The sequence below is a fragment of the Pseudomyrmex gracilis genome, unplaced genomic scaffold, assembly GCF_002006095.1.
Source record: "Pseudomyrmex gracilis isolate BER0280 unplaced genomic scaffold, ASM200609v1 scaffold_67, whole genome shotgun sequence".
Taxonomy (NCBI): Eukaryota; Metazoa; Arthropoda; class Insecta; order Hymenoptera; family Formicidae; genus Pseudomyrmex; species Pseudomyrmex gracilis.
In genome coordinates, this window is record NW_018020651.1 from 658,226 (window position 1) to 727,711 (window position 69,486).

Consider the following 69,486-nt stretch of genomic DNA (forward strand, 5'->3'; position numbering starts at 1 on the left):
TTATTAAATGCTCTAACTGTGTGTACGGGAAGAAGAAAGGCAGAGAGAGAGTACTCGTTGCCCGGCTGACTTTCAATCAAAGATTCGAGTGCAGTGAATTGCACTGTGAGTTTATCTCTTTTCTGAGCGCTCTGATTCATTCGGAAAATAGATATTCCCTAAAAAAGATTAAAATGTCATTTTTTAAGCTTTCACATTATTTCGATAATTAAACTTGCTCTCTCTCTCTCTCTCTCTCTCTCTCTTTCTTTAAAGCAAATTAAATTTTTCTAAATAAGAAGTTTTAACAGTTAAAAATAAAAGATAAGAAATTAACAATAAAAAAAACTTACTTTTTTATTAACTAATTAATACGACATAAATCAATTATTTGTCTGAAAGCCACTTTTAATAAAAATTGTAATTGTAATATTTATTATACGCGAAATAATCCATGAACTTTTTACTTTAATGCAACTTCGAGCTGTGTAAAGACACGCGTATTTATAGAGCGTCAAAAATTACATCAAGAGAGATCCTCGAGATTATCTTAATTTATGCGCTTCCGGCAATCTGCTCTTCCTTCCGCATTAGCGGCCGTCCATCACTGGATTTTCCACTGGCGCTGCGTTTTTATTAGGAAAGTAATCGGGAGTTACTCGCAGAGAAGTAAATCGATGTTCGAAGTTCGTTCTTCCCTTCTTAAGGGCGCGAAGGCGCTCGGGTAGGTCCTACTGCGCCGGACGCAAGTTCGCGAACGATAACGAAAAGCGCTGAGACCCGTTAATCGGAGAAATTTGCTAAAAATAAAGAGAGCGGCGTCTCGCGCGCAACTTTCGAGATAAGACGCGCGTTTCCGTAAATTAATCACCGGTCCGACGTACACTCTGGCGCGCATTAATCGTCGTCTTCCTGATCCTCCCTCTGCCTACCGCCTCCCTTTTTGGTGCCTTCCTCCTGAGAGTCTCTCTTTTCATAATTCTCTCTCTCTCTCTTCTAGCGAGCCGGTCCTCCGTGCGCTCGTTGCTCTTATATAATTAACGATTTAAGATCCTGCGAATAAAGCGGCTGTGAATAAAGTGTCCGGATGAATCCATCAAAGTCAACGGTTCGATAAAACGAAGATCGCGCACGGGACTCGCAAATTAGGTACAATTACGTGCCGCGAGAGAAGACACCGTGCCGAGAGGAACGTAAGTATTCTTCACGTGCGAAACCAATCGCTCGCGATCCCTTGAGATTCAATTATGAGGAATACGCGAGAGTGGAAGTACGTGCATGCGTGCGCAAGTGTGTGTACGTGTGTTGCGAAGTGTAAAAGAAATAAAAAATGATAATGTGGTAGAAACCCGAGGTTGTACCAAAGTGAGAGAGAAGGAGAGATAAGCTGCACGAAAAAAAAGAGAGAAAAAACTACGAAAACGATGGATGGAAGGAGAGAGAAAAAGAGAGAGAGAGAGAGAATGAATTAAGAGCGACTGCGAAAACGTGAGCGCAAACTACAGGAAGAAGGAGTGAAAAGAGGCGAGGGCGCATCTACACCCCGGAGGTTCGTATTTTCCCTCTTTCCGCGAAGGCTACTAATTAATTACTGTGATTAATCAGAAAAGTTCGTAATTAGAAAGTTTCTTCGCGAAATTAAAATGGCGGAGAGTGACGGAGCGAGTCGGCGGCCTCGTCGTAGAACTCTCCCCCTGTGCCCCCGTTTTGCCATCGGCGGCAGCATCCGCCGCTTATGTATATATCCTAACTCTCCCGCTTTTTCTACCCCGAGGGTGGTTACGTCGACTCCGCCAAGACCCAGCATCGAAACTCGCGAGAGAGTTCCCGATAAACTCATTAATTAAGGTGGATCGCCTCGCAAGAAAGAAAGAGAGATGGATGTGGAACATGGCGCGATGGGAGCGCTCGCAATGGCACTCTCGATTTGCTCTCGGCATTTTGCCGTTCTCTCCGACGATACGCAGAGTGACAGAGAGCGACTTGCGCTGTTGAGGGATTTGCGAACGATTAACAAGTAATTTACTCATTACAACACATTACAGTTCTAATAAAAAAGCTATTATTATGTATGCGATTGATATATTTATTCTGTTCATTGATTAAAATTCAATGTCTATAAGGTTTTTGATATTTCTCAATTTTTCATAAAAATAAAACAATTGAGAGAAATAAAAAGGTCAGTAAGAGCCAAACGCCGAATGTACGTAAAAAATATATGTTTTTAACATGTAAATTTATACACATTATTGTTTTTAATATTTTTATTGTTATTGTTGTTGTTGTTACGTATTATTTCTCTCTAATAGTTGAATATTTAAAGCTTTGTAACTTTTGTATTTGTAAGAAATAAAATTATTTGCAATTTATGAGCCCACATAATGTGTTCACGTTCGGTGGAATAATAATAACTTTCGCGTCTCGTGTCTCATTAAGCATTCGTCAATCCGCTTTTGTCGGACGCGCGACGACTTCGCTCGCTCTTTATTCGCCTATTTGTTTACTCACGTGTGAAAGGGTGGTTTAAACAGAAGCGTTCGCGCGACACGCGAGCGTCTCCGGTCATTGCTTTTGCGTCGCGCCGAGAATTTCGGCGGTCAGGATGGTCACGCGATTTACAGCCCGTGGCTATCTAATTGGAGTTGCTTAGGAAATCGCGGGTTTTATTTGAAATTTTTCAAAGCTGCGACGGTCCGCAGACTGACAACTGGTTTCAAAACCAGTATCTCTTTGAAAAATCGAGTCGTTTGTGGGGATCGTTTCCGTTGTTGTGAAAAAAAAAATGAATCAATTGATAAAACGCGAAAGCGTTAAACAAAACATTTCGAAGAAAATTTTTTCTGAGAAAAATATATTGGTGTATTACAAATATAGTATAGTGTATCGTATTATGATAATATATATTTTTATAATACGACACGCACGCCAATTTGTGTTTGTGTTTCCGTGAAAATAAGTGAGAATGTGTGCGTAGACAGATGCAGTTTCTCCGGGAAAAATACAACAGCTCTCGTAATTATTTTTTACGTATAAATTTGAAGTGCAACGAATGGAAGAGAGAGGAAATGCAAATGTAGCTTGTCAGCGAGCAACAGGCCGGTTGGCCACCTCCGATAGCTGCTATCGTTGCGCGCCCAGTCAGACCCACTCTTTTCCTCCTTACTTTTACCGGATTTCCATGAAGCATTGTGCACGCGTGCTAAATAACTGCTGCCAATTGCTGATGAGCTGACTGCAACGAGCTAAATATCAATTGCGAACGCACGAATATAAAATATCCATTAATCAATGATCTGTAAAATTGAACTAACTCTCTGGTTTTTGTATAATCTTAAGTTTGTACGTGTGACAGTAGTTTATAAAATATATTAATATAAAACAAACATTATATATATATATATATATGTACACATCTATTAGATTTTGGAAAATGTTCTATTTCTTGTATAAAAAAATAAATATGAATTTTCACATTGTGAATAAGTGAAACGTATTAAATTATTATTTTTTGTTCTCAATTTTTTTGATTTATCAAAGCATATTAGTTATGCGCGAGATTCCTAAAAAACCAAAAAAAAAAAAAAAAAGAAATCGAAGAAAACGTACGCATTTGCAAGAAATATGTAATCTTTACTTATGCGGAGGTGGAGGCAATTTCGTCGTCGCTTAACTGTGCGAAATCGATCTCCACATTAGCTCCTTCGTTCGACGGAGAAAACAATTGGCACGGCTCCTACCGCAAGGATCATTTTTTAACTTGATCTCTGCGGCTAAGGGGCGGCAATGAAATCACGTCGCACCCTAAAGGGGCACGTTACTACCGGGGGGTCGTCTCTCGATTCACCCTTCGCCGACGCCACCCTTCTGACCGCAGATTGAAATTCTTCTAAGCTCCTCGGCGGCTCCGAATCAAGGGTCGAGTTGAGAGATCGTCGAATCAAAATTTCGTTATCACGTACTGACGAAGCTATTTGTTATTTTACGATTCGCGAAAAAGGGAGCAACAACAACTCGCAGTCTTTGTTTAAACTAAAAAATCGCACAATTAATTCTCTTTTTTTTTGTGGAACTGATTCACGTAACATATAAATGATAAACTATAAATAAAAAACTTCGACTTTGTTTTAAAATCTGTTGTACATCGCGCTTTAACATCGTAATTTCGAAAGCATTGATAAAGATCGAATTTGAAGAACACATTTGCATTTGTTAAAACATTAATAATAATAAACACAAATTTAAACACAAACAACCGACCGTGTTTTTATTTATTTTAAAAAATTTGGAACCAGTATCATTCTGGACTTACTAAATAAATACACGATTGTATAAAGCAAGCGATGGGAAGAACGCGGATATAGAGAAAACGAGCAGGTCGATAAGTTGTACAACCTACACCTACGCGTAAGCACTACGTAATGTATGTATACACGTAACACACCTATGTAACGACGGATATGTGATGCTTCCTTTTGCTTCCTTTCGTCTTCTTACTCTCGTTCAGGCCATTGTTACTTTCATTCGCGGTGTACCGTCGCACGAATGATTTGCGAAGCTGGTGGCGCGTTTTAATTTTGGGATATTGGTAGCGTTAAGCCCGCGAGGACGGATGGTATTTTCTGCCGTTGCGCGTTTCATGTACAGGGTGTGTGCGAAACGTTTTCTTATCGGATCAACGTTAAGAAAACGTCAAACTCAATATAATCAGGTCATTCAATAATATTTAAATTAAACAACGTGTGCCGTGTCAATTTATTTTTTATTTTAATTTATTCATACATGATATGTCTACATACGTAAATAAATCGTTAAAAATGTCGTTCCGTTATATATATTAAATTACGACAGTATCAGACAGAGAAGCGCATATGGGCTTTTGTTTCTCAACGTTCTCCAATCATCGCTGTCATCGTCACCAAGTTTTTCATATCGCACGAGCATTCTACCGTAAAAAATTGTGGACACCCCGTACACAGAGATTATAGTGGATCGTAGTTCCGCGAGCGTATCTACCCCTCGTGCGATGAGATTTCATTCGGGGCTTGGGCCGAGATCTTTTAATTTGAAGCCAAATTCCTCTCGAGGATGAAACGCGGGGAGCCACCGAAGTGGTCGTATTGCAAGGAGGGTGGCACGTTTGGTGGTTGTTTGCTACCCTCCAACGCCAGCATCACCAGTACTCACTCTCCCTCTCTCTCTCCCCCTCCTCCTTCTCTATCCTCCTCCGTTCTTCTTACTCGTCTCTTGCGGATTCTACAACACCCCTGTTTACGGGGAAAGGCTTTCCCCGTCCATGCAGCTGCTTTCGATCTGGTCCACTTCAAGTGCGACTTCGGGGGTGAAATCGAATTATTGCGAGGTTTAACAGCGGTCAGACTTAACGCGCGGACAGTATTAACTGAGAATAAATCGTCGAACGGGGGCGTTCTTCTTCTCTGCATCTCGTTTTTTTCCGTCGCACACGACGCGCCAAGTTTATTCGGCGATTCTAAAAATCCGCAACGCGACGTTTCTTTAACAAGCCACACGCTACGCCAATAAACAAGATACAAAATGCCGGGGTTCGCAAATTCCACGGGTGACTCATTAAACTACTTCGTTAAAACCGCCACAGTAGTTACGCGCGCACGCGCGCGCGTATATTCGCGTCGGCCATTAACGACTATTACACCTACTATTTGCGAATGTGCCGAGATACGAACGCCGCAGCGAAACTTTATCTTAAATAAGCGCCATCGTCTGCCTAAATAAGTATCGATAAACGTCGCGGTAAAATAGAAAGTAAAACCCCTTTCGGCCGCATTCCACAAAACCTGCTGGCGCGAGTTTGCGTAAAGAAAAATATGAGAAGGGAGTCCTCATAGGTGGCCCCCGTGCAGTCTCACACTTACTTCGCGAATATCGCCCTACCTACAACTCGCACCCAGTCGCGGACTCGAAATATTTATTGCAGAGAATTCCCTTCTTTCCCTCTCCTACCTACACACAACTGCCTTTAAATAAAATAATGTACGTATATTTTCGTTTTCAGAAACGCGTTTTTTCATGAGAAAGACAAATCTTTAACTGCATAAATGTTCGAGAATGAATAATTTATCGATGTGAGTTTTTTTGCAAAATTAATAAACTAGAGAGAAATATAATTTATAGCCGGATATATTTGATTGTACTTGATGTTAAAAAGTTTGAAGCTAACGAAAGTTTCAAAATGTAAGAACTTTCAATGTACGTATCTCATTGTTGAGAATAAATGTTTGCTATTGTTAATAGAAAAAATATATGAAGAACAAATTTTTGGCAAATAAATGTGAATAGAATCTTTTTTTTTTTTTTTTTTGCAATAAAATGAGTTTCTTGAAAAAATTCTGTCCACTCGACGCATCGAGAGAGCTTTTGCGTGAATCAACGAGGTGAAATTTATCGGGCAATATCGTAGGATAATTCACGCCCTGTATAGCGCTCCGGTTGGAACGAAGAGAAGAACGGGGAGGGGAGTCTCTTAATTATTTTCCTGGTTAAACGACCGGTCTCGGTCACGCCCCTTTCGAGAAATTCTCAAGTCAAACGAATCGACTGGCAATTCGCTTAAAACATTTCGCAAGTTAGCCTGTCTTAAAAGTTCGGTCTGCGGCTAACCCGAAGTTCGATGAATTCGCGTTTGCATTTACAGCTGCGCGAGCGCGAGCGTTTTGAGCTTTCGATAAAAATAAATCCTCGCACTTTAAAGTTTAAACGTTTTCTCAAAAGTAACTACATTGTAAAATATTAATTTTAGAGGAAAAAGGTAGAGAGAAAGTAAAAGAGAGAGAATAATTTTACCAACAATAAAGGGTAAAGGGCCAATGTGAGCCAATGTACAGAATGTCGGTGTATGAATTTAAAATGTAGTTTTATTGAAAGAAGATAATCAGCCGTTTCGATCGGATCTTCTTCGGTGAATAACCAAAAGGAATAGTAAGTTAAGTACACAAATAGAAAACGGTTGATACTTATTTGTATTTTTTTCAAAAATTGAATTAATAAGACTGATTTTAAAATTACAACACAAAGATAACAATCGCAATAAACTGATGAATATCTTATTAACTTTTATCTAAAACTCAATTAATATATTTCGCGAAATGTAACTACACACACATGTATTTTATATATTTAATATTTCAATAATTTAAGTACATTTCAAACTGTATATTTTCACAATAGTTAGTATATCGTAAAATTATACACATAGTAGGCATTATGCGGATGTATCGCGCGCGCAATTTTCATTCAGATCTTTATTTATTTAAGAAGAAGATGTAAATCTATATTCTATATATAGCTCTTCTACTCGGAGATTAATCTCACGTAAAGGAATCGAATGCGGCAAGCCTCGATCGCATCGGCAAGTGCGCGGCAGCGCGCCTATGTGGTGTGTTTTCGGTGTATCCCATACAAACGGGGGCCGAGTGGCGCATGGTGAGCATTAATTTTCTCCCCGTACGGTAACCAGAATGCATAAGTAAGGAGCTTGTGTGGGTCTCGCCCACGCGCCGCCCACCTAAACACATTGAGAAGTCAAACATCGTTCTAACGTTACGGGCGCTAAACCGCGGCGTTAAGTGGTCCGTCAATTGGTACCGGATACCGAAGGGGCACTTATAGTCTTCCTTCCAAGCAGCAAATAGCGTGTTTTCGAGTAGTTCGCCGTGAACGCTTCGTTACCTGCTTTATAGCAGCGCAACGATAAATAAAATAGCGAAGCATAGATTTCAATTTTCTACTCAAGTCCCGCGACTCTCTCTCTCTTAAATCATTGCTTTAATAAGCAGTCGACTACAAACAAGTAAACAAAAATAAAACACTCCACACTCCTCCCTGAAATTTAATTAATTTGACAACTGGAATAATAAATAAGTCTGTTTTACAGTTGGCAATGTGCGATTTTAAAAAGATATTCCATATATTTTAAGATGGTTTTGATTATGAGATTGTGCGTATGTAGAAATATTTGTTGTTTTAATTATTTATTTAATTAAGTGGCGGTTTTTTTTTTTTCAAATGATCCTAAACACAAGCGGAAACGACGCATCGACGGAACAAGTGCACGGATCGGTTTTATCTGGCGATACAATTATTTGGAATTGATTCGGTGCTCACGCTCGGCGAGGGCAATATCGTAAATCCTAATGGAAATGCAAAGATTAATTAAGAATCCATTCTGTCCTGGTCCCCACGTGGGCGTCCGCACGCTCCATCGTCCCCAGGGAAGATCATCGGCTCGTCATTTTCTCTGTCACTGTTCTGTTCTTCCCGTCTCTATCGCGTGTCGACTCGTTTAGGGCGAGGACACGAAGAGAATCTCTTATATATTAGGGCGAGTCCGATAAACTGAAGATGACGCGAGAAATACGAGATGATGTTTAAATTGATCGCGGGGAGAACTATAAAGAGATACGAAGGTCCGCAATAATGTGTTTTCATATTATCGAATATATGTATATTAAAATAATTTATACATAACATTTTTATGTATATAACCGCCTCCTCCCATTGAATTCTCGATATTGTTATTCTCATAATTAATTTAAAATCTTTTCAAGTCCGTATCCCAAGGCTTATCACTTATTACAAAAATTTATGTTCCGAGGGAAAAATTAAAATATTGTAGAAAAAAATCAATTAATAATATTTGATGATATTCGCTCGTTTGTTAATGACAAAAAAAATGGCGGAAGTGAAGTGTCTTTGAGACATGCCTACGTAACGTTTAATTCGCGAGTGACGAAATGTAGTCGATAAGTTGCGCCACGACGACACTTGGAGTCTTGATGTCGAGGGGTGGTGTCCTAGCGAGATATCGCGATTCGCCACGTAATGAACGGTAACAAGAGGGACGTGACGCGCGCGGCTGGTTACGTGCGTGTGCGTGAACATCGTGTGACACGCGCTCCGCGCCGAAGGAAGCCGAGGGTGGAAGCGGCTAGCTACGCACAATGCATGTCTCCTGGGAGACGCTTATCTGAAATTACAACGTTACATCCCCGGCAACCCCCTGGACCAGCTGCTGGAAATCCGTGCCGTACCGCCGTCTCCTCTGCGAGGCCCTCTCTGCGGGACGGGATCGCGCGTGAACTTTGCGTGCAAAGGGAAAACACGTCTGTGCTCTCGCGTGAAAAATCGTTCGAGTGGATATTATCGTTAAGTCCAGACATTCTGTCGAGAAAAAGAAAGACGTGGCCGTCGTTTTATACGACGAAGAAAAGAGCGATATATGAATTTGTGAGATTAAATAAAGTATTAATGTTGAAATTTTAACTAACATATATGCGTATGGTATTATTTTGTTTAATAATATCAAAATATAACGCAAGAGAATACACAATGCAGGAATACGAGATACATATTAGATATCTTTTTTGAAAGATTGATTAAAAACCTATGTATTTAATTGCATCTTAAGTAAAAATTGTTGTTGTTGATTTTATCGTTGTTGTTGTTGATTAAAGCTGTATTTAAAGCGCTCTAACATATAGACAATTGCAAATAGAGGAAGTAAACAAAAAAAAATAAATAAAAACAAATGTGCAATAAGTGAGCACAAAAGACGCAAACAATGAGAAAAGAAAAATATGTATAATTAAATGATATAAGAAAGAAAAAACAACGAAACACGATTGTAAATTATTAAATTGTATAAAAAGAGAGAATGTGTGTGTGTGTCAAAGATCTTCGTTGTCACGGTAACTGTATTCACGCGCTTATGAAATGTCAACTTTCGTTATACAAATTTCTCCACGAGCTTCCTTCGGCCGCGCGCGCGATTTTATCCGATTTAAAGAAGCTGCCGAGCTTCACTTCATTTCGGTCGCACTTGGCGCGCGATAGTTCGCGTTCAGTACTTCCACATAAAACGAAGTAAAACGATCGAAGTCGCGCGGCGGTCAAAGAACGGGCGAAGTTACCGCGCGGAAATTGAATTCGCGTTTTCGATGCGCCACAAACCGCGTTGAAAATGCGTCGTTTCTCGACCGCCTCGCGATGCCGTTTCGCAAATTCTCCTTCTCCCCGACCGCGACACACTTCACCGTCATGTGAAGTGGCGCGGATCTCCGCCAAATTACATTCGCTTCTCGCGCTTCGCGCGCGAGACTCATTAAACAAATCTCTGTCTCATTTTTGCTCTCCGTGTGTACACATTGAAACTCTTTCCACTGAATAGCGGCAGTCACCGCAGTCTTTCTCGAGCTCTGGGATCCTTTTCGCGCATTTTTCCGCATAATTTGTCACCGGATACGCTCGAGCCCCGCCGGTGCGCCCGCCCACTTGCTTTCCCACCCTCAGAGCACAAGGTGGCACGAGAAAAAAAATGGCAGCTCCACCACTTTTCGAAACGTTGTAAAAACTACACACATCCACCTTATTATTATAAACGTAATATATGTATCAATTTTTCTTGCTTTTTTTTTTTCTATTCAACCAAATCATCAATTAATATTATTAACACACGATTGTTTTTTGTTCGGTATTTCGTTATTATAAAGCACGCCTGTGTGTTTGCGATTCCGATTCTAACATATCACTCGTTCCTATTGTGACTTCGTTCTGCTTTCGACCTTGTTGGCTTCGGCAAACTGGGAGTCACTTTCATCGTTCTTCTATCTTTTCCCGCGAGCAGTCATTATGCAAATGAGGATGCACCTGATCAAGGAGGGAATCTCCGCATAAACGCGAAATCAGGCCGAGCGTTTCGGGCGCAAAGAGGGTAAAAGCCGATAAGGGGAGAAGGGAGAGAGAAAGAGAGGTGTTCGAGGTTATTTATATTCAGACCGATTTCCAATTATCGGGGGTACGAACGAACGAACGAACGAACGAGAATCACGGCGGCAACAACGGCAAAAGGAGAATCCGGAGGGGAGCGTGCGTGATCGGGATTCATCTTTGGGCTCGCATGTCCTGTCGCAGTTTGCTGTCTCTCGTCTCCCGTTCCTTTTTCGCGCCTCTTCCGATCGGGGGAAGCACGACTTCTTCTCCGCTAGAAGTGTGTGTAACGTGTGTGTATGTCGCGTGGTTTTCCCTCTCTCTCTCTCTCTCTCTACTCGTTCTCCTTTGCTATTCGTGGCTCACGTTATATAAAAACCACGAATATTTTGGGTCCCCCACGAATATTTTACGCAAAAAACGTGCAAGAGGACGCGCGAGTCGCCCGTCACGTGTGAAGCGTGTTGCTTGCACCACACGACGCCCGGAGGCCTTCGTGTCGTGGCATCTCCCCTCCCCCTAATCGTGTCCTGTACTCGTGTCATTCTCTTGTCAACTTGATGATACCGAGTCTAGTCGAGTGTGCGTACACATGTGTGCACACAATTCTCAAACAACATAAGTAATTTCAAAAGCAAAAAACGAGCGACTCGATGATTTTTTAATGTCTCGTGTCTCACAAATAAATGTTCAAAACAATAAAGAACGCAAAAATTTAATTCATTAACTTTTTGCGTGCGTCACGCTCTATTAATGCCACAATATCTGGCGCTTAGTAAGTCTGTTTCAATGAAACGTCACATGTGAAATGGCACAAAAACACGAGTGGGCCGCGAGACAGTGGTTCCTCTCGCCACACGCGAGAATCTTCGTGTCGCAATAATTCTCGCCGATTGCTATCTAGCTCGGACCTTTCAGTGGCAATTACAGCCGCCGCAATAATCTGATTTAATTTAAACAGAGATGCGCCACTTCTGTTTTGTTGCACGTTCTCGAAACTCAGAAGCGTTCTCATTTGTGTGTGACAAATAGGCGTCAAGTCAAAGTCGCACGAATGCGTTGCCGAGAGAGAGAGAGAGAGAGGGAGAAAAGAGAATCTATTTTTTAACTTTCTAAGAGTCGGTTTTTAAAGTAAAAAAAAAACCTTTTCTTGGCGAAGCTCGATTTATATATTTTATTTCTTTTTGCGCGATTGGTATTAAGCGCAAAAATAAGTGCCTACTCAGAGTAAATGCGCATAACTTTGTAACGCTCTGCTCTCTCGTCGTTTATACACGTACGTGTGGTTACTTTATTTCCGTGCGCGCGTGTTGCTACGTTGAAATTATAGAAATTATTAGGCGTGCCACTCGCGGGCTCGTCGGCGCGTAACGAGACGCGCTTGCACTCGTCGCCGCTCTTTTCAGTTTTTTTCCCGTTGGATTAAGCAGTTCTCGCGAATAAATGAAGCGCGACCCTTGTAAACCTAACACGCCCCGGTGTTCCACGGTCACGGTGTACGCGCGAGCCTCATACACCGATCGTTCGTGTGAAAAGACCGCGGTGTTATTGTGCCCCTCTTTTTTAATAGGAAACTTCAACGTCGTGCACGCGAGAGGAGAACCAGGCGGGTGAAAGGGGTAAGCGACGCTCGCGAGGAAAACGCGGCGAAGGGGTGATCTTGCGGGTGGCACCGCAAGAGGAAGAGGGAGAGGGGAAATACGGCCGGTGGAGGAACGGCGGAGAAAGCGAAGATTCTCTCTCGATTAATGAGCGTGTTTGTTGTTAATTGCTGCCGCCATTAGGTTGGCATCTCCACCGCGACTGGTCTCTCTCTCTCTCTCTCTCCACCCTCTCCGCTCTCACTCACCCTCGTACATCCCGCTTCTTTCTGTCTTTTCGTTCTCACGATGTCTCTCTATGTGTGTGTATGTGCGCGTACGCGCGCGCGCGTACATACACGAATATATGCGGTTCCAAATCTACACATCCACCAGGCCAGCCGATCCTTCAGCGACTCCTCGAAAGCAGAGCGTGCATGTTAATGATCGCCCGCCGCGGCCTTTATCTTTTCCACCTCATTTGCGCGCCGAGTAGGCACGGGAACTGCAACGGCGGGGACGGTGCGCAGAAGGGGGCTTTACGAAGAGAGGAAAGACCCAGCCTCGCCCTCAGCTTTCCACAGCGATGAGATATTTGCTCTCTTTCTCTCTCTCTCTCTCTCTCTCTCTCTCTTTCTCTCTATCTACCGCGAAACACTGGGCGCGTCTGCATCCCTACGAGCGAAGCGAAGGAAGAAAATAGGAAGAAGGATAGCAGAAGAGAGAGATCGGAAGGGAAAGAAGCGCGAGGAAGAGCCGAGCGCAGCGTTGGGAGGAGAGAGAGATGAGTCTCATCCCCGGTGTACCTCCGACTTCCATCCACTTCTTTCCGCCCGACCACCAACCGCCAACGTTGCATCGCCGAAAAGCAACTTCAACTGCAAAACTCGCTTCGGGCAGAAACGCGCGCTCTCGTTCTTTAAATGTTTAGACGTAAAAAAAAAAAAAAAAAAAAGAAAGTCACTTGCGTACGTTCACGTCGCGAAAAACATAATCGTCGCGTAAACTGTTCGAAAAAACATTTAAAATCGAAGTGATGTAAAAAGAAAACAGATCTGAAAATCCTTCCCTAATCGCGTTTCACCGTTTGCCAATGTTCGGTGTAAACGGTGGTTTATTTGATAAAAATCGCTTTTTTAAATATATAAGAACTTCTCGTGAGAATACAAAAAGCCCAAAGTTGCGACACAGATCTTACGTTACATCTCTCTGCGAATTATATTAAAATCGTTACGACAAGTTTAATTTATTCGCAAGGTTACAAGAAAACAATAAAGTAAGTTTGTCAAGAGACGTTGGCGGGATATCTGTCTTTTGACAACCGGGTTATATTTGTACACGAATAAAACACGGTGTTGCTTGATAAAATCCTCACACCGCATCAATTTAGATTTTCTTTCTTCAGAAATTAGTTAGAAAAATTTTATTATCACGTGTTGGAATAACGTCGCGCCCCTGAAATCTCGGAGTCTAGGAAAAGTTTCGTGAATACCGTAGTAGGTAGCACCGTAGTAGGTTGTTGGCCCTGGCGGGTAAGTATCAGTAAATAATCGCGTCGGACGTTACATTACCCGGCGGAATTTATGATTCGGGCTCGTCCGGTCACGTTTGCCGGGAGGGCTTCTCCTCGTGTCCGAAGACGGTCCGGAAAGGGCAAAAAAAAAAAAAAAAAAACAGCGACGGGACGCGCCGGGACAACGTGGACCGAAACAAGAACGAGAGAAAGCGTTGTGGAGCGATAAAAAAGTGAAGCGGGGAAGGGGAGGGAGTATCTTGTAAGAAGGCTTTTAAACGCTTCGCGAACCAATTTGCCACGGCGTGTCCGCGGGGCGATAAATATTAGGCGAATCCGAGGCAGCCCGGTCGTCTATCTCGTCTCACAGAATCGTTCCTGAAAATCGGCACGGGGTTTGTCCCTGATAGATACAAAATATAAAGTGTTTGTCCTCTAGACAGAAGAAATTTAGTTGATACATCACTGATTTCATTACGACCTATTGATGATCATCATATTGATGATTTAAATAATGTTGCGTATGTAAAGGACAATAATAGTTTTATACAAAAAGAAGAGAGAAAAAGTTGACTTTTATAACAAATAAATATTTTTTTTATTATTTTCATTAAATAAATCTTCTAAACTGTCTTTATGGTTTTTTTTTTGTATTAGATACACATGTAATAAATAAAAACTTTTATATTTCAAGATAGACAGAATGCGAGAATATTTGAAACACTCGCGAGAAACAATAAGGGCTGCAAAATAAGAGGCAGGATCGAGAGAAGAAGAACAAACTTGCATGTGTGTGCACGGGAGCTCTTAAATGCCTCGCGAACCAATTTGCCACGGCGTGTCCACGAGGTGATAAATACCAGGCGGACTCGGATATAAACGCCAGCTTGTACGAACGCGCGTTGATGCGAAACGCGAGAGAGAGAGAGAGAGAGAGAGAGAAAGAGAAAGAAGATCGAGCCCTTAACGAGTATCGCCCACCGCGCCCGCTCGAAGGACAGGGAAATAGAAAAGAACGAGATCGGAATCGTGCGAGAGAGGTCGTCGAAGGAACCGGTTGCAATTTCAACTGTTAGCTGGTGTTTCCGACCGATTGAGGCCGATCTCGAATCGCTCTCTCTCTCTTTCTCTCTCTCGTGTCACGACGATGTACGCGCTAGATTGCGTGTGTTTCACAATTATCGTATGACCCTGTGGTTTTACTCGTTTTATCGTGATTCGCTCGAATTTGCTAATTATCCTCGTACAAAGTTGCGTGCGCTGCGCTGTGATTAAACGTACCGACATTTAGGCACGTTGAAAACTTGATTGTACTAACAAGGTGGTCTCGCGGGAGATCAAAAATGTTTTCATACAACTTTTCAACGTTTGTAAAAACTCTCTCGGACATTTTCTTGTATCAAATGTACGCGCGTATCCTATTTTTTTTTTTTTAACAAATAAAGTTTCTAATATTTATATGTTTTTGATTATGATAAATATTCTCTTCGCTATCTCCCTGTTCTATTCCCTCTTCTTTTTTTCTTTCTTTTATGTTTTAGCGCTCGTAACGTAACATTTTTTGTCGCGCAAGAAAAGCAACTTGGTGAAGGATTGCGCGCGGATTGCGCGTACATGCAAACGCGCGGGATAAAAATAATCGAGAGCTCGAAAGCCCGTCGATAATAAGGCGGTAATGCGCAAATAAAAGCGCACTCGCGGGTACCCCTTTGCGGCGAACGGCAAAGCGTTTACGGCACGAATCGGCCCGTCGGTCTCTGGGGGATTAATTTAATACCTGAGTAAAATCAATCAGCGGGAATTGATGTTGGCGAGTGGGTGCCCGGCGCGACCCGCAACCGGCCGGTTTGTAGCGCAGAGGGAAGACGGGACACACGACGAGGCCTGGTAGGAGGCTGTATTTGCTTTGCGACGTGGCGGGGCCCCCGTAATCAGTGTAAATCAGGGGACGCGTAAATCACACCCGGTGCGGTAACGGCCTCTCTAACGGGTGGTGTAACCCGTACGCGAAAGAATAAACGGCGCACTTACGATTCCAATCTCTCGACCTGCGCGCCTCGTGAAATCGCTTTGTCTGTCGAAGTGATCCGGCCTTGCCTAATTGCAAGACGCTACACATGTGCTACATAAGATAAAAAAAGTTTTAGATTAATTACCACGTGTTTTTTGCTCCAAAAAATAATCTCGAATATATGTTTTCAAGTTAGACTCTCTATACTTGAAAAAAATTCCATTTGACGAACAAGAGGAGAGATCGCGTTAATTAGTAATGCGAAGAGACATGGGTCTCTTAGACCCACTCAAAAATTTCAAACCGGTGTCTCTAGAAAAAAATTAATTTTTTCACATACTCTTTGAAACTACTAGTGGTTTTTTCAATTTGTTTTTTTTATTGGCGCAAAATTGTTCAAACTTTCGATTCAAAAAGACAAAATTGAAAAAATAGTGATATTTTGCAAAAATATTTGATTTCAAAGTCGCGTGGATCTCACAGCCGCAGTCTGGATCGGTAGATTGTTTTTGAAGTTTGTCTGTGCAAAGAGAGTTAATATTTATTTTTCTATAATATTATAATATTATTTAAAATAACACTTTTTTAGCGATGTTTTTTGTGAGAAATGTCATGTCCACAACAGTGTTCATCGCGAAAGTACTTGTTTACGTGTTTACGCGTTTGAACACCCTATATAAAATAATTTCGGTACTCAGAGACATGGTTTCTCATCGGCATTCTGTGTGGTCGTCCGTACCGCCTTCATCGAGTACTAACCCGTGTATACGGATGAAGAAAACGAAAAGCGAAGCGATCGCGGCACCTGATAATCATACGTGATTGAATTATTAATATTCGACTAATTATACCGTTTCGCGAGTCTCTCCGAAAAAGAATCGACATTGAAATTGTTCAGAAATGTTTTCCCTGCAATAATATCTTGCAATTTCTTCAATCATATTTAACGAGTTAAAGCGATACATTTGCATACACAATTAGAAAAGCTTGTGTTTTTGCGTATCAAATAGTTTCGTTGAAAAAATATATTATACATTTTATTTCCCTTTATCTTGCATAATACATTTTCCACATGTGGTTCCACAACGTAGAATTTACAACGAGGTCGGTCTTATTTGGATATTCACGATAAGATTGCGCAACGTTTTTCTGAAAGAAGAAACGGAAAGGAAAAAAAAAAAGAGAACGTGTTTGTGAAGTACATATTTAAAAAACAAATGTATGATTTACTCGCGTGTTTTGCTCGCAAAGGAAATCCGTCGATCGAAAATCCGTAAATCACGGACAGGAAGAGGCGTTCACGCGCAAACAAATTAATTGAAGAGGCACAAGTTCGGCCTCTCGCCCGTTATCTTCCCTCTTCGACTTCAAGAGGGGTTCGTATAGAATAAGGATAATGAGACGCGAACAAGACATATTATTAATGAGCGGAGATCCAAGTCCTGTGTGTGAGATTATTGCGTAATTATTATATAACAACGTATGAAAATAAACATAGAACGTTTTGGAAAGAATGTAATTAAAATCCAAATCGCGAGAAACCTGCGTCTTCAAAGTACCGTTTATTTTTGTCATCATATTACATTCTTATCGACGTCTCTTACATATGAAGTAAGAAAACTAACAAAAGATATACTTAAATAATGGAAAAAAAAAAAAAAAAAAAAAAACTAACGTTCATTTACGTGTGTGTTACTCACAAAGATATCGTGCGGATTACTTCGTGAAGAGTATAAAGCTGGCAGAGAGCTGAGAACGGATACTAGAAGAAGCGACAGAAACGCGGTTAACGCGCACACAGCAAAGCCGAGTGAAGACCTCAGCGGGTTGACCTCCGACCTCCGTCGGATGCCGACCGCATATAATGCGCTTCATTGTAATTACAATAAAGGTTATCTCGGGATTTCGAGACTCAGACCGTTCAGTCATTCGCGTTATTGAGATGGTAAGCGAGAAGAGAGCGAAACCCTGAGCGAAGAAGGAATACGAGTGAGAAAGAACGAGCGTGGAGGGAGAAGCGAAGGGGGGGAGAGAAGAGAACGAGAGAGGCGGGAAAAGAGGCCGGGTTAACCGGGCACGGGCTCACCGGGCTCTCTCGTCGACGAATATATATCTCTCTCTCCCTTATACCTAGACAAGCGGTCCAGAAATCATGTGGGCGATAAGGTATCGGAGGATATTGAATATCTGACTGATCTGGAAGCTGAAGGAGATAGACACATTGATATCGAGGGTCGCTCGGAAAGGAAGAGAGAGAAGCACGCGACGAACGAAGAATCTCAATGAGCGAGATGATGTTCCTTTCTCTCGTGGCTCATCAAAAGGGATGAATTTCGTATTTAGAATAAATATATACATGTATATATATATATATATGTGTGTGTAAAGAAAAAGAGAGAGAAAGAGAGAGAGAGTGAGAAAGTGAATACAAAAAGTTCAAGCGTTGCATTTTTGTTTTTTTATGCACACAGTTTTTATACAATAATAATTGTAAATTTTAACATTACCTTCGGTGTGTCACAATTATTATTAATGCTGCAACTGTAATTAAGATTGCCGCTTGAAAAAATTAAGTCTCTTTTATTTCCACTTTTATGACTTAATCTGTGTTCTAGTTACACTGTAATGTATTCATAGAGATAAAGTTGCTGTACTAGTTTTAGAATTACTCAGCAATTTTACAGAGAGAGAGAGAGAGACAGAGAGAGAGAACTCGTACCTTGTACACACCGGATTTGGGACAAATTCTCCGACTGTATCCCCAAGACGCGCGCGGTTAGCTTTTGATGGTTACGAAATTTCGCACGCGAGAAGAGACCGAGAATCGGAGCAAGAAGAATCACGAACGGATGCAAAACCGAGTGCGGCGTACGAATTACCGAAAAATTACACACCAGTCAATTTTATCGTCGGCGGCGACGATGGCAGCGAGGACGAAGAAAGCGGGAAGAGGTGCCGGGCGAAAATTTACATCGAAAGATTTAGCCGATTCTTTTCTCTCTCTCTCTCTCTCTCTCTCTCTCTCTCTCTCTCTCTTTCTTTTGATGCGGTCGCAGACCTGAATGGCGTGACACTCAAAGAGTGGCGCGCTACCAAAATTATTCCGGACAATCATCATTACATGCAATGGCTGGCGCAATCTTCTACTCAATATCATCAGCGGGACGCGACGGAAGATCGCTATGAAAAAAAAAAAAAACAAATCGCTCTCCGCAAAATATAAAAAACACATAGGTGTCTACGATACCAATTGCGTCGAGATGTGTACAACTAATCGCGTATCGAAAAGTTATACGACGCTCATTAAAATACATGCGCAACAATGTGTAGCAAGGGTAATAAGAAGTTAAAAAAAAATAATTAAAATATCTTATATTAAAAGTTACGTTTGCATTATGTATAACCAAGATTCACAAAGAGCGATAAAAAGCTTCGAACTATCTTAGCTGTTGGTGTTAAATAATCTCGTAATTACAAGCGTCGTTGTTTAATTGATTAGCGCTATTATTTTCCACGACGCGAACCGAACGAACGACTTCGCGTATGCGATGCGCTTCGCAGATTACGCGAAGGATATACGCAGTTTGCGGCACAGTAGCGACGTCTCGGATGTACGTGCATGCGTCAAACGTGTGTCCCGAAGGTGCAATAGCACATTGGCGCGGCGGCGATATTATCGGGAAGGAGTGGCCGCGCGCGTATCGCGTTTCACATACCCAGCATCATCTTTTATGTATGCGGCCACGGGCCACGCGCGAAGGTCTGCGGTAGGCGACACGTTCGTCGGACGTGACTTATTACCTACAAGCGCCACTGTAAATCTCGTCGTTACTGCCGCCGTTACTTCTGCGTGTTACCGGCCGTGAGACGCGAGAGCGAGGGCGGCGGGTCCGCCGCAACACCATCGAGCGCCAGGATGCTGCGCTTTCACGGACGTCGGGGTTGCGCACCTCTCGCCGCGGCAATGGCTGCAAAATTTACTCGGATAGAGTATCGCGCCTGGTCCTGTTCGCTCTTCTCTTTCTCTCTCTCTTCGTAAACTGTTTGGTTTTCAGAAATCCTCGAAACTAGAAGAGCCAGTGTGCCAGGGAGATTTTAGAATGCTGCAAGAAGATCTTGTATTTCCAAGGAGTAAAACTGGAATTGTTCAGACGTTCCTTTAGGTGTGTCTGCGTGGATGTTTGGAATGCGATACCTTGTAGGTGTCCGCAAGAAACTTTACGATGATTTCAAAAGGCGATTTTTTGAACGTCTATTACATAATAATTTGTAATTCTCTTTGTTTGTTCTTTGTATTTCGTTTACATCCAGTCACTTACTTTCTTTTTCTTTTTTTTCTTCTTTTACTTTATTTTTTATGTTTTTTTCTTATTTTTCTTTTTTAATTTAATTATTCTTAAATTATTACTTAATTTAATTATTTAGTTATTCTGTATGCTTCATTTGTTATATTTTTTATCATATAATTGTCTTTTGTTTTTCTTTTTTGTTATTTTATACTCACTTATTATTTTTGGCCTACTTATTTTTATGTTATTTTAATTTGTTAATTTTTTATGCGCTTGAGGGCATTGCGCAATATAAATAAAGCAGTTTAATCTAATCTCTCTCTCTCTTTTTCTCTTTTTCTCTATTTTCAGAGATTTTATTTTATGCAAAATTTTGTAACAAGAGAAATTAAATGTATTGAAGAAATGTTTTGTGCTATGTTACAGATGAAATGTGTCGGAAATGTATAAGGTAGTATTTTTTTCTTATGAATTCTTATTTTTTTCTTTTTTTCTTATATTTGTAAGAGAGAGAAATCTACAAAACTATTAATTTTTTTTTTTCAAGGATATGTCAGAACGGATATTGTCGCGATATCTCGTGGAACAAAAAGTGTTATTAAAGGGTGACTTCCTTGTGTCGCGGGATTTTGGCGAAAGTTTTGTTCAAATTACGTGGAAAATTACAGGTCAAACTTCCGCCCAAAACGGCCGGTAACGGAAACGATTCGAGAGACACAGCTCGGTTTCCCCAAGCATCAAACTACAATGATTGACAAGTAAAACGAGTGAGTTTAAATTGGGGTCGATTCTCCGCTGTGAGTGTGTGTTGCGGTCGAGATAGTCTGATTGAATTAGAAGGATTTCGAGGACCCGTGAGGTAAATTTGAAGTTGACCTGCCACTTACGAAAGGAAAAACCTTTCATTTTCGAAACTCCGAAAAATAATCCTCCCTTACCGTTTGTTCAATAAAGAAATAACGTGTCTTATTCCGCAACATAAATTTTCAATCAACAGTTGTTGTTTGAAATTATACGGCGTATTTTTAATTATATAAAATGTTGTTTTTTGAACAGAGTGGTTTTCGAAAAAAACCGAGAAAAAGAGGAACAGAGTGTGTAAATTTTACTCTATAAAATATTAAACTTTTATAATACACTTTCACGGTTGTGCAGCATTATTTCCGCGATTAAGGCGATTTTACCGTATTAGCGAATAATTTTGCAAATTACTCGTTCTTTGCGTCGGATATCTTTACCTTTGCCTGCGATTTCCCGGGGAAAGAAACGGAAACGCCCGGGCACCCCGCGGTCATTTATCGTCGTATTATCTGCGTGTATATGTGCCCGACGCTTTTTCCTTCATAATGAAGATTTATTACGTTATCTCTTCTCCGACGCTTTTATTTGACGTTGCCGGTTAATCTTGCCGGTATCGTTACGCGACGGTAAAAAGTGAGCTACGGCGAAATCGCGGTTACGCCACGTACAAAAACATTGTTAAGGCCGGAAGGGGCGAGAGTCGGCAGCGGATTGTTCTCAGATTTAAGTTTTCAGGTCGGAGTAGCCGGTGTGTGTGTGCGTTTCGCCCGTCTCGTCGTAAAAAAGTGAGAAATTTAACAACTACCGACAAACATAAAGACGTCAAGATAATTGTTATCTCTTATTACCGTTAACTATACGTGCATGTTCGACTTTAAAGTGATAAAATGCACTTTTTATGTTCTTCGACGACTTTCATTTATTAATGTTCTCAAAATCTACGTAATGTCACCTATTATTAATAATCTCCGATTTTTTTCAGTCGATTTTACTTACAATTATTTTTTTCTAAATTAACGCAAAAAATCACACAGCTACAAAACAATTCAACAATATGCTAAAAAACATTCTCTGAGAATAATTTTGTATCAACATTCCGGAGTTATAGAATTTGTTTTTTTTTTTTTTTTTGCTACGGTGACGGTAACACCGAGAGATGCATTTCTAAAGAAGAAGACCGTCGCACGAAGACGGGGTGGGACGAGAAAAGAGAAGGCCTGTCGAAAATTAATTCCACCCCAAGCGGCAATTTTCTCCGCTCGTCTCCTTCCTGCGGATCCGCATCTGCGGGAATTCGTCCTCTCGTGCGAGAGTCACCGTCCATCAAAATCCACGACGAACGGTCGAGGGGCCGAGGCCTCACGGTCCCGAGCGGAGAAAAGAAATACGAAAGAAAAAACCTGTCGCTGTCGAAAAGAGGAAGAGAGAGCGAGGGAGAAGGCGCGACGGTCGCACAGCAGGTCGCGTGACGGAAGCGACGCGCGAACACGCACACGCGTATTTTGCATCTTGTGCACACGCGCGTGCACACACACGTATGTGCCACTGACTGCGGCGGGAAACGGGCCCCGTTTCGCAAAACTGCAAGAATTATAATGCTAGGCGACGCGAGCTATGGAATAAATTGGCCGCAACTTTCAACACGTGTTTCTGCACATTGTACATACTTTACGCTGGCATGTAAGCCGTGCAAGTCAATACGTACTCGCGGACAACAAAATAAAATTGTGCTCGCACAAACTATAAATTCTGTTCGGGATTATCGTGCGGTAGTAAAGTCGATATCTCGAAAAATTATCTTTTGAAAAAAGGCTCCAGGTATTTTCGTATGTCTTAAAAAAAAAACACAAATATTTCACTTTTATTTTTCTAACAAAAACTTATTTTTTACACGTGATATCTTCCTAGAAAAAAATATTACCGCACTAAAACCTCTTTTTCTGCGAAACCTAGTTTATAAAAAAAAAAAAAATGACATAAGACACTAGCCGAGGCCTCTTAATACAAAAAAATGTGATAGGTCACTCTGATAATAGAAAGATCTATGAAATACAATTGTTTTTCTACTTTTTATACCTTTATAGAAATGTATTTTCTGATGTGGTCAAGATAATATTTATTTTTTGAGTAATTGAGGCTGGGTTCAACAGTAATTTTAATACTGAAATTAATTATATTATTGTTCTTCTGCAAGACAGATATTTTTTTAAATTTGTTACATCTCTTTCTTTGTTTTTTACAGAAAACAATTGATTTTCTGATCCTGGGAAGTCAATGCATCCCGTGCGACCGTACCCGGGACAATTTCTCGACGCGACGCGGGACGGTTGGTGATGATGTTGCCGCAACGTAACGCGCAACCCGAGCGTACATACCACGGCAGCATCTGAGGATGTAGCAATTACGTTCGCTCCTTGCCGCAGACGGATGGACGGACGGGACCGCAGCCACGAAACGCCCCTCGCGTTACACATATGTTGCCGGTCTTCTTCCACATCGGCGATGATCCTCCGGCAGGCGATGTGTGTCCCTCTGGCCCCGCGCCGCGACTTCTCCTTCGAATTAACGTCCGGAGGAGCACACGGAAGAACGGTTCCTGTGGGAACCGAGTTGCCCCGCTTTTGTGCGCGGTGACGTCCTCCGCGATGTCTATCTTTCGCGCCGATTCTGGAAGCCGCTCGATGATCACCGAGGGTCACGGCGAACGCCTATTTACCTGTCGTCGTGCTTGTCAAGAGGTCGTCTTCAAGACGGTTGCCGAGACCGTGATGAAACGGCACCAAATACGAATGTAATTCGATAAATTGTATCAACAAACGGTTGGGAGAGTCGTCAAGCAAGAATAAATTTCTAAGTCTAAATTAAGTAAATTTGTAAGATACTTTACAATTAGTCCTTGTTCCTTACTTATAAGTTTTACTTTGAGATATACTTGGAGTGTTAATTTTTATAGTTTGAAAAGATTAAATCGCGCAAATGAAACCTGGTAGCTTTTGAGAATCAATCTTAAAAAATTAATTGATTTTAAATGCAAAACTGTTTTCTGACCGAACCGAGTCGCGTGACGTGTCGAAAAATGGTGGAAGACGCGAAAAAGAAAAACAAACCCGCCTCGTACAACTCGATCGTTCGAAAGAGAAAAAAATAAGAGTAAAAAGCAGCCAATGGTTATCACGCAGGAGATAAAATGTCGCGTATAACTTCATGAAGCACCAATAAGAAACTCGACCGTTAGTCGAACATCGCGTAAAATGTGTCGATCGTTCTTGTCACGCGAGTATTCCGCGCAAGTGTTGTGCGTGCTGCTGTGCACCGCAATCGCGCACATTGCGCACACTAAGCACGAAATCCACAAATTTCATCTTGTGCGAGCATGTTTTTTTTTCCGCCCCTTCTTAAAATGTTAATTTAAAATTACTATATTACTTAGCAAAGTAAATCAATTATTATGCCGTCGGAATTTCGGAGAAATTTAAATTTCTCCGAGTCTTTTCCGATTTCCGAGGGAAAAGTTATTTTAAATCACAAGAATATTATAGTTTGATAATCTTGAAAATATATTTCAAGAAACTATATATTTTGATATAATTTTCCTATGTTTTTGGAAGAAATGTTTATTTTATTTTTATTTATTCAAGCAAAGTATTTAATTTTAAGTAAATATTACTTTTTATTACTCGTATTATTATTATTATTATATATGAATACATTATTTTATATCTATACATTTTTAATTGCTTTAAATACTGCTATGTTTAAAAAAACTGATAAAATATATAATATTATTTATTAACGTTGAAGATAGTTCTTTTTTTTTTTTTAATTCAAGATTTTCTTACTAAAACATGCATTCTAGGACGTAATTTTTTTTATAAAATTAAAATTAGGATAAATAGAGTCTTGAATAAAATCAAATTTTTTTATCTCAAGAGATGGGTTTTCTCTCGGTGTGGAAAAAAAAATAATCATTCCGCCGCGGTTATCGTTCTACTTTCGTTTTATTGCGCGCTCAAATTTGTGAGATGATGATCGCCGACTAACGGCGACATCATCCAGTGTCATCACCTGACCTCCGCGTATGCCGTAGCCATGAACCTCTCTTTCTTGTACATCGTCGACAATAGAAATTCGCGATCGTCTCATACAGGTCTGCACGCGATGACCTCGGTACTTCCTCAGGATACTTTACGAGGGAAGCTTCCTAACGGGAGCGCCATCCTACTTTCCGGCCACAAATTTCCATCTAACTTTAACGATGCACAATTTACTGCGAAATAGGACACGACAAAGTGTCTCGTGTATTATTCTACCATTACTGTAAAAACAGAGACTATTATATTTTATTATTCACGAAAATCAGAAAATATATATAAGAATAGTTACAATAAATCAAATATATGGTTTTTGGTTGATTTATGCGATGTTTTCTTTTCTATTTTCTAGAGAAAGTCAAGTTTTCTAGAAAAAATCAAGTAGTCAGGATCATTTCCTTGCGTGTATATGTGTTGCCAAGATGCGATCAAATGTCAAAGGAACTTGGATGTTTTCAAACTGTCTTGCTGTCAATTTTGTTGCAAAGATCTTGACGGACATATTGACGCGTCTCTGTTCTACGAAGAACAATCTTTCTATTGCTTTCGTTGACCTTGACGAGATACTCGTAAAATTGAAAGACATTACCCGAGCGAGTGCATAAATGCGAGAGATCTCAGGGTTTCTCGTCGCAAACCCTGTCCTTTTTTGGATCCTAAAAATATATCCCCAGGAGTTTACGTTTGCGTGCGTAGGTATCGGCGTGCCAACGAGATTACAGGGCCTGGAAACTTACCTCGATCTAAATCAATCGCGAGCGGCGCGAACGGAGAGGAGCGGCCCCCTCGGGCTCGCACCTGTGTACCCGTCGTTCACCGAAGCGACAGAGGTGAATGGCAAGGCGGTGCACGATCACTATCTTTCTCGCCCTTTACGTACTGGCGGTGTCTAATTTAGACGGTCATTTCGACGTCAGGGGCGTCAAGTACCAAAGTATCTCTCTAAGCATTGGGAAACTCACCGAGATGAAGATGAAGAGAGACAAAAAGATTCTTAATGTTTTCTTCCTAAATGAAGTTTTTAAATTTTGATACTTTGTATTTATATTAGGGGAAAAGAAAGCTTTTGCGATCTCATATCTATAATTTTATTTTATGAAAGGAAAAAAGAGGGTCTTACTTTGAAAATATCTTAATTTTCAATTAGTTGCGATATTCGAGATTCTTATAGATTCTGAATAGTAGGTATATGGACGTCTACACTCTTGAGACTAGACCGTTCTTGTCAGCGACAAGACGCACTTATTGAAAATTATTTCCTCGCGTGCGAAGTTTCGAGTAAAGGCAAAAGAAAAAGGAGAGAGAGAGAGAGAGAGGAAAGAGAGAGAGAGAGAGAAAAGAGAAAAAATCCGACTCGCGCTACTTGGCAGTCTTTTCAAAATTGCGACTGTGCAGGAAGGTCCGAAGAACGGTCCCGCGTTAACTTCGACGGGTTAAAACACTTTAGAGGGTAATATCTTCACACTCGGGCCATCCGGCATCCACGGCGAAGATTGCCGCAGCCTGGCGTCGCCTCGGGCGTCAAAGAAATTTTCGACCCGGGGGGAATTTTTGCGGAAGAAACATCCTAAGAAGAGGATGCGTTCTAATACAAAATTGCGTTGCTCGCGTGCAACCAAAGCACTAACGAACGGGCGCAACAGTTGCAGCTGCAATATATAGTTCTCGCGACAGCGAACAAGTTTTTGCTTATTCCGGAGAAACTCGAAGAGAAGACTTTGGAGAAATTTTTAAATTGCAATACGCCAAAAGTTTTCGTTAAAAAAAAATAAAAAAAAAAAAACAACAAATGCTCACGTCTATATTTAGTAATAGTCAAACTGCGGCAGTTCGAAACGTCAGAAAAATCACAGCGCCGGTTATTTGAAGAAAATATTTTACGCGCTCATCTAAATGCAATTTCGAATTTTACTGCCACATAACGCTAACGATATTTTTGTCTTTGCTTCGCTTATTTTTCATTATAAAGTAATTAGCTGTTCGGTGAAATTCGCGGGACGTAGAACGTCCCCCGACGTTCATTACTCGAGAATGACGAACAAAGTAGTAATCACACGCACGGCTCGGCGGCGGAATGAAAAGAGCGTGTGGAGCGTCGAAACAGTCTGCGCTCGGTAGCGGTCAGTGCGCGCGTATTTAAAATCGCGCACAAATCGGGTTCATTCAATTTCGTCGTCGACGGGCATTAATGCAAAAAAAAAAAAAACAGTAACAAGATCAGCGGGGCACCGCATGCCCCGCGGACCGTATCAAGACAAAAAGATCGGTTCGTGCCTAAGGCGCAATGCGGTTGGGTTTTCGCTCGCGCGCATTTTCCGTTTTAATTAACGAGGTTTCTGTAACGAGCGGCACAGACCCCGAGTTCACTCGCACCGTTTATCTCGCTGTCGTGGTCAGTTCAAAGCGGCCGTTATTACGCTGACTCGTCGTGCGTGAGCGACTTCTCGACCGGCGACTTCCCTCTCTAAGCGGAGAGAGTAACGCGGTAAAACGGAACAGTCCCGAGATGTTAATTACGATTACGGAGCCGAGATAGAGAATGTGCGCGAGAGCGCGGTTTGCGCCCCTGACGATGTAGACCTGATCGATGAAAATTTTATAACCCGTTGCGCGATCGTGTCATTAATATCGATGATGTAGCTGTGCTCGCGTCTAATAACTAATCACGGCGCGCCCGGTGATATGTGTGTGTGATATAGTTCGAGATTTCCGATCTCTCTCGAATATCGTCGTATCAATTACGTTATCTTTTATACGCGCGTTCGCAAATAATGTTCTGTATTAAATTGGCATAATGAGCGCGTGGTGTAAAAATGTAAGTTAAATACAAGTGAGAGATATAGACTTTTTTTTGCGCGCGAAGTTGTAAACGCGAGAGGGACCCAAATGCGCGCGTTGACTGCAAGAAATCCAAGAATGTGAAATTTATGTTTTGTGTCGAGATTACATTGTAACACATCCGTTTCATTTGTTTGTTGCAAGTTAGCCGCCGGGATGTAAGGAGCGATAAAGCCGCTGCACTTGCGTCTGGATTCGGGATCCTATATGGAAGCCGAGGGGGAAAAGGACCGAGAAAAGAGAGACTCGCCTCGGGCGGTTTGTCTCTGAGGAAGGCCGTCGGCATATGTGGCTCGCGTGCATCGGATCCGAGTAACAGGTGCAGATGCGGCGGAGGAAGCCCGATCGTTAGCCCGACAGCCCGCGGTGCATGTGTGCCTATTATGATTTCTTTCGTAATTAGTCTCTCTCTCTCGCTCCCTTCCCGCGTCCTGTACGTGTATTCGGGCGTACCTACTAACATTTGTTTCGTTGCATGTTTCGTGGCCTCGCCTCGGTAACATGTGCTACCACATCGTTGTCCTGTAGCTGTCGATTTAGCGAGCGCGGCAACGACGACGGTTGGCGACGGACTTTGCGTTTTGCCTCATTTGTCCGTGCAAAGTAAACTCCGAGATAGACGAGAAAATAAGCCACACCGGGGTTTCAAAATCCTGCCTTGGCAACCAAAAACTATGGTACACGTGACGTATAGTATTCTAGTAATTTAAGATAGGATTTTGTAACGTACTTCTGGATATGTTACGAAATACGATTGATAAGTATCCGAAACTACGGATAGAGAGAGAGAGAGAGCGACAAAACTGTTGACACAAGTTTTATTTTAAAAAAACAAACGTCAAACACTGACTTATGTACGCACGTAGCGTTTATGTGACAGAGTAGATCACGCTCTCAGTGATTTAAAACAATGCAGCTTCAATTGGTACAATGGCCAAAATGTACGAGAGTTAGGCTTTGAAATGCTGTGTATCATCCGCCTTATTCGCCAGATACGGTCCCGTGGGATTTCCGTCTATTTTTGAATCTAAAAAAAAAAAATAGCTTGTTGAAAAGAAATGTACGAGCAACAACAAAGTCACCGATGCTGAAAATGGCTATTGAAGAGCTCGAGGAATCGTTCTATCAAAGTGGCACAAGTGTTCTCGAAAAGAGAACTCTGGTCAAAGTATATATATATATATATCGAGGTAGAAAGCGACTATAATGAAAAATAAATTGAACCTGATAAATTGTTGTTGGTTTTCGTTTCGAATGCTCATCAATTGCCTCTCGTATGTAAAAAAATTAATAGGCCGATATTCATCGGGTCTTATATTTGAGATCGTTTTAAGTTTTTATCTTCAGATGATGTACGAGTCACGTTTCATTGGCTGCAGAACATCTGAAGATAAACTTAAGACGATCTTAAACAGAAGATTCAACTGGAATAAACCGGCCGCAAACGTATCGCTCAAATTAAGAAATATAATGTGCAAAGAGATCATTAAGTGACATCTGTATGTATATGTTCGTCAAGTTTCGTACTTAATGACTCGATATAAGCAAGATATTAATCCGGCATTTCGCTGTGTTACGAACATTTGTTTTTTTATAACAAATTTAAACTCCTATAGTATCAAATTAACAAAGAGTTTTCCGATCAAGAGATGTACATATGCGAAATACATATTTTTTAATGTGTAAACAATTATACATAATAATTCTCAAACTAAATTCAATTCAAAAATTTATATTTTGAATGTTTGATATTGCATCACATATATATAGGATGTTTGAAAAATTTTGACACACGGATTGGATCAATCTATAATAAATAGAAGTCGCTCACTATGCAAAATTTGCAATATTTATTTAATTTTCTAAATGAGTTAGGGTAATTAATATTTGATGAGCGCGTACGAAGCGAATGGTTCGAACTCTGTTCAGGCACGTATGATTTTCAGTTAAACCGTCGTGAAAATCAACTGATCGCAAAAAGCTGTCACGTATCGCTCGTTTGTTTGCTCCGGTTTTCGTTGTTAGGAGATTGCATCAACTAAGCTATTTTTTTTTCTACAAAAACTATGTACGCAGAATCCACGGCTTCATGCGCTCATTAACTCACAGTAATAACTCAATAAATGCGAGTGAAAAATAGTAAATAAAGTTTTGTTCAGATTGACTCAATGGCTGTCAAAATTTGTTAGACACACTTTACTCTCCTATGAGATTTAAAAAATTCATTGCAAAAAAGACATCTCGGCCAGAAATTGTTCTTTGTATTTTTATATTATTTTATATTTCCTTGTTCTTTTATATATTTTAATATTTTACAACGCGTAGATCCAGAAGTTTTTTTTTTTCACGTGAAAATCGCGAGCGTAATGTTTCTCTCTTTCGTAGCGCATCTCGATCGTCTTCATTGATGTTCTGAATTTGATTCATCTCGAGGGTGGGTAAGGTTGCATCTTGGTATGATATGACGAGGCAACGTCAGGCTTATTCTATCGCGAAATTGTGGCCGATCGATCGAAGAGAAGCCGGTCGATACCGCGAAGCGGTACGTACTCCGAGATATGGTCCGGATGGTCCTTGGTCCTGCAGGTCTGCTTATGTGCGGGCGTATATACACATCGCTTATGTATACATGTACAACACATGTACATATGAAGTCAAATGTACGTGTATACATTGGAGAAAGCGTCTTGGCGAGGGATTTCGCAGAGGGTTGGCTGTTTGCGCCTCTCGACAAATAAGGGGAAGTCGTTATCCCGTGGATGGGAGGAGTAATTAACTGCTTCTACCTCCTTTCTGTCCGCTCCACCTCCGCTCCCTCAGCATCCTCCCTTTCCGGCTTCGGCTTCTACTCGAAGGAACAGACTTAAGGAGGCCCGCTTAGGCTTTCACGGGGTCGTGTCTTCATTATTCACGCTAATCTGCTTTCGCCCTGTGCTGTTGCCTCCGCGTACTCTCCTTGGTGTTTCCTGTCTCTTTCTCTGACCCTCCTTTTCGCTTGCCACTCTCTGTATCCGTAGAGAGAAAGATAGAGAGAGAGAGAGAGAGAGAGAATATATGCTTTTGCGGAAATTATTATCGTACTGCACAACCGTACAAACGACACGTGCTGTGTGATGATACGTGTCGGGTATCTTTGAATCGGACTGAATAATATTTCACAGTATTGCGTCTATTTAATAAGCTTTGCTATAGATTTGCCGTAGATTTGTGTGTATCCCATAAACAAATTCAAATTATGATAACAAATCAATGTTAATATTAGTAGAATAATCTTATTTTGCGCATGCGTATTATGTATATCATGTGCTCGATAAGAAAATCACATTAAAACTTTAAATTTGATACTGAAAAAAACAAAATAGTTTACTAATTATTCGTTATATGTACATTTATGTAATAAATCTATAGAGATATTAATCAATACCGACAAATGGAACACGTGTAAGTGCAACCGACATCGGCGTGTATATTTTACGTTTTTGCAGTGGACCACCACGGTAAAGGCGCCCCGCGGTGGCCGCCAAATTATGATGAATTGTTTTCTCTATTAACAGCTTGTGCCGACAGAGGCGAGACGCGAGCACCCCAACCGAGATAATCTTCCACCAATTTCGACTTCCTGATTGATCATGGCAATTCATCAGATGGTTCGTTCGAACGGATCATCCGGAACGAACGAGAGCGGGATCGCATTCCCATCCCAGGCTTTTCGTTATCGCAGATTTAAATAGTACGTGTCGAGATAGTAAATTTGCGATAGGAAATTGGATTCACGTTTTTTTTTTTTTTTTTTTTATTTCAGTTTCATCAGACGCAAATTATCGTTCCCATTTACGAGAATCGATACTCGAATAGGATAACCCGACTAAAAAAAAACAAAACAAAAAAAATAAAAAAATTAACTAACATATATTTGATGTCAAAACAACGTTTAAATCGACAATAAAAACTTTGTTATAAGAATAGCAATCAATGCGATTGTGAATCGAACTGTGAACTTGTACTGCTGTACGTTTCATACGTACATTTGCTTATTATGTCTATTTGCGTGTTCCTTGATTCTCTCTCGTTTCTGCGATAATAATCTTTCAAGACGTGTTTTATACATATGTATAAGATGTGTGAGATATGTACAAGCTAAAGGCATCTTTGTATTGTTTGTATTTAATTTTACAGTGTAGATCTGTGAAGTTATTTATGTAAAAATAAATGTATAAGTGGAAATAATTGTAAGGTAACAGTTTTGTGGAAGACAAACTTACTCCTCCTATATCTTCTTGGTGAGAGTATAATAAAATAAAAAATATAATACATAATATAATACTTTTATATTATATTGTGTATAATATTGTAAATTAAAGTCTTCACTCTAAGAAATTTGTTTTAAATTGTAGATATTAAAAGAAATAATTGTAGTTGTCTCGACAATGAGACATTTAACATCAAAGTTTCTAATAAAAGAAACAAGGATGCACATATTTGTAAAGTGATACGAATTGACGAACCAAAGTATAAATGTTACGAAATACTATGTATTGCTGCTATGCAACACTTTTTCGGATAAGTTTCCATCATCTGCTAGGCGATTTATACAATCTGTTACAACATCAAACTTCTCATGATGTAAATGCATAATTCATAGTTCGTTTAGTTTATTGCGGCAAATTAAGCAGCACATTCAAACTTGACGGCAAGTACGCCACTTGACGAGACTTGGATAAGTTGTGCGCGATGTCCTCGGCGGCTTCTATTTTTCTGAGCTCAACTAGACCGTCTCCCGCTTCTGCTAGAGATTTCGCTAGTAAAAGTGCGGCTTGCGCGTCACCCTCGGCACTAATAATAGCAGCCTTCTTCTGCTGTTCAGCCTTTTCTACTAAGAAACGAGCTTTCTCTGCATCTTGTTGCGCCACTTGTTTCAATTCTACCGCCTGAGTAAACTCTTTGCCAAATGTTAAATGTGTCTGAAAGAATTTTATTTTTAAAGTAAATGATAATTTTGCACCGGAAATATGAACAATGATATAAACAAACATAATGCTGATATAAACAAACAAATAAATATTATTGTACTTACAAGTGAAATATCATCTAAGATAAGGCCAAATTGTGCAGCTCTTTCTGTTAAATCTTCACTGACCTTCTGAGATACAATTTCTCTTTGTGTAATTAATTCACTAGCATCAAATTGTGCAACTACAGCTTTCAGTACTTCAGTCGTAATAGACGGAAGTACTCTTTCATCATAATCCACACCAAGAATTGTATATATTCTAGGTAAAGAATCAGGCACAGGTCTGAAGAGGATACGAAGAGTGATATTTACATTTTGAAGATCTTTGCTCCCGGTAATAACAGGAACATTTCTCGGTCGTGAACGGATGTCAAAAATAATTGGTTTTTGCACCCAGGGAATAAAAAAGTGTGTTCCTTCGCCTATCACTGCATTTTTTATACCAGCAAATCTATCAAATATAACTGCTCTATGACCACCATCAACTGAGAAAAAACAGCAATACACTTAATTAATATATATTCAAGCAATATATTTAATTTTAATATATATATATTTAATTAAATTTCCTGTTAATAATCTCATAAATAAATTGTATTGTCATTTATAACTTACCATTGTATAATGCAGAATTGATAACACCACCAGTAAGAGCTATACCTAGGCCGAGCTGACCCAATCGATTAAAGAATTGTGCTGCCATACTTAAGTGTATTATATCTACAAAAATATAAAATAATGTATAATATAGGATGATGAAATTTGATGTGTATACATGTAATCCTATCTCACATGGTAGTTACTAGTTTTGACATTGAGTTAACCTATAATTATCTGAATATGTATTTATACTAAATATACAACAAGATACAATTATAAAATAAACTAAAAATATATGTTAAGTACTATAATATATATTCACATTCTCGGTTTTAATATATTATACGATTTGTAATAAATGGAGCAAAATATAGGAGTTAACCGGTCAGGTTGGAATTTTGCCGATTTACTAGTTGTCTGCACATTTTATGTTGTGTAGACAACTAGGAGCTAAGCAAACTAAACTCGACAATAATTATTACTGCTTACGACGAAACAATCGGATCTTACGTAATAAATTTCACTTATGAAAAATTCACTTTTCTTCTCGCGTGCACGTTCATGCGTTGATAAGAAGAAAATGGACACCCATATCTTGAAAATGGACGCGACGCAAACGCCGCAACGGATGCGGTAGTTTAACGCAATTCTAGGCGGCGATTTCAAATCATGTCAGCGCAAACGTGCGTAGAATTATATTTAAATACGAAATATTTAATACAATTGTTTATATTATGACAAACACGTGTTGTTATCATAGTTTTTTTTGTAATTGAGACTAGTACAAAGTGAATACAAGCTCAATCATTAAATTGTTGCAAAACTTTGATTAAACGTCATTTGAACAGTATGATGTACAAATATATGCAAAATAAATTGCATATAAATTGATTTTTATACACTTGTGAGGTCATTTTGCTAGAAATTGAAACAATATTATTAACATTGTAATATAAAATAATGTTAAAAAAAAAGCAAAAGATAAAACGCCCCCGGGTGGGCTCGAACCACCAACCTTTCGGTTAACAGCCGAACGCGCTAGCCGATTGCGCCACGGAGGCAACTCCAGTCAGTGATCTTTTTAAACTCAATATACATTATTGCAGATATTATACAGCGAAACAACTAAAATATTATATGTTACTTATATATTTCTTTATATTTCTTTATATTATTATATATTACTTATATATTTCTTTCTATCAAAACTATTTGTTTTAAAATTATTTTGTATAGTATAATTGTTTACAAAAAATACGATGTTTCTCAAAAATGGTAGCGTAATACGTGTCCGAATGCGAATAATTTTTCATATCGATTACTATATTCTTTAGTGAATTATAAGACTGAGTATAAACAATATTCGTTCAGGATCTTTCTTCCACTCGTCACCAAAAGCAAAAAAGTTGCTTTTGGTGAATAATAATTCACTAAAGAATATAGTAATCGATATGAAAAATTATTCGCAAAAAAGTTGCTTTTGGTGACGAGTTTGTTATTGATGTTTGATAAAATTATTATTATTATTATTCTAATGTAAAAATTTAATTTGATAAAAAGAGTAAAAAGTGATCAGTCAGAGATACTAAGTTTACGTACACAAAAATAAAATGATATATTTATAAGTTTCTCTTTCTTACGGTAGCAGTTTTACAATATATTTTTTTATAAAATATATGTTCTAAGGCTATGTCGCGATAAATTTAAGTAATATATTTCATTGAATATATATAACAAATAAAAGAAAATAGACATGTATTGAAATATATATATTAGAAGTTAAAGATTCGAAACACTGTAAATCTGAGGAGGTTTCTCTTTATGCGTTTCGTCCATATGTCCGCATATTCCTGTCACGTGACCTTGCAGAGCATTGGTCGTCACCACGGTCACGGTGCTAGGGGTCCACATCATCATCACTGGTACTTGTTGAGACTGAACCACAAGATGTTCGTTGTTCTCAGTGAGTCTACAAAAAGAAAACGTATTTCAATGATGATTATTGCTCGAATATTTTTTATATACGATCGATTTATCATTTCTCGCTTACTTCATCGCGTAAGAATTCGGATCGTCGTTCGGCACCATAACTCCATTCTCATGTCCGACTACGTTGTTATCGTCAACGATCACGGTGATACTCGAATTACATGGCACGATCTCTAACTCATGACCGCCAATATACATCTTCACACCAAGTTTGTCGCCTTCCACGGATTTCACGAAAACGGCATACGTCTGGTCAATATAGTTGCCGGATACGAGCGTCCATTTATCGAACACGTCGTGTGATCTCACATCGTCGTCGAAGCTGATCCAGACTTCCGGGTAGACAGTGCACACTTCTGCAAAAAAAAAAAAAAAAAAAAACACTCAAAATTGCATAAACTGCTTTATTCCTGTTCGGTTATTAAATACTAGCAATAACTGAAAATCTATAGGTTCACGTTACGTATCCTATAGATTTTTCGGTACTGCCAGTAATAATCGAACAAGGCCTTTCAAAACGACGTATAAATACAAGTAGACAAGTCTGTTATTGTATATTGCATAAGCAAGTAATCACACACACGCAGCAGAAAAGGTTTACTCAAATAGAACTTACTATATTGGCCTTGTATCACTTTGTTCATCATGCCTATGGAAAAGTGGGTATTGTCCATAACGAAGTGCCATTGTGGATGCGACACTGGCTCACCCATTACCATACCCTCTAAGACTTGGTCATGCAGAGGAATTCGAACATACTCGTATCCGTTAACGGGAGTGACAACGGATGCGTTAATGTGGCTCATATCGGAAGCATACTCAACTACGACTTGCGCGTTACTGCTTTGAGCACGATTTGAAGTATATTTTATATGCGGCAAGTATAACGCGCGAAGCTGATCTTCGATCCAAGCAACTTTCGAGAGTACTTGTATAGGCACCTGAAAAATATTCAAGTTTTAGATTTAAAACTTTGCGCGCGATAAAATCTCCCTTTTTTCAACAAAATTTTTAATAGTTACAGAGTCAAAATTATTTTCACCATAAACTCTTTAATAATATAATTAAATAACATAATATCTGAAAAGAAAATGTTGAATTTCTGCGAATTAGACAGATTTAGATTTCAAAATAAATATTTAAAACAAAATTAAAAGATACGAGATATATTTGTACCTTCTTGTACGATGCGTTGATGGTGTACTTCTTTAGAGTTGAGTATTTTATAACTTCTTCGAAGCAATTCTTCGTTTTGGCAACGTGATTCTGTGTAGTTTGGAATTGCGGGTTCTGAATGTCTTTAACACAAGCACCGTGCACATTATCGTGCGCTATTTGCTTTTTCTGATCCTCTGTCATCTCACCCTTAACGATAATCGAGATCGACATTTCGTCGTGGACGCATTTATCGTCATCCGTGAATCCTGCGTTGATAGTCAATTTTCCGTTGGTCTCCTGCTTCGTGATGTCGACTTTCAGTGGGTCCGTTTCAATGACCGGATAGTTTTTCTGAGCTTCTACGCAGATCTAGAAAAGTAAAACCCACGCTTAATAATCGATAATTTTCTTCGAATCTCTCATTGCACATTTCTTCGCTTATTTGTAAATTATTTTGAATTAAAATTCTCTTTTATGATAAAAGTCGAGATAATTGTTACCTTCAAATTTTTTTCCCCTGGTGTCACTCTCGTCATTTGAACCTTGACATTGTTGACTACGTGCCCCTGTGACATGTCGGCGTTCACATTCATGTCCCACGAAAGCACGGACTCGTTTGTAGAAGCTGCTTTGACGTCGAGAGTACCGCGAATATTGATCTTCGTGCTGCTAAATTTCGACATCTTCTTGTGAACGTGTTCGACATCTTCCACATTGGCTCGTAAGGTCAGATCGACCTGTAAAAAAAAGTCCAAAATAGTAATGGTTATCAAAATTCATTTTTGCAGATAAAAATTGTTTTTCTACTCACTTGCGATGAAGGATAAACAACACTAGGTTGTATTCTTTCGAGCCTTCCGCAGCTGCCTTTTTGCGGCGAGATGAAGTCGTTGATCCATTTCTGACGGATACCCATGAGGTACCGTACGATCATTGAATCCCTGCCAAATAAATCGCAATATGATAACATCGGCAATCAAAAGTAAACGACTTCTTCGAATTCAACACACACATCATATTTCTCTTCATAATATAAACAAAAAAAAAGAAATACGAAATTAATATTGATCATTATTTCAATCACCCATAAATGTTGTGCAACACCAGATGTAAATAAATACAAATATAAAAATACTTCGAATACTTACCAAGCGGTCTTGTGTTCCGGAGAAAGATCACGTTGCCATTCCACTTTGTCACTTTCTGGCGTGATTCCGTTCTCGCAATCGTAGATCGTTGTCACGTATTCAAGACCTACATCCTTCACATTCATGACATAGCGATATGCCTTCTTATTGCCGGTAGTGACGACCGTATAGTGATGACAACAAAAGAGATGGTTTTTCTCATCGTGCTCAACGGTCACTAAGTTCTTCGCAAAGTGTCGCACACCAATATGCGATAGTTTGTTCATTGGTAACCTCGGCACGCTGATCTTAAGACTCTTCGTGTCATGATTGTAGCTAAAGTTCATCTCTATTGGTAACGCGACGTCCTCAGTGACGGACCGGCGAATCGAGTGCCAAACGTCGACGATGGGATTGTAGATCGACATGACGTATCCACCGTGTTTCCATACGCGAGTGTCAAGTGCGACGTTAACGTTCACAGATGGTTTCTTAACGTCGGTGACGATCTCGTTGAACTTAACCGACCACAATTGAGGTATCTTGGTGCCGAGAACCGCTTGCATACCTATGTCGGTGGGCACCTGCATCTCATAGAGATTGGAGTACATGACTTCTTGGTAGTTACCAAACATTGTTTGCTTTATATTCAGCACGTCTTGCATCACGTCGTGTATCACATTCACGAAGTTATCCTTATCGTAGTGATTGGCAATGATCACATGATCGTTTAGTGTAATGCGAATGTCAACCTGAACAGATTTCTGCGCAGGCATGTCTTTAGCGGCATGAACCAAAATATTCTGCACTTTTTTGTGACTGAGATTTACAACAGAACTGCCGAACAATTCTTTTTTGACTAGATTTATGGCCTCATCCACACCATATACATGCCAGTAGACCTAAGGAGAAAACACATGTGTCTCTTGAAATTATTTTATGTATACATTAATTATGTAGCACATTAATAAAAATATGAAATACAAATGTAAACATTTACATATGAAGATATTTTTTCGCGATACTTGAAATATACTTACACCGAGCACGTTGACAGGTTTACGAGCAACGGATGAGTGATACTCGATATATCCACCTTCTGGCGTACCGGTCAGTGAATTCAAAACCCAAGAGAGTTTCAAGGATTCGCCATGTTCGTAAGTGGGATCTGTGTATTCGACAAATTGTGTAAACGAAAGCTGAGTTGTCACCGGTCTGATTCTCGTGAAGCTCAAGACCTTTCTGGCCATTTCACGAACCGGTTCAAGACAAGGATCCACGGAATTGGCGAGACCTTTCAGAGTAGTCAGATGATAATTGTATAGATGGTTGTTCTTTTCGTATACCATGAACCAGTAGATGTTCATAAGTCGCTGCAAGTTTGGCATCTGGCTCATCAGAACTTCGTAAGCGATGATTCTGATAGGCAATGGGTTGGAGACGTCAGAAAGAATCGGCCACAGCAGATCGTGAGTATACTCGACTTTATCGGCGATCGCTTCTTTGACGGCCCATATTGCCTGAGCGCGAATAGCGTACGGATTCTCAGATATTTGAACTTCTCCACGGATGATTGGCTCCAACAATTTTTCGATATTGCCTACTTGAACGTTCTTCATTGCCATCAAATATACTACTTTCATCTGATACGTTGGCTCGTCTGAAATTCACAAAAATATGATCATGCAATTATACTGTTTGGACATGAACAATTGTAATATATTTAATATAAAATATTTATATATATATATACTCTTGACATGTTCAGAGAAGTAATGAATGTATCTGTCAAGAAGAGAATGAGAGCCTTGATGATGCAAGAATGTTTTGCGAACTAAAATGGAGAAGCAGAGGATGCTGGCCTTCTTGACTTCAGCTGGCACATCGTTGAACTTTAACAGATCTTCCATTTCGAGAAGCAATCTCTCGCTCGGTACTTTGACGTGCATAGGTAATTTCGTTAGCATCGAGATAACGGTCACATTGTTTTCCTTGTGTTTGCGAATGACATTTCGCGTGAAATGGCAAGCAGCGGTTGTGCCCGCGGTTGGAACCATTTTCAGAAAGATGTTCCTTGAAGTTCAAGTATTAGTTTTATTTATTCTAACGCAAATAAAATTATTATTTTTTTTTTATGTTTCTAGCGTTAACTATCTTTATTGTGACAGTTATTGTGGTCACTCGCGTATTTACTTACTTCATCGTGACTTCCGTAGGTGTCTTCGGATTTTTAATAGCGTTGTAAACTTGCTCGAGCGAACCTAGATCCATATAGCTCATGATTTCTTGTATTCTGTTGATGGTTTGTCCGTGTTTCCAGTCGGGTTCGTCGTGCTTCATGTGATTTTCTTCAAGATAATCGGCAGCTTCGAGCAACATCTTCTTAAGTTTAGGAATAATTTCGTCCAATTTGACCATATGTCGACCATGAGTGAGATCTTCTGCGGCATGAAGTGCGTAATTACCCACGGGCTTGTTGTAAGTGACGTTGCGAATAATAGGTATATCTTGGAAGTTTACGGCTTCCGGCACAGGCTCTAACACTGGCACCACAGACTTCAGATCTAGAGTAGTGCTAAAATAACAGATAGAGTTAATATATAGCGCACAATATATAAATTTATATATTCTTATAACAAAACACAGTGTAACATTTTTTTATCGTATAATTACTTTGTCAATAGGTAATGAGCTTCAGATCGAGCTTCATAGGGGAAGTAATTGATAACCGAGTGAGCAACCAGATGTTTGATGACGAGCTCTCCTTCCTCGTGTTGTTCGATGTGGAAAACTCTTCTTGCGGCAGTTGTCATATCGTCCTGAAAAAAAAAGAGAAATACAATATATTATTAGAATTATAATTTAATAAAAATTAAACATCAGAAGTTTTTTTACTTCAAACGGCAAGTTAATAGAAATTTACCTCAGATTTTACGTGACATTTCTGGCATTCGACAACGTCGAAGACACGCTGGACAAAGTTGCTGCAGTTCTTCAAATCGTGCATCTTCGTAACCACGAAGACATTGCTTTCCTCCGGATGTTTCTGATCCTTCGGATGGACATTGTAGGCGACTTCGCAGATACCGTGAATGGTTTTCTAGTGGTAACAACCAAAGAGAACATTAGACACCTTATGCTGGATGTTCCCATCAGTCGTTACCCACCTCTTGCGTGACGAAAGCGTGCGGCTTTATCGGATGTTGTAGTTGAATGTGATCTAAATCCAGTTGCAGCATCGAGGCAATACCCATTTTTATATTCTTTGACCAAAGACTCTCTGTTTTCGGCACTTTAATACCTTGAAGCTAAAATCGAACATACAAGAGATTAAATTTTTTGTCTTTCACAACTAACAAACTAGTTTTATACAGATTGTTAAAATAAAAACAAAGACAATTTACTTTGCCATTGTGATAAACTATCACAAACGGATTTTCGATTTGCTGTGCCTCTTCATCAATATTTTGATCCACTTGGATTGATTGAGAATGCGAAACTCTACCATTGAATAAGCCATATTTCACGTTATTTAATTTAACGTAATAATGACTTTCTACGTTTGAATCAACTTCACTCTTGCTTAATGGCGTTAACAAGGAATCCCTTATATGAAGTTCTCCAGCGAGACCAAATTGGGAAGCATATTGTTCCGGTTCGATAATTCCAGCTTTCACGTCAGCATAGTAATTGTAAATTATTTCTTTTCCAGCAGGAACATTTATTTCTAAAATTAAAATGTGAGTAATAAGAAAAAAAATTATGTATTTAAAATTAACGTACTTAATTAAAATTATATGACAAAAATCTTTGAAGTATAGATTTTTTCAACTGACTAAGTCTCTCTAAAAAACAATTCTAAAAAAATTGATCTTATATAAAAATTTGAGAATTCTAATTTTAATTTATCATAATTTGAGTTACTTATTTTTTGTTACTTAATTATTTATTACTTATAACAAAAGTACTGTTTAAAAATGTATTATCTTAACATTATACTTTTTAACGTTACAAATTTATTTAATTAAATATAATGAAGTATGTATATTATATTACTTTTGTAATACAAATGCAATTATATTATAAAAAATTGTTTTCTCTGACTAAGCTTTAAGTAGAAAAATAATCTTGTTGCTTTTAGCACTTTACCAGTCATATAGTTTCTTTGTTTAATTTATTGCAGGAAAAATTTTTTGATTTTGGAATAGCATCTAATGTTGTTAAGTTTTACTGTATGATATTAAAACATAATTCTTAGACAGAATGTTATATATATGTCTATTTACTTAAATCTTAACTTCAATCAGCATAAGTAATAATATTTTATACACCATATTTTTCATCTAATCTAATTTATAAAATAAAACGGCAAAAATAATACGCAAAATTTTTCAAATTTGTTTAACACACATATGTGTTTTGTAAAATAAGTTTCTAAATGCATTTAAATTACATCTCTTTTTAACAATGTAATATTTCGAAAATATTAGAGAAAATTAAATAAAAGACGTAACTTACTTTTTAACGGCACCGCAGACGCGGCCGCTAAGCACAACAACAATCCTAAAACACAATTTACATGTGAGTGTGATTAGTTATATTTTTCATATTTATTTATACACATCGTCGAAGGGTTCGAAAAAAAGGTTTTTACATGTGGACAAATTCCTATATATTCAGTTATATCTGATTCTATATATCATGTTATTCTATCCCGGTAAAAACTTTTTCATGTATAAAATTGTATGGACATATTCGGCATATAAATTTGCATAATTAGATATAGTAATTTTAATTTGTGTATAAGTATGTATAAAAAATGTTTTACTGGGATATAGATCTAGTTACATAAATAAAATTATATATATTTATAATTATATATATATATATATATATATAATGATGGATTTTCTAACTTTTTTTAAGAAGATAAAATGAGTAACTTATATATAAAATGCAAATTAAGCTTAAATGAATTTTTGAATTGAATTCAATTCGAATTTTTGTGTATTAATTTACACGTTTAAAAAGTAGATATACTTTTCACATTCAACACATATATTGAATTGTATTGACTATAAATTCTCTGCTAGTTAAACACTAAATAAATTTAACTTTGTTGTAATTATATACAATTATGTATAACATTTTTAAAAGATCTCATATGTATGATTATATATTTAATCATACATAATCGAATATAGAATTGTCTACATACGAAGAACTTTTTTCACGGGAGAAAACTGCAAACTTGGAAAATGCAAACTCCGTCAAAACACATCTCGCGAGATATACGAGTACGAAGGTGCACCTCGTGTTTAGCGGCGAGTAATGACTTACCGATAAGGGCATTCATCATAGCGTGACCCCTGATGCGAGACTGGTATTTGTACGCGAGATTCTCTTGCTTTTATAGGGCGCAAAGATGCTGCCGGTGTGAAATGCAAAAGTGCAAACCGATAACCCCGCGTAGAAGGGGATGTGCGTTACACACGTAGAACGAGAGCGAAAAGGAGAAAGAAAGTGACTAGAACCGTACCGGTGTAATCAAAGAGATAACCCCTTTCGGGCATCTCTCTTTCTGCAGCTGTGTCGCGTTTTAATAACGTGTAAAAACGCACGCGCGCATATATATCGGAAACAATTGGAATGTATATATTACAGGGTCAATATCGGACGTGCGCATTTGACCGATCGTGATCGATCTTCCGACCCTGCTTCTTCAACTACGCATCAACGTTTTTCCCGTTGAAAATAATTTCTTATTTTTACGCATATGTATAAATATATATGTTGTTTAACGATTTTATCTTTGTTTACATACCACGTGCAATCATACCGCTCGCTTTCGATGATTCACGTACGTCGGAAAAGATGGATCATTGAACGTCTCTGGGACGGTACTGCCGATTCGATCAGACCCCTGATAGGAAATTTACAAAATTATGTGACGAAATCTTGCACTAAAATTGTTATTTGCAATTATACAGACATATTTTAGGAAATAGATGTAAAAACATTGATCTTTTCTGAAATATTTGTAGTTGTTTGCAAAATTAATTTCCAAATACTATTTCGGCAAAAGAATAACGATATGGCGAATCATCTTAGCGGTATATTTGCAAAATTAATTTCACAAAGAAATTGTCCAATAATTGAGAAAAGAAATTCAGTTATGTGATGTTTAAAATACGTAGAAATATGATTGCATATGAAGAAATGCAAGAAATCGTCGTCACTCATGATTTCATATTTGTGCAATATTTTCACAAATGTGCCCATTAGGGACGGCATCTCCGTAATCATGAAATAATCGTCGTGAGTCATCATATGACAGGCGCGCAAAGTGTGTCGAACAAGAAGATCGGCATCGTGAAGGTGATGAGACGTGAATAGTCGAGATGAAAATGCAAGAAGAAATTATAGCTACTTGATAAGAAGATCAGAAAGACAAGGTCAAGATATATATATATATATATACATATATGAGCAGATTCATTATTAAGTTTAGAATATTCATTTATTATTAGAAAAGAGAGTAATGTTTAATAATTTCACGTTGAATACGCAAGATATGCAATAAAACTATATTGGTATGAACAAAAAACAATCGATAACAAAAAAATTTTGTTGTAGATGATATTGCAATTATAACAACTCGCTCTTTTTCTCGCTTCAATTTGAATCAGACTTCAACTAATTATTCAACTTTATTTACTTCATCGCACTGAAACGAATGTGTTCAATAGGTTGGTTTTTAAAATGCTTCTTTTTTTACTGAGAACGATCGCGGTCGTCGAACGCACAATTTTTCCATTAATCGTATAAATTAAATAATCATCGAACACAGCAGTTTGATAAAGCACAGAAAACTACAGCTGATTGCGTGTTTACCAGCGCTTTCACGTAATAACGTGTGACACTTAAAATATTGCTTATTTATCATTCTTACTGTTATACAATGCAATAAAGCTGACACAAACATAATAAATGTCAATTAGACATCTAGTGGACATCCGTACCTTCAAATGATATTCAACGAATATCTAAGAAAGATTTGTATAGAATGTTGCTCTATGTGGAAAGCGTGCGATATAATTTCAAGTTTTGCAAGCAATATTAAAGTTCCTTATTATTAGACAAATATTTTATATACAATATTTAAAATACAACAAAATCATTTGTTTCTGTCGCAGATGTGCTGATTAAAGCAAATGACGTGTTTTTTTTATTTAAGATTTGGTTGCATTGTAAGAAAAGAGAGAAAAGAGAAAACTACAATCTGTTAATAAATAGATCAGGATAAGAACATTACGTTAAATGATTTCTCAATAATCTACTCTTTGCACGTGGTTATTTTCCACGTGCGTCACTTTATTCCAACATTACTTGTACATGTGCAAACTCGTTACATTGGTAAATAAAGCAAGCGAACAGCAAGCGAGATCGCATTCGCGGCAGTTATTACTGGTGTAGTTCTAATTATGAGTGCTTGTGTATGAGAGGTATCGGTTCGCATGATTAACAATATCTTTTACCAAATGATTACAATATATATAGTATGGCTCCATATTTCAATTTGTTGCGTCACGTAAGATTTTACAAGATGAAAATCGTCGATTAACACACGTTGCGATTTATCGAAATTAAAGTTATCAGATTCCGAGTCGTGAGGTGTCGCGATAACTTCCAAGCTGCTGGCAAGTGACTCCATATGTTCTCGGAGAGAACCGACTATCTGTTGTGTCAAGACGTTAAACTTCATGCGATGTTTTCGGCGAAGAATCACCTTTGATAAATACAACGGATATCGAATGTCAACATTATAGGTCACCGCATAAATTAAAACATGAAGACAAAACAACTCTCTCTTTCTTTTTATCTTTCTCTCTTTTACTCCGTTCAAAAAATTAAAAACTTGTATAATAATAAATACGCTCGAACAACAACCAATTATCTTGATTATATAACATATATATAATAACCGAGTTAAATTATCATATAAATATACGTTGAAATGAGTACTTTATAAAGTTTATTATAATTTTATTTTTAAAGGTGCAAAAGAAAGCAGGAAAATGTTTTTGCGAATAAAAGATTCATGTGAGAGGTATGATAATTTTATCAATATATATACGTATACACACACAAATATAAAATAAATTAATGTTTCTCATTATTCATAAAATAATCTTTTAAGTTTCCGAGTGCTTTGCTGCGGTGGGAAATTTTATTCTTTTCTTCTTTCGGCAATTCCGCATAAGTTTTCTCGTAACCCACGGGCTGAAAACAAGGATCCCAACCGAAGTCTCTAGGTCCCCGTGGACTCACAATAGTGCCCTGAGTTCGACCTTGGAATAGAAGAACCTCATCGTTGCCGGAACAATAAGCGAATGTGCAAACTGCTTCTGCCGATTTATCGTCCCATCCGTTAAGCATTCTATGAAGACCTTCCGGGCCCAGTTTTTCGAGAAACCACTTAATGTACGGTCCTGGAAGACCTCCTAATGCATTGAAACAAAGACACGTGTCTTCAATTATTACCGGACCCTTTACTAACTTTGCTGCTGCTCGACATTTGTCTCGACAAATGTCATCTATCTCTCCTTGATATTCGGGCAGATCGATCTTATTACTCGTTATTTGTCGAGGAAAGTTCTTTCCCAGAATAGCAATAAATTCTTCAAGTTTTTTTGCATTACCTGTCACAAATACTATGGGTTTCGACATCCTGCAAAAGAAAAAACTATCAGACTATCATGCATTTTGCACAGAATGCTTAAATTTTCAATGTCAATCAATCAGATATTGGTCTCCGAGACCTAGCTGAAAGTTTTAAACCGGTGTTTCTATTAATTTAGCGCGACATCTGAAGGCCATGAAAACAAACCTTAGGGTCTTAGACAATGGTAGAAGTAGTTAACAGTGTCCTTCGTTTAATTTAAGCTTTGCGAAGATTGAATTTTGAAAAAGCGAAAAGGATCTGAGAGACTCAAGTCTGGACAAAACGTTGACATTTTGAAAAGTAAGTAAATTTTTTTTCAGTTTGTGCAATTCTACTATATTAAAAAACGATTTATAACCATTTATTAGATCATGGCGCGCAGAAACGTTTCAAACGTTTCTTTGAAACTACTAGAGATTTTTTCAATTTGTTTCTTTGATAGACGCAGAATCGTTTAACCTTTCGATTAAAAAAAAAACAAAAAAAAAACATTGATTTTTTGCGGAGATATTCGAACTTAAAGTCGCGTGGATCTCCAGTCTGGACAACTCGTAGGTCATTTTTTATGTCTGGCACTGAAGGATTAAAAAAAATGTTAATACATGTATGGAAAATTTTGTACGTGTGTAAAATGTGTCTCAGAGATCTGCAGAAGATTCCGAAAATATACTAATAATGAACAAGATGAACAAATGCAGATTCTCTGAAGACAAAATATATTTGTTAATAATAATATCTTGTGTGTTATTAAATGTGTATTTAAAAAACTCTTTATATAAGCGATAACATTGTTTTGAAAAATTCTGTATATCAATTGAAAGTTTTCTTTTCTGGCAGATGCACAAGACTACATCATTGGAAAATCCGTTTTTCCGTATTTTCCGATTAGTTCTTATCTAACCTTGTGTGACGATATGGATATTAATTATATAAAAGTGTCAACGTTTGTAAAAAATCAATTCAAACTAATTTTACGATTTATTCTTCACAATATATATAAGCAGAAAAAATTGCAATGATAAGTAATTTTTTATATCTTTGTCGTATTATCTTATGTAAATTGCGCGCGCTTTTTACATTCTTTAAGTTGGCATTACTCTTGGACTGACGTTTGTAGTCACGTAGTGTACAGTGTGATGAGACACTTTTACATTTTAAATGTAAGCGCACACAATGTGATCTCAAGCATTAAATTATTTTTATTATAAATTTTTATTAAAAAATTTTGATGTATAACAAAAATATATATTACCTTCCTAATTGAGAATATCGAGATACGTTTATTTTACAACTCGTTCCTAACCAACAAGCTAAAGTGGTAGTAATTCTGGCAACGTTGACCTTTTAATAATGCTTGCCAACTTTGAAGGCGTTAAAAAAGAAAAATTTCATTTATAAATCAAATGCTCAAAAATAGCTGTATAATTGAATACAGAAAATAATTTACATGTATATAATACGTAGTTTTTCACAAAATTATTTTACCTTATATTATCTTGTCTTTTACAAGAATATAGAGAGGACGTATTTTTTTCTTCGGTCGATACCTACACGGCGCTTCAGCAAAATTGATGCACAGCACGCCATTCTTGTTATTTCTTGAAATCAGTGGCGCTTTGATGAGCGGTTGGTTTGTACAGTTGATGGTGTAGCGTTTCGAGTTTGTCCAAAAATGCCGAGTCAAGAGGTTGTGACAACAAAAGTTGTGGTCCATCCGCTAGTGCTGTTAAGCGTGGTGGATCACTTCAATCGTATGGGAAAAATCGGAAACCAGAAGAGAGTAGTCGGTGTACTTTTGGGCAGTTGGAGGGCTAAGGGAATCTTGGATGTATCAAACAGTTTTGCAGGTTAGAATCAACTCTCACAACAGACTACAGTATTTTTCCGGATGTTGATGTTTTGTTGTAACGTAATTGTGTTGTGTGTATGAATGTAAAACAAATTACTCGTAAGTGTTATTTGATATTACTTTAAGATCTGCAATATTAAAAGATAAACATTCATGTTCCAGTACCTTTCGATGAAGATGATAAGGACAAGAGCGTGTGGTTTCTCGATCATGATTATCTTGAAAACATGTATGGAATGTTCAAGAAAGTCAATGGTAAACATTTGTAATTTAAATGTGTATAAATATCATTTAAAAAGTTCAAGAGTTTTGATTGCAAGATATGCTCATTTCCAGCTCGTGAAAAGGTAGTTGGCTGGTACCATACAGGACCTAAGTTGCATCAAAATGATGTTGCTATCAACGAGCTAATTAGAAGATACTGTCCTAATTCAGTTTTGGTGATTATTGATGCGAAACCAAAGGATCTAGGACTTCCTACAGAAGCATATCAAGCAGTTGAAGAAGTACATGATGTATGTGTGTACATAATATAGTATCAATATACTATTTGTGAAACAATATTTAAAAATATTAAAGATATAAAATTGCAATCTACAGGATGGATCACCAACTTCCAAAACTTTTGAGCATATTCCAAGTGAAATTGGAGCTGAAGAAGCAGAGGAAGTTGGAGTAGAACATTTATTAAGAGATATCAAAGACACAACAGTTGGTACACTCAGCCAAAGAATCACAAACCAACTGCTTGGCTTGAAAGGTCTTCATGAACAAATTCGAGAAATTAGAGATTATCTGCTACAGGTATGTAACTTTATTTTTTTAAATACAATTTATAGCTAGGTTATTTTAATGTTTACTTGGTAAAATAAATTGTTTCACAGGTTGGAAGTGGGAAATTACCTATTAATCATCAAATTGTTTATCAACTTCAAGATATCTTCAACTTATTACCAGACATGACTCAAAGTAGTTTTGTAGATTCTCTATATATAAAAACAAACGATCAGATGCTGGTTGTATATCTAGCAGCTCTGGTTAGGTCTATAGTGGCTTTACACAACTTAATCGGCAACAAATTAACCAATCGTGATGCCGAGAAAAAAGAAACCGATGGAAAAAAAGATACAAAAAAGGAAGAGAAGAAAGAAGAAGAAAAGAAGGGAGATGAAAAGGCAAAAAATAAGAGTCAAAGTCACTTTTGAGTCTGCTCATACACAGTATGCAAAATTGAAACTGTTAAAGTTGAGGACAATTATTGACTTTGTGTGTAATAGTCAAGCGTATTCACAATTTGTACAGAATTACACTGCGCATCTATAAATAATGACAGTTTAAAAATGTATTATGAGTAAATTGGTTCCTGAATTAATTCTGGCATAATTCTGAATTTTTTTTAATAATTAGGCACAAAATATATAAGACACAAGAATTATAATTCAAGATTTTCGTATTTTGAATGTGTAATGACTGTATAATGAATGATATAGTCAATATATCGAAAAATTTAGGGTTACGACAAGTTTTAGATTATTATTGTAACCATTACAATACTCTTTCAAAGTTTTTATAATTAACAATGAATAATTAATACAAACTACTTCATGAAGAATAAAATACAAGTTTTGGTATTTTTAAATTTATTGATTACTCGCATGATCAACTAATGCAAATTTATATAACACTATTAAAATTTCATCAAAGAGATAGTTTCCAAACTTATTTCAAGCATAATAGAAATTTCTGTTAATAATAATACGCATTATATAAATTCATATATACATATAAATATATATATATATATATATCGCGTAATATATTTTTTAAGAAATATAAAACTTATTAAAAAAAGAGAAAGTATTATATATGTTATTAATAAAATTATTATCTGCGTATACATTTACTGATTTATTAATTTATTATATATATCAATATACAAATATTTATACTTTCTACTGCAAGAAAATATTTAAAAAAACGCAAATACACGTACGAGTTTTGTACAATATATTAGAAGTTTTTTCCAATGAAATATATAATGCAACTGTATACACATCGTTTGTCATTACGGCATATCTATACACATGTATGCAAGAGTATTACAACAAGTTACTCATTAACAAAAAAACTTGATCATCTTGTGAGATTCGAGTTATATAAAAAGTTATATAAAAACATGCGTCTTTAAAACAAATCATCTAAAGATTTTTGGCAAGTTTTCAATATTTTATATAAAAATGCTGAAAGCAAGCAAGACAAACCATCGATACTCGTAGATCCTCGCAGCGCTGTTATAAGCTATGCCTATGTACGGTTCTAAATTCGTATCGTTGTAATGTTGGAAGTACCAATTGTACGGATTGTCGTCTATTACTTTGGCCTCTTCGTCGATGACGAACGCCTCGTTCTGGCTTTCGAGTGTTGTCTCGTCGACAACTTCGGCAACAATCGACTTCTGTTTCTGCCTCGATTGTTCGCGTTCGGCGTTGTGACCAAGATGCGGCGAAGCTACTTTGGTTATTGTGGATCTACCAATCGGACGTATATTCACAGGGCTCGAGGTTATTTGTCCTCCCGGAATCAGCAACGCGGACAAAGCGGACGCTTCCGTTCCTCGAGAAGTATGAGAGATTGCGGTCGTGGTTTCTTTGGGAAGTGAAACCGATGTGAAAGATATCGAGGACGTTGAAAAATGCAAAAAAGGCGCGCTTGTTTGCGTCGCTTTCGGATTATCTGTAATCACAAATTTTGTTGCGTTTGCACGATCTGACTACGTGTTAATTTTTGTCAAATATACTACTTACTGATCAGATAAACTCACCGCGTTCAACGTAAGAGTCAGTTGTGCCGCTTAATCTGGTTGAATCTTTTTCGTATTCAGCTGTTTCCAAGTCCCAGTTTTTGGTACTGCTTTCTTTCGATGATGCTGTTGCAGTTTCCTTGTTGGCAATTACAGTTTTTCTCGTTTCCGTTTTTGGTGTAGTCCAAATTATTCTACTAGCGACTTCCATCTGAGGTTTCTCTATAAATTTAGTGTCCTCAGCAAGCACCTCCAAACTCTCGCCGTCGTAAATCTCGGTGGACACCGACGTTTCGTGAGCCACTTGCGACGACTCCTCCACAATTATCGGCTCACTGACGGTTTTCGTCACTCTAGACACGTTGAAGCTAAACGAACAGATAACACAAACAAATATTGCGAAAAGCGATATCTCACGGCATTGAGAAAAGCAATTAAACATTTAATTTCTTCTTAATAAAAACACAAAGAACAAGAAAAAATTGCAAAAAAGAAACGTTTATTTACAAAACAGGTAGTTAAAATATTATACTACTTACCTAGTTCTATTGTTGTTGGGCAAAATCTTACGAGATTCGAAAGTGCTCGAACCAGCCGGTCGATCCAATGTCGATGCCGTGGATAATTCCTCTTTTTCCCGGGAGCCGGTTCGAGGTTTTCCGGTTCTGGAGATCACTTTTTCTACTTTAGTTACAGTGCTGTTTCCGCTCTTTTTCAAACGCTCTTGATGCATCAAAGTGATACTCGCGTTTGACGATCTCGTTATGTTCTCTTGTTTCACGTGTTTCTCGTACATCAATCTGGGATCGGCGATCGGCACGAATCCGCTTTGGGTGCGAGGTAACGGCACGAATCCTCTGTGAATTTCCGGTTCCGTGGGCGGGAAAGACCTGTGACGTCCTCGACCGGGTCTGTCAGACGACGACTCTTTCCTTTCTGCTTTTCTACCCGAATGTTTCCACAGATTGAAGTTCAAATTCGGAAGGGGAAGGCCGAAGAAGGTGAAGCCGGAGCTGCTGGGCGACGGCGGTATCGGAGGGTTCTTCTTCACCGGTGACGTGCCGTTCTTCTGAATCTGTTGCTTTTGCGGCGACGGTGGAATAATTTTAATCTGAGTCGGCACGTTGATGGTAGACACTTCGCCGGGCGGCGACGTAGGAAAGCTCGTGTCGCTTCCGTTGTCCGGATAATCCACGTATTCGTACACGTAATCGGAATCCTGCGAAACGGAAGGTCTCTGCGTCGAGGAGTCCTTTAAGTTCATCCAGAGCGGCACCGTTTCTGTAACTCCATGTGCTGACAAATTTAAATACAATATGATAAGAATAATAATTTTGCAAAAGCGTCTGAATTATATATATTGTTATAATTAATGACTCAATTACACGTGTATCAGGTAATTCAAGCGTAATTAAAATTTCAAGGCTACATTGTCAAAGTTTTTACCGGATGAAGAAACTGAGGGCGCGGCAACATGAACCATCTCAGCCTCGCATCCCGGATGAACAGGCTCGACGTATCTGTCACGCTGGCAATCCTGTCGCGATAATCTGAGTTCCTTGAAAAGAGAGCCGTCAGCACATCTAGGACCTTCCGAGGATGCTTGTTGCAGCCATCCTCGTAGCCAGAGCATGCCGCAAGAACAGGACAATGGATTTCCTTTCTCGTAATAAGTGATAGAATATCAGTACCAAATTATTGTGGCAAAAATTATTAGAATATTAAAAAACAGAGATAAAGAGAGAAAGAAAGAAAGAGAGAGAGAGAGAAAAAAAATAATTAAAAAAATTTACTCAATATGTTTAACGTTAATCTATTTTATTAATTACTAAATTACCGTCGATATCCAAAACAGCTATATTCGATCTCAGTCTTTTGAAAGCGTCTTCGGAAACCGCGGTCATCCGATTGCTCCGCAGGCTCAACACTCGTAATCTAGGCATATCGTCGAAAGGCGAACCGTGCACGGCGCAAATCCGATTGTTGTCCATCTGCAAGAAAGGAAAACGGCTGCAAAGCGGCTCGGCTATCTTCCTAATTAACGATGCAGGTATACGAATAATTGCTCCGCCAGCAGAACGGGCCGTCTCGCACCATGGTTCACACCGGGAGTTTCACTCTCGACGAGAAAGTACTATTCTTCTTTCTTGTAACGAAATCTCTCTTCTTCTCGCGTTCTTGCTCAATTTTATTTATATGTATTTTTAAATACATTTATTGTGTGCGTAAAAGAGAGCAATTTTTTTTTAAACAACATTTTTTGCAGTTATTTCATAATCCGAAAGATTTAAGTATTTTAACACCAGAACTATTGAGTTAAATATTGTTTTTTTTATTCAATTTTATGACTTTTATTTTAAATAAATTAAATATAAAAAGCACATTCACACACTGTCTCTTTCAAATTGACGGATGTAAAGTAAACTTTAAGATATACATTCAACATCGATAGTGTTAAAAATAACGCTAAGCGAGATAAGATTTTTAAAAAATTTTTCTCTTTATCTGATAACGACTTTTTTTTATATTTTAGTGTAAATATACCTTTAGTTCCACTAGCCATTCCATAGAAGCCAAACTGTCACTGGAGACTCTGGATAAACGATTATAGCTGAGATCGAGAACTTCTAACGAGCGAAGACTCTCCAGACCGACGTATTCCAGACCCGGCAGATGATTGTGACTTAGATTGAGGAAGAGCAAATGTGGCACGTTAATGAAGGCATTAGTGGCGACTTCCTGAATTCGATTTTCCTGAAGTTCCGCGCTCTGAAGCAACGGTAGCTCGGTGAAAGCGCCGCTTGGAATAAACTGGAAGCAATTTTTATATTTATACGGTTTAATATTTATATAACACTGATGAAAAATCGATGTTTGTCGTCAGATACACATACATGTGTAACTATTACACACATGCGTGCACACAAATTAAAAACATTTATTTATGTTACCTGTAATCGATTTCTGCCAAGTTTGACAGCTTGCAACTCCGGCAACGCTCTAATCGCGTTTCTTTCGATCACTCTAAGATCGTTGTTTTCAAGATCGATCAGAGACAATCGTGGCAATCCGTCGAACGCGCCTTCTCTTAACTCCCGTATGCGGTTTCGCACCAGCTTAAGTTCCAACAAGGACGACAAACTGCTAAGTGTTTCCGGCGAGAGAATGTTCAGCTTGTTGAAGCTCAAGTCGAGGACCCGAAGAGCTGTTAAACCGTGCAGCGATCCGGGTAACTCGGTCAAAGTGTTGTGCGACGCGTATAGTTCACGAAGGTCTCTATAATTAAGATTGTCAATTTTATTTTAAGAAATTGTTCACAGACAAGTTATTCTTTTCCAAAGAAAAACAAACAAAAAACATATTAAAGAGTGTGTGGTAACAAACATAAGTGAGATTTAAATAAATCATTTGCCATAAAATTTGGATTCTATTCAATTGGAAATTGTATCTAATATGTCTCGAAATAAGTCGAAAAGTTTTGATAAACATCAGTTCAACGAGCTGTCTTTGAGATTGCTGTTTTTTTATATTGTTTAGTTTTAGTTTTTTGTTTTATATTTTTATTTTTGTTATAATTTATATGCAAAACACTAACAAAGATTAGTGTTTTGTCTAAATTATAATGAAAATAAAAATATAATAAACACAAAATAAAAATATCAAAAACAAAAATAACGAAAAAATAGCTCATTTGCAGATACATGTTTATTAAGATTTATTTTAAGAAATATTAAATTAATATCTAAAATATTTTACTTTTTAAATTTATTTTTCTTTTTTTTTAATGATCTTACATACTGATTAAAGTAAACTATAGCGTAAAAACACATGTTAAAAAAAAACAGAATAAAGAGAAAAGTTTAAGCAATGCAATAAAGTTAAATTTTGCAAACGAGATTAAATAAAATTGCGCATAAGTGAATCAAGTTGCCGCCAAATTAGTCGACACGTCACACAACAACGAGAAAGAGATATTAGCGTGCGCACAAAGAACTTTCTAGGTTTAAGAGTGAGGCAATCAAGTAACCATGAGTGAAACTGCTTTTCCACTAGAATATAATAACCGCGAGAGGTAACGAGAAAGAAAGGAAAAATTCATTGTAAGCTACACTCTACATTTTGTGAATCAAAATCAAGATAATGATGAATTGATAACTTTTTTACGTGAAGTAAAAACAACACTGAGAGAAAACTGTAGAAACCTACATACACGCAAACTGTAGATTTATTTAGCTATCGAATTTATTACCTGGTATTGGCGAAAGTGGCGTGAGGAATTTGAGCAAGATTATTCCTGCTCAAATCAATCCTTTGCAATTGCATATTTCCCTGAAAGATGTCCGGTCGCAGAACTTCCAATCGATTACCTCGTAGACTTAAATCCATCAGTGATTTCAGAGGACGGAAGCTTCTTCCGTGCAACGTGACCAGTCGATTGTACTTCAGATCTAGTTGCTCCAATCTCGAAAGTCCCTCGAAAACACCATCGTCCAGAAGTCTCAGAACATTGTAGCCCAGATTCAATTTTCTCAGATTCGGCAAGTCAGCCAAAGCGCCAGGCAGAATTCTTTCGATCCCATTAGAGCTCAAGTCTAGCGAACGCAAGATAGGTAGAACCAAATCTTGAGAAGATATGCTCGGCAAGTCCACAATACGGTTCTTAGACATGCGAAGATGCTCAATGTTCTTCGGTAAACCGGGAACCACCTCCAACATGCGATTCCAGCTTACATCGAGTTCGTACAGATTCGTCAAATGTCGAAAGGTTATTGGATGAAGAACAGACAGAGCGTTTCCGGAGACATTGATGTGTTCCAGTGCCGGCGTGCCGTGAAAGGATTCAGGTTCGATCAGCCCGATCTCGTTGCCGCTAAGATCCAATCGTCTGAGATTCGGCAGATGGGCTAACAAACGCGGATCTATGTGACGGAAATAATTCTCCGAAAGATCCAGGCCCTGGAAGCAATGAATACAATTGACGATGACTCGATGCTAGAGAACAGGAACAAATTGAACGAAATAATCTTTACCTTTAACGCCGGCAAATTCCAGAAAGGTGCTTCCTGCAGATGGGACAAGGAATTGTTTTTCAGTCTAAGCTCCCTGAGTGCCGGCATTGCCATGAACGTTTCTCTCTGCAGCAACGCCAACCCGTTATGATTCAGATGAAGCCTCTCCAATGTGGAGTGACCTCTTAGAGCACCGAAAGGTATTTCCTTTAGCTGATTGTAACTAGCGTCTAAGAACTTCAACCTTGGCAGAGCCTCGAGCACTGATCGTATCTCGGCCACGTGACTAAGGTCATTGTTGATCAACCACATCTCTTCCAGCGAGTTTCCCGCACGCTGCGGAAAGAAATCCGGATGGATGCGATGGATCAAGTTATGATTCAGATCCACGGATTTGAGCGACGGCAAACTCTGGAAGGCACCGGCGAATATCTCCGTGATGTAATTGCGCGATAGATAAAGACGCGCCAGAACCGGTAGCTCGACGAACGAACCCTCGCTCAAGCGATTGATGCGATTCTGATCTAGACGGATAACCGAGAGTGACGGAAGATCCATGCACGCGCGACCGACCATACCGGCATCGATTATGGCGTTCCCGACCAGTGAGATCTCCTTGAGTTTTGGTAAATCGTTCAGAGCTCGCGGATGAATCCAGTGAATACCGGAATCGGAGATATTGATCAGCTCCAGTCGAGGCAGACCATGAAGAAATCCAGCTTCCAGTCTGGATAATCTCGGACTACCAAACACGTGCAACTGTTCCAGACTGGGAACGTCCCGAAAGTTTCGCGGCGCGAGTTCCAGCAATGCCGGCGAATTGATCTGCAAGTATCGCAGCTTCGGCAAACCGGAGAACCGCGGCAGTCTCTTCATCACGCGACTCTGCAGCGTCACCGCCTCGAGACCTTGCAGGTTCTCCAGACTGTCCACGGGCAGAGACCGCAGCTCGGGCTCGACGATGAATAGTTCCAGCAGAGAGTCGTGCAGACCTTCCAGCCAGCCGGACGACACCCTCTCGAGTCGATTGTGCCGCAGCATGAGACGCAGAACTCGAAGGGTCGCGAACACCTTGCCAGGCAGACTTGGTAAATTGTTGTTCTCTAGGATAAGTTCGTCCACCGGTCGGCCCACGTAATGGCTCACTGCCTTCAGACCTTCTAAGACTTTCGGTAACTCGCTATGACTACACCTGCGCGAATTCATAGCGTTCAGCATTTGTGCGCGTGTGTCCCGAACGTAAATCTTTCGCGTTTCAGCATTAATATTAGTTATCAAAAAACTTGCCATATCTGAACCTCCATGTCGCGCGTCGAGCATCTGCAGGGCAGTATTCTCTCTTGAGACGGGCATCCATAATCAGGATCCAACTGGGCGCCGGCACCAACGGAACGGAGTGCCAGAAGCCAGCCGACTATGAGAAGCCCACCGCCTTCCGACGGCCTGACCATCGCGCATTTGGACCGTGGTCTACGATCGCGAGCACGACCAGTTCCGCATTTTCTAGAATGTATATTTGCACGCAAACGAACAAATGTGGAACTTTAAAAAAGTAAGAGATTTTACAAGCGTCTTTGGTTCCATCCAGAGATTTTCAACATTAATTGGAGCGTATTTCGTTCTTAATATACTTGTAATTAAAGTCCACGTGTTCGAAACTTTTCTAAATCGTTGTTTTCTAGATCAAACGGCATGATATGAAGAACATCCGGAGCTTTCTTAATTTCCTTTGCCAGGGGAACCGGGTCGGTTCTTACGCGTTTATTTTACGCGCTGAACGCGTTTTATTGCCAAGAAAAACGATCATCGAAGCAACGAGCATCGCGTTTCAACATATCTGACGCGTCGCGTAATTGTAATTTCCGCATGTATAAAAATAACGAGTGTGTCGTCTCTTTCGAGATTAGAAATCTCATTAGCAGGACGGAATAACGACCGATAATTGTGAGATTTTAGGTGGCGAAGTTAAAGAGCCCTTGGACGTCACGGTACGCGTCTACGTCCCGGACGCAATGCCACGCATCTCTGTGTCCACACACGTCACGGTCGTAAACGACAAAATTGATGCTCCGTACCGTAAGCAAAGCTAAAGACCGCTAGGACAATCATTGTCCGTAATAATTGCTGTCGTGCTCTCCGATGTATATGGTAACGGCGGACAAATAGAAGTTGACGATGTGGATTTGAATTGCTATCAAAAATTCGCACTTCTGAGAGAAAGAGAGAGTGAGTCGGAGAAAAGCTGTTGAGCATATACGTAATATGTATTTCGAAACATTTGTTTTCCTTTAACAACAATTATTTACTGACAAGACACGCATATTTGGATATTAGAAAATTACATGAGATTGTAATTACGTATAAAAAAAAAATAAAATGATTTGCAATAACTTTTTTTTAATCATTTGAGCAAAGTAATTTGTTACCAAGAGTAATATTAAGTGTGTTAACGAGCAGATAAAAGCGTTCACCAAGGAAACACATGTCACGCGGAAAAAAGTGGATTTCGTAATGTGCCATTTAGAAGGAGCGAACAATCGAACGACCTGAAAAATCATTCGTGAATAACATCGATGTGTAACGTGATAATAAACGATGCAAAATTTTACGGAAATTAATAATTGTATCAATGAGATATCTCGGGACACATTTTTCGAGATGCTTTGCAAAATTTGAGAGTAACAAAAATATTGATGTTAACGTTTTATTTCCATTCATTCACTTAGATAATAAGAAAAATGTAATCATAAAATTAATGTTATAAATAAAGTTTTTTGTACTTATTTCTTAATCAGTTTGATATTAAAGGAGATCCCCCCGCCCTTTGTTATAAATAATTTTAATAATAAACAATGCGGACTTGTTAATATTTTACGTTTCTTATATAAATAAATTATACAATACAAATTTAATTTAGATTCAAATAAAGAAAAGTAATGGAAAGTACACACATACAACAGATTTGCCACACGTACTTTTCTATATTTTACGAAATTGCGTAATGTCGCAAAGATGCATCAAACATGCAGTTCATTGTCTCTCAGTTCCATTGTCGTAATCGTAATGCTGAATTTTGATCAAAAACAAGTGCGTGGATGCAATTTTAGTGAAAGTGATTCTCACTTCCTGATATTCGTCAGTGACTCCGAGCATCTCATTTTCTGCTACGAATGCTAATCTTGTGTCCATTATGCAACATATCATATGAAGCAGATTGTGCATCTTTACGAGCAGCAAACAATTGTTGACGCACAACAACACGGACAAAACGTAAACGCGCGCTAATATTTCGAGCAATGAATTTCTGACAAAGCACAACTTTCTCCACAAAATTTCAAGTTTTGGATATTACAAATTATATTTAACAATAATATATTAGTTACTTTTCTGAAAATTCTTGTTTTCTAGGAGAAATGTCAGTATATGCATGTGTGTGTTAATTTTTCTCGTGTTACACAAGATAATAAATGCAAATATGCTGTTTAAAATGTAAATCCCTAAGCGATAGTATATATATATATATATATATATATATATATATATATATATATATATATATATATATATATATACATGTATAAGTAATATATATATAAGTTCGGTTTGGAATGTTTAACAAAATTACACACACTTTATTATCTATAAAATATACTCACCTTCACAGCGCTGTTACTAAATCAGCACCCGCTGTTCAAGAATCTTGAATAGTTTTATCGTGTTTCTCAATAAAACCCAAATCCACAAAGAAAAACAAAAGTTGTCTTCCGAAATTTATTTCCACTTGTGTCTCGCGCGCATAAAACAAATGAATTTTTATTTTTAATTTACGAGAACGCGTAAAAAATTACGTTTCTCGTTTTTAATACCTTTCTCGATTAACGAGCGTAGCTCTTCGTGGTCTCGTTACGAGCACGTACTAAATGCACTGAAGAAACTGTCCGCAAAAGCGTGGCGGTCTGCACAAACTTCAGGGGAGAAGATGACGACGTCATGGTGTAGGTGACGGCGGGGAGGGACGCAAAAAGAATTGCGAAGTGCGTGTCCAGCCACCGTGAAGACACGCTTCCAGGAAATTCTTCCCTTTCCCCACGAATCTCACTCACGGCCGAATGTAATTCGGGACGAAAAGTCTTTGCCTCCCTTTCGTTTTTCCGCGTTGCACGCGAGATCAATCTTCGATCTCAATGAACTGATTTTCAGATTGAGATTTGTCTAATATCTGTTGACCCAATTATCATGCCGATAGAAAACAAATTTTCTACATCTATAATAGTGTGGTTAAGGCAGTTAGAGCATAACACCGGTGTTGCTGTGTAAATGTGTAAGAAGTTGATTTATTTAACACGTGTGAGTATACATAAACGTTACGACCTTCTTTTTAGGTCCTTATCAATATGTTAGATACGCTGGTGTTGTTATCTTCGCAATAGGATGTACATTTTACAAAAACATGTTGCACGAGAAGCACAGTAGTAAACTGATTGTTTTTTCTACATCTGTTTCAACACAGCTCTCGTATTAGAATATTTATAAGTATGTGTGTGAAAACTTTAAAATTTTTTATTATCGCTATATTTATTATTATTACCGCTCGAAAAAACGATTTCTAAAAATTAGCTTCAAAAAACCGGTTTTTAAACGAGACGACCAGACGACCTCCTCAAATGCAAATATATGGGATGCATATGCATGTGCACAGATATGTTATATTGTCATAAGTGAATAACTAAATGGCATAAAACATAAGCGAGATAAACGCGTGATAAAGTATATTAATATATATTATATTATATTTATGTGTGCATATTTTGTTAAAACAAGAAAAATTGTGCTTATCTTGGTGTTACGTAGATGGTATAAGGTGCTTCAGTGCGGTTCGACAACTATTCGGATGTGTGATGTGATCATAAAAAAAAAAAAAAAAACATACATTGTGTACATAACAAAAATCACAAAGTGTAAAAAATTGTGTTGATCTATGCGTATCAACAACGATGAATTTAACAGGTCTCATATTTAAAAGTCGAATTTTTATAACATTTTTGCGCTTACACAATACATTCGTGAAATAATGATATCGTGATCGGTTTTTTTTTTTTTTAATATGAGTTAAAAGGTAATGTGTTTAATAAATTATCCTATCATTACTCTTCTATAAAAGAAAATATTTGTAAGAGATTTATTTTGCATTTCAAAGATTTAAAGTAGTTTGTTTTTATTAGCAATCTTAATGATTACATAGCGGTATGGGTTATTTTTTAATGTTTTCCCATCGCAATGTGAGAGTTTTATATAACCGGTTTGGAACTATTCAAGATAAAAACACGTTCTGGTATTGGTCCGCGCACTAGCCAAGCCTCCTTCTGATTGTTGTTTTTATTCGTCATTCTGTCGCAAGAGCTAATTAAAATTCAAATTATTTTTTTCTCTCTTGGAATACCGTATTTACTACATTCCTATGACGTCTGTGTTTACACGTTTAGACGTCATAGGAATGAAGATAAAATGACGTGGATAATTTAAAAAATCTGGAATATAGAAATAAAATATAATTTCGTCCCGAATTACATAGTAAGATATAATATATGTGCGGTATTCTGAGAGACAAAGAGGAAATTCAAATTTTAAGTAGTTCGTGTAACAGAATAATGAATAGATATAATGTTATTTTAAAAATTGCATAAATACTTAGTTAACTTGCCAGTGCAATATATCTAAATAAAAAAATTAATATTAGCTTTAAGTTTTTTCTTTATTTATGTAAATTAATTAATTAATGTGATCTTATATTGTATAATCATATGTACATAAATGTACATGCTGTCATACAATATATGATCACAGTCACGTAGGTTCTATGACAAATCTCAAATAAAATAAATTATCCCTCAAATTATAATTTAATGTTTATAAATAAATTAAAACAAATTTCTAGGAATTTGTAGATAAATATCATAAAATGGTGTGCTTGTATTTATGTATACGTGTAACTACACAAAGCGATTCTCGTATTAAAAGATCTACTCTACCTATAGTCTTATATTTTTAGTGTCATTGTTTTTCATGTATTAGTGCACGAATACATGGATGGAATCATATCCATGATCTAACTGGTTTTCAATACAGGCCGTGATATGGATACAGAAATAGTAGAACTATACGAGTCTCAGTTGTTTATCAACCGCCAACGAGAAAACATTAATTTATCCGAATAATTTTTTCTAATAAAAGTCAATTTTTTTGTTTTAATGCAGCGTGAAGATATTTTATTATAAGATTATGAGAACAAAAAGTTTTAAAATATAGACTAGTTCTATATAAAGCTCTTTTTTTCGAACATAGACTTGTCGGAAATTGTTTGTCATCAGACAAAAAAGACAATAAGAAAGATAAAATTGTGTGATCTTTTATCATTTGAAAATCGCGTTGTATATTTTACGGGATAATGTTGCGCAAAAGTATCATTCACTTTACGAGAAGCGTTCGCAGAGACTTCCACGCATCTGTTTATCCTTTTTGCAACGCGATTAAAGAAACTGACAACGTTAAATGCAACAGTACAAAACATAAAGTTAAATCGCCACGGATATTGATAACTGGTAAGCATGAAGTAATATATCATTACGTCACAAAATGTTTTCTTCTAAAGTAAATATTTATATAAGACAGATTGGTTACAAAAGTTTTCGGATAGAATATCATTTGACACAAAAAAGATTCGGAATGCAAAGTTCTGCTAGATACGATCATTCTCGATTCGACAAATTGACACGTTCTGTCTAATGCAAATTTTGATACCAATCTGCGTGCAATAAATCCGCTTGAGATTTACTGCCAATTTGTCAACTGATTCTTAAAAAATCAATTTGTTTACTTTTTTTTTATCTTCAATTTTATTAATAATCTTGGAAATGACTAATTCTATATTCATCAATCCATGACCGTTTTGATGACAAAATTTGTTGCGAGAAATTCTATCGAAACAAAAGATGAATATCAAAATATTTGCTTTTTTTGTTTTAAAATTATTTAGAAACAATAGAAATTATTTGACAAATGCGAGTGTGTAATCATTTTAACGTCATTCTAATAAGTAATCGTATATTGTCATTAGTCTTTGTAATTTATATTGTTATTTTCTTTATGCCATAATTACGTATTGTAGTATCTTGTACATTTTTTCCTAATCTGTTTATTCACGTTTTTCAAGAACCGAGCCTCGATCGATTGAATACATATTTAAGATAATAGCATACAATTTTATGCGTAATATTTTAACACATCTTGTTTACGTAAAAGTTACGTTAAAAGATTGTTTTAAAGATGACGCAACGTCACGCTCGATTTTCTAATGAGAAAACAACTTTTTTTTTACTTTTTACTGCTGTACGCAATGTTCATTGCATACAGCAGTAAAAAGTTTAAGATGCAAGTCACATTCTTTTCATCATTGTGCGATATGTGTTTAGGAGGTCTTGGACAATTGGGCACAGAATGTGCAAAATTGCTTCGTCGGAATTACGGTAACGAGAATGTCATTCTGTCGGACATTATTAAACCGACGGAAGAGAATCTGGAGAACGGGCCCTTTATTTTCGCTGACATTCTCGACTTCAAGGGTTTGCAAAAAATTGTTGTGGATTACAGAATCGACTGGCTCATCCATTTCAGCGCTCTGCTCAGCGCTGTAGGAGAACAAAACGTGCCGTTAGCCGTCAGAGTTAATATTGAAGGTAAGAGAGATAAAATCTGTTCGCACACATTTTACTGAAATGCGAGAAGCAATTGATGATGTATCTAAAACAACGCATAGATCACATTGCTGAGTATCACATTGCTGTTGTTGATAATTCATCCTTCAAAAGAACAAATGTCAAACACACTGGTTCGTTGTCACATGTAGTATTTACGTGACAGTTTTTCGCCAAAAAGACGCTCTGTCAAAATTTACGAGTTGGGCCTCATGCGCCCCCGAATCGCTACCTCATCTGTCTTATTCGCCTCATGCGATTTTCATTTATTTCTGAATCTGAAAAAATAGCTCGTAGAAATTTTCGAGCAACAATGAAGTCGATGACGTAAATGACTATCTTGAAGAATTTGAGAAATGGTTTCACCGAAGCTGCTTTTGAGAAGCGCTGATTAAAATATATCGAGGTAGAAAGATAATTATATGAAAAAATAAATACATTTTTACCCAATAAACTTATCGCCCTTCACAACTAATTATTATTAATTAAATATAAAAAAATAATTTGATCTTCAAAACTTGACATTTTAAAATAAAATGTAAATATATATATGTGTATATACATATATAAAGTTGTTATTATCTTTTCATTAATAATAATATTATTAATAATCACATATTATTAGTATTAGTTTTTAAATAAATATTTTTAAATAAAGTATAAAAGAGAAAGATTAAATTTTTAAGAATAAGTAAACTAATTGTGAAATATCTAGTAAAACGCAAAAATTTTATACACACGACGATGACAATCTTTCCGCAAACTGTGTCCAAGTGAAATGGAATGTTGGGCTGACGTGTGAATTTGTCATTACGATAATAATGATGGTATGGTCGTGATCACACGAAGAGAAGAAAGTGTCCGAGAGAAAGCTGATAGACATTAGTTGAAACAATAAATAACGTCGCAATTTTTGCACAAATTTTAAGCATATATAAGAAAAAAAAGAAATTGTTTCTGAATAGTGTGAAAAAAAATTATTAAAATTAATATTATCAAAAAAAAAAAGGAGATTTTCACTCCTAAATGTATTCAAACATTTTGCAATACTTATATACGGTGTTTATTTTTCGCTGTCCTCTGAATATAAATGTTTATATATATTTTAAAGATTTACGAAGATTATTTTTCGTATTGATAGGAATGCACAACGTCATCGAGTTGGCAAAGCAATACAAGCTGAGGATCTTCATACCGTCGACAATCGGTGCATTCGGTCCCGATTCGCCGAGAAATCCAACGCCAAATGTTACGGTGCAACGACCGCGTACGATCTACGGCGTGAGCAAGGTCCACGCCGAACTTCTAGGAGAATATTATCATCATCGGTTCGGCCTTGACTTTCGCTGTCTTCGATTTCCCGGCGTAATCAGCTGCGATCCGCCTGGCGGTGGCACCACTGGTGATGATATGTTGTCTGTCATTTCTTTTTTATTACGCACATAATGCTAGTTGTGAAAAAGATAAACATCTCTCAAGATTAATAATATGTATGCATAAATGTAAAAGATATCATATCTACATCGTTAAATGTGTTTTGCACGATATCAGAAAAATGTAAACAAGGTGTGTATATAATTTTGCTTTAGTGCGCGCGCGCGCGCGCTATTTAATATATTTACTGCATTTATATTTTCTAAGTGAACATTTGCCGTTCCTCGTTGACAAAGCGGAAATCAAACTTTCTTCACTGGTGCCCGCAATGCTTGCGTGTTCGAGTTTTGCAACTCATAGCAGGATAATCGTGTGTTCATGCTTAAGAAACGCTTAAATGCCGCGCAAACTAAGCGCACTGATAACTGGAAATTGATAGAGCTTTTTATCCTCTTTCACGACGAACTAGAGCATTAACGGCGATTATGGTAACTGCATAATGATGAAATATATCATTTCTCAAGGACAATGCTGTCGACGAACAATATACGGGTTGAGTCTCATGATCGCTGCTTCGTGAGAGAACTTCTCAATGGTTTTCTTAATTCTCGATGCATAAAAAACTGGTAGCAAACACATCGATCGACAACACAGCAAAAACACGTTTTGCAAACAGGTCGCTTAATTAGAACGTCGTGCATCTCTTTTGCATTCTGAACAAACACACATTCGCGTGGAAGTATCATTATCATTATTCATCTTTCCAGGCGACATATAATAATAAGAAAAACTACGTATTCAGTAGTAAAATAAAATAAAAAAATAATAATTTTTTAAATAGTAAAATATAAATATAAAATATAAATTATATTAAATTGACACACGAGGTTTTATATAAAAACACAGTCATCTGAAATCGATGTGCAAACCTATTTCTTGATTTTGGATCAATTGCATCTTTGATTTTATAAATTTTATTTGCTCAACATGCATGTAATAGATTTTTGTTTTTGATTTTTGTTTCTGCAGATTATGCTGTAGCAGTATTTCATGAAGGTCTGTTAAACAAAAAGTACGAGTGCTACTTAGAGCCACACACTAGACTGCCGATGATATACATAGAAGATTGTCTATCGGCGCTCTTTCAATTTTTGAACACACCAAACGAATTACTGCGCAGACGAGTTTACAATGTAACAGCCGTGAGTTTCACACCTGAGGAACTGTTCAACGAGATCTTAAAATACATACCGGATTTACAAGTTACTTACAAGCCAGACAAGCGTCAACACATCGGTATGTAATAAAATACGTTGTGGATTAAAATTAAAAATTAAAACAGATGTTTAAATAAAACAAATTGATATCGCTAACATATTATTTAGCCGACACCTGGCCGCAAGTTTTCGACGACAGTGAAGCACGACGAGATTGGAATTGGCGACATAAATACGATCTGCAGATGTTGGTAAAGTCCATGGTGCAAGACGTTAGCACGAATTTCCTCCCGAAACATCGATTAAAAGAAGTGAATAGTTATGTATAAACTATTATGTTGTGTAAAGTAACATTGTACAGAAAAAAAAAACAAGTATTAAATTCTTTTGATTAACATGTTTTGAGAACTTTCTCATAAAAATTCAAAATATTCTCGTTATTTTCCTCACTTTATTCCAAAATTTGTACTCCAATTAAAAGAAAAGTATGTAGGTATATATAATATACATAAAAATACTACCTTTTTATATTTTTTCATCAATAAATTGTAACAATATTTATCATAAAATTTTACAATTTATAAAAAAAACTATTAATTATCTGCAATTAAAACTAAGAATGAAAAGGCCAATCCGAGCCATTCCCAGGATGTTGTGCAGGATAAGCGTGCATGTATATATATATATATATACACATGTATGAAATTCACATGTAAATTATTTTACATGTGGGTTTTTTGAATTGAAATTTCAATTCATAAAATCATATAGGATGCTAGATTTCTCTGCAATTTATCTGCAATTAATCAAGAATCATAAAATGTCCTCTAAATTATATTATTTTAATTATTTTTTGAATACTTGTGAAATATAAAATCTTATCTCACTTTAAATGACACATATTATAGCTCTTTAATAAGCTTCCATCTTATAGTAATATATATAGTCATTATGTCTTATGTAATATACATAGTCATTAATAACAAATATTTATCGTCTTCTATGATTTCTTTTTCTGATCCTGTAAAGATTAAAAATACAAAGAATACAAATAATTTACATCTCCAAATCCTGACATATTAATTTTAACTTATTAAAGATCCTTATAATTATTATATAGCATTTTACACTTACTTCTTTGGTCCTTTGACAAAACACCAATCAACTGATATAGCCTGGCCTAAAATTTCTGTACCATTTAATGCTTCCTTTGCAGCTTGTGCTTCTCTAAAGGTTTCATATTCCACCAATGCATAACCTTTAAGAAAGCCTGTTCTTCGGTCTAAATTTAAATGTAAATTTTTGATCTGACCAAACTCAGAAAATTTATCCTGAATATCGTCTTCTTGCGCTTCTTCATGTACTGAGTTTATGAATAAGATCCATCCTTCAACAGCTACAAAAATAAATTATAAAGAATATAGATTATAAAATATTTATAACAACTCTTAAATAATGCAAGCCTGATTTCAAATATGATTTTAGCAAAATTATATACAATGATCTTACATCTCTGAGGACCAGGCTCATTATCGTCTTCTTCAACGATGCCCATGGATTCATAATGACCAACATCATCTTTTGTTGATACCAATTCTGCGCCATGACCTCTGCCTTTTCTTTTCTTTGCTTTCTCCTTAAGACGAGCAATACCCTCTTGAAATATATAAAAGCGATTATACAAGACATTTTTTTTAAATCACCTGAGATAAATAATCAATATAAAGAAATTGTTAAAGTGGCATGTACAAAACAGAGGTTATGTACAAGCGTTGATCAGACGCCAGTAAAATATTATTACAAGAGAACTCACGGTCTCCTTCATCGTCTACTTCGAATTCCTCAGCATTATCAATATCCAAAACGTCTGCCATGGCTATAAATGTCGCGTTTTAAACAATTATATGTAAACTTTTAAACTCACTATTCGATTTCCCGGTTCATCCCGGTTTATCCTTTGACTATATAGTCAAAGGGTTTATCATACGAATTATTTAGATAAACCAAAGAGAACCGTACCATAGACCATAGACTTGTATTAAGTCGAATATTAGGTGTGTTCAGACAACTCAACAGCTGCACAACGATTGAGAGATAATCACTTATGATTGGGTCATACTTTTGGAACTGTTGCAGGTTTTGAAGAATAGTCCTGAGTAATAGTCATAAGTGATGATCTCTCAACTGTTGAGTTTTCTGAACGTATCTATTGTTCTGGTTGAGTACACAAAAAATGTGGAATAAAAAGCGCGACAAAATTATTTTTGTCAAAATTGCTTCTAAAGATATCTAAAAAAATTTCAATTTCTTGTCAATCATAAGTTTAAAAAAGTCCTTTAAAAGTTTGATTATAAAAGTCTTGTTATAAAAAATCGGCTCTTTCAATGCCATTATTTTATGAAAGAGTCGAATTTTACTTTTTTTTAAGTAGTGCATTTAATACAAAACACAGAACAGAATTAGATGAAAAATTAGATAATAATTTTAGTCACTGAATTGGTTTATATATTCGTTTATTTATTACATTAAGTAAAGCTGTAAAAAGTTTACATCTACAGAACATAAATTTTCAAAAACTGATGCAATATATTACAATGTTAATCTTTTGTATCTACATCCATAAAATCCGTAAAATCATCATCCAACATTTCTGCAATTTTTACTGGATTTATTTTAGCTTTCTTCGAAGGTGTTTGATACGTTGTTTTTTGATCTCTGTTTAGAGGTGTGCCAGGTATATCTGTGTTTTTCGAAGATATATTGTAGTTCTCATTTCTACTCGGTGTGCCCGAAGCCAAATTTCCGGAAGGCGTAGATGACTGTCTGTCATATTTTCGCGAAGATAAACTTCGGGGTGTGCCAGTTGTGGTTTGAGAGAATTTATCCTTAGCGTCGACATCTGCAAAGAAAACAAAGACACAATACTCAAACGCATTATAACGGAAGATTTTATAAAAGATTTTTGTTCATAAATAAATTTGTTGTAGGAACATGAACTTTAAGTACATATAAAGTTATTTACTGTTAGCAAATG

At 37.6% G+C, this 69,486-nt stretch overlaps 8 protein-coding genes and 1 non-coding gene across 12 annotated transcripts in view; 2 read left to right on the forward strand and 7 right to left on the reverse strand.

Annotated features, from left to right (window-relative positions):
- Positions 1 to 32,354: 32,354 nt before the first annotated feature.
- On the reverse strand, positions 32,355 to 34,068 carry LOC109854466 (protein l(2)37Cc). Of its 3 annotated transcripts, none has more exons than XM_020427568.1 (4): positions 33,964 to 34,068; positions 33,469 to 33,573; positions 32,917 to 33,338; positions 32,355 to 32,803 (listed from the first exon to the last, which is right to left on the reverse strand). In XM_020427568.1, the coding sequence occupies exons 2-4, from the start codon at positions 33,554 to 33,556 to the stop codon at positions 32,495 to 32,497; spliced, it is 819 nt and encodes a 272-aa protein (XP_020283157.1). In that variant the 5' UTR covers positions 33,557 to 33,573; positions 33,964 to 34,068; the 3' UTR covers positions 32,355 to 32,494. The 3 variants fall into 3 exon arrangements, with proteins under 3 accessions (XP_020283157.1, XP_020283159.1, XP_020283158.1); XM_020427570.1 differs by lacking the exon at positions 33,964 to 34,068 and adding an exon at positions 33,943 to 33,963; XM_020427569.1 differs by lacking the exon at positions 33,964 to 34,068 and adding an exon at positions 33,776 to 33,928.
- Positions 34,069 to 34,440: 372 nt separating this feature from the next.
- Trnan-guu lies at positions 34,441 to 34,514 on the reverse strand. Its single transcript has one exon. It is a non-coding gene; the product is annotated as a tRNA-Asn (tRNA).
- Positions 34,515 to 35,207: 693 nt separating this feature from the next.
- On the reverse strand, positions 35,208 to 43,129 carry LOC109854472 (vitellogenin-4-like). The gene is made up of 16 exons (XM_020427579.1): positions 43,068 to 43,129; positions 42,246 to 42,290; positions 41,132 to 41,454; positions 40,895 to 41,035; positions 40,651 to 40,827; positions 40,401 to 40,546; positions 39,925 to 40,302; positions 39,481 to 39,800; positions 38,768 to 39,387; positions 37,749 to 38,629; positions 37,412 to 37,541; positions 37,101 to 37,337; positions 36,619 to 36,969; positions 36,059 to 36,383; positions 35,504 to 35,798; positions 35,208 to 35,422 (listed from the first exon to the last, which is right to left on the reverse strand). Exons 1-16 carry the CDS (start codon positions 43,084 to 43,086, stop codon positions 35,233 to 35,235), a joined length of 4,578 nt encoding a protein of 1,525 aa, XP_020283168.1. The 5' UTR covers positions 43,087 to 43,129; the 3' UTR covers positions 35,208 to 35,232.
- A 2,651-nt stretch (positions 43,130 to 45,780) lies between these two features.
- On the reverse strand, positions 45,781 to 48,026 carry LOC109854478 (inosine triphosphate pyrophosphatase). 2 transcript variants are annotated; one of them, XM_020427585.1, is made up of 3 exons: positions 47,938 to 48,022; positions 47,705 to 47,813; positions 45,783 to 46,458 (listed from the first exon to the last, which is right to left on the reverse strand). In XM_020427585.1, exon 3 carries the CDS (start codon positions 46,455 to 46,457, stop codon positions 45,891 to 45,893), a length of 567 nt encoding a protein of 188 aa, XP_020283174.1. In that variant the 5' UTR covers position 46,458; positions 47,705 to 47,813; positions 47,938 to 48,022; the 3' UTR covers positions 45,783 to 45,890. The 2 variants fall into 2 exon arrangements, with proteins under 2 accessions (XP_020283175.1, XP_020283174.1); XM_020427586.1 differs by lacking the exon at positions 47,705 to 47,813 and having other exon boundaries at positions 45,781 to 46,458; positions 47,938 to 48,026.
- Positions 48,027 to 48,110: 84 nt separating this feature from the next.
- On the forward strand, positions 48,111 to 49,912 carry LOC109854477 (26S proteasome non-ATPase regulatory subunit 7). The gene is made up of 5 exons (XM_020427584.1): positions 48,111 to 48,299; positions 48,464 to 48,556; positions 48,638 to 48,816; positions 48,902 to 49,105; positions 49,186 to 49,912. The coding sequence occupies exons 1-5, from the start codon at positions 48,125 to 48,127 to the stop codon at positions 49,504 to 49,506; spliced, it is 972 nt and encodes a 323-aa protein (XP_020283173.1). The 5' UTR covers positions 48,111 to 48,124; the 3' UTR covers positions 49,507 to 49,912.
- A 367-nt stretch (positions 49,913 to 50,279) lies between these two features.
- Positions 50,280 to 60,040, reverse strand: LOC109854475 (protein artichoke). The gene is made up of 12 exons (XM_020427582.1): positions 59,977 to 60,040; positions 59,767 to 59,897; positions 57,398 to 57,613; positions 56,132 to 57,302; positions 55,351 to 56,057; positions 54,053 to 54,377; positions 53,646 to 53,912; positions 52,939 to 53,092; positions 52,548 to 52,760; positions 51,641 to 52,397; positions 51,123 to 51,469; positions 50,280 to 51,034 (listed from the first exon to the last, which is right to left on the reverse strand). Exons 3-12 carry the CDS (start codon positions 57,559 to 57,561, stop codon positions 50,529 to 50,531), a joined length of 4,611 nt encoding a protein of 1,536 aa, XP_020283171.1. The 5' UTR covers positions 57,562 to 57,613; positions 59,767 to 59,897; positions 59,977 to 60,040; the 3' UTR covers positions 50,280 to 50,528.
- A 2,301-nt stretch (positions 60,041 to 62,341) lies between these two features.
- On the forward strand, positions 62,342 to 66,849 carry LOC109854469 (L-threonine 3-dehydrogenase, mitochondrial). Its single transcript, XM_020427574.1, has 5 exons — positions 62,342 to 62,709; positions 63,580 to 63,843; positions 65,003 to 65,263; positions 66,265 to 66,531; positions 66,621 to 66,849. Exons 1-5 carry the CDS (start codon positions 62,556 to 62,558, stop codon positions 66,779 to 66,781), a joined length of 1,107 nt encoding a protein of 368 aa, XP_020283163.1. The 5' UTR covers positions 62,342 to 62,555; the 3' UTR covers positions 66,782 to 66,849.
- A 431-nt stretch (positions 66,850 to 67,280) lies between these two features.
- On the reverse strand, positions 67,281 to 68,497 carry LOC109854471 (RNA-binding protein 8A-like). Its single transcript, XM_020427576.1, has 4 exons — positions 68,266 to 68,497; positions 67,962 to 68,108; positions 67,587 to 67,848; positions 67,281 to 67,473 (listed from the first exon to the last, which is right to left on the reverse strand). The coding sequence occupies exons 1-4, from the start codon at positions 68,324 to 68,326 to the stop codon at positions 67,443 to 67,445; spliced, it is 501 nt and encodes a 166-aa protein (XP_020283165.1). The 5' UTR covers positions 68,327 to 68,497; the 3' UTR covers positions 67,281 to 67,442.
- A 462-nt stretch (positions 68,498 to 68,959) lies between these two features.
- The window catches only part of LOC109854470 (DNA primase large subunit-like), a 2,693-nt gene continuing 2,166 nt past the window's right edge, over positions 68,960 to 69,486 (reverse strand). Inside the window, exon 7 of the mRNA XM_020427575.1 lies at positions 68,960 to 69,351. Within this exon, the coding sequence (XP_020283164.1) occupies positions 69,050 to 69,351 (302 nt within the window). The 3' untranslated portion in view covers positions 68,960 to 69,049. The remainder of the gene's footprint in view (positions 69,352 to 69,486) is intronic.

What these genes read in the sequence shown, in the direction of transcription:
- LOC109854466 (XM_020427568.1), bottom strand. Translation starts at nt 33,556, where the DNA reads ATGGCAGCACAATTCTTTAATCGATTGGGTCAGCTCGGCCTAGGTATA. An exon ending in CAATTCTGCATTATACAATG is followed by an intron (nt 33,339 to 33,468) that starts GTAAGTTATAAA and finishes GTTTTTTCTCAG; the next exon opens with TTGATGGTGGTCATAGAGCA. An exon ending in TCTTAGATGATATTTCACTT is followed by an intron (nt 32,804 to 32,916) that starts GTAAGTACAATA and finishes AAATTCTTTCAG; the next exon opens with ACACATTTAACATTTGGCAA.
- LOC109854472 (XM_020427579.1), bottom strand. An exon ending in GCTCATTACCTATTGACAAA is followed by an intron (nt 40,303 to 40,400) that starts GTAATTATACGA and finishes CTGTTATTTTAG; the next exon opens with CACTACTCTAGATCTGAAGT. An exon ending in TCAACGCATCGTACAAGAAG is followed by an intron (nt 36,384 to 36,618) that starts GTACAAATATAT and finishes AATATTTTTCAG; the next exon opens with GTGCCTATACAAGTACTCTC.
- LOC109854478 (XM_020427586.1), bottom strand. Translation starts at nt 46,457, where the DNA reads ATGTCGAAACCCATAGTATTTGTGACAGGTAATGCAAAAAAACTTGAA.
- LOC109854477 (XM_020427584.1), top strand. Translation starts at nt 48,125, where the DNA reads ATGCCGAGTCAAGAGGTTGTGACAACAAAAGTTGTGGTCCATCCGCTA. An exon ending in TGTATCAAACAGTTTTGCAG is followed by an intron (nt 48,300 to 48,463) that starts GTTAGAATCAAC and finishes TTCATGTTCCAG; the next exon opens with TACCTTTCGATGAAGATGAT. An exon ending in AATGTTCAAGAAAGTCAATG is followed by an intron (nt 48,557 to 48,637) that starts GTAAACATTTGT and finishes GCTCATTTCCAG; the next exon opens with CTCGTGAAAAGGTAGTTGGC.
- LOC109854475 (XM_020427582.1), bottom strand. Translation starts at nt 57,561, where the DNA reads ATGGTCAGGCCGTCGGAAGGCGGTGGGCTTCTCATAGTCGGCTGGCTT. An exon ending in AATGGCTAGTGGAACTAAAG is followed by an intron (nt 53,093 to 53,645) that starts GTATATTTACAC and finishes CCTTTCTTGCAG; the next exon opens with ATGGACAACAATCGGATTTG. An exon ending in AGCTGTTTTGGATATCGACG is followed by an intron (nt 52,761 to 52,938) that starts GTAATTTAGTAA and finishes ATTACGAGAAAG; the next exon opens with GAAATCCATTGTCCTGTTCT.
- LOC109854469 (XM_020427574.1), top strand. Translation starts at nt 62,556, where the DNA reads ATGTTGCGCAAAAGTATCATTCACTTTACGAGAAGCGTTCGCAGAGAC. An exon ending in GCCACGGATATTGATAACTG is followed by an intron (nt 62,710 to 63,579) that starts GTAAGCATGAAG and finishes ATATGTGTTTAG; the next exon opens with GAGGTCTTGGACAATTGGGC. An exon ending in AGACAAGCGTCAACACATCG is followed by an intron (nt 66,532 to 66,620) that starts GTATGTAATAAA and finishes CATATTATTTAG; the next exon opens with CCGACACCTGGCCGCAAGTT.
- LOC109854471 (XM_020427576.1), bottom strand. Translation starts at nt 68,326, where the DNA reads ATGGCAGACGTTTTGGATATTGATAATGCTGAGGAATTCGAAGTAGAC. An exon ending in TGAGCCTGGTCCTCAGAGAT is followed by an intron (nt 67,849 to 67,961) that starts GTAAGATCATTG and finishes TTATTTTTGTAG; the next exon opens with CTGTTGAAGGATGGATCTTA. An exon ending in TTTGTCAAAGGACCAAAGAA is followed by an intron (nt 67,474 to 67,586) that starts GTAAGTGTAAAA and finishes TAATCTTTACAG; the next exon opens with GATCAGAAAAAGAAATCATA.